Genomic DNA, 68821 nt, shown 5'->3' with positions numbered 1-68821 from the left:
ATTTTGTTTATTACACCTTACTGTTCTCTTCTGTTTTACAAAAATCCCTTCATTACCACCATACTCTATAAATAACTTACAAAAGGATATCAAGCAGCCATATCCCAAAATAAATCACTGAGGCAGAGATGTTGGGGAGCTTCCATAGCTAACCAACGAAAATACGAACCTGATGTGTGAGGAACTAGTTAGAGAAGAACAGGGAGGTTTTAGGAAGGGAAGAGGTTGTGTAGATCAGATATTCATTCTTAGATCTTTAGTGGAAAAGTTTCTAGAGAAGGGAAAGAAGTTGTATGTGGCCTTCATAGATTTGGAGAAAGCATATGACAGGGTGGATAGACAAGGATTGTGGAAAGTATTAAGAATTTATGGAGTAGATGGGAAGTTGTTGAATGCTGTGAAGAGTATGTATGATGGTGCTAAGGCTGCAGTGTGTTTGGATAGTGAACTGAGTGAATTTTTCTCTTTGAAGGTTGGGTTGAAACAGGGATGTGTCATGTCTCCATGGTTGTTCAATCTGTACATGGATGGGGTAATAAAAGAGGTACAAGGTAGGGTAGTGGATGTTGGAGTGGCCCTGATGAGAGAGGGTAGTGTTTGGAAACTCCCTGTACTGTTGTTTGCAGATGATACTGTGTTGTTGAGTGAAGACGAAGGGGAGCTGCAAGGCTTGGTGGATGAGTTTGGGAGAGTGTGTAAGAAACGGAATCTTAAGATGAATGTAGGGAAGAGTAAAGTGATGGTCTTTGAGAGAAGTGAAGTGAGTGAATGTACAGCGAGGTTGGATGGTGAGGCATTGGAAAATGTGAGTACGTTTAAGTACTTGGGTAGTGTGATGAGCAAGGATGGAGGTTTGGAGGGTGAAGTGCTTGAAAGGGTACAGCAGGGAAGAAAGGTTGCTGGTTCTTTGAAAGCAGTGATAAGAAACAGGGAAGTGAGCATGGAAGTGAAAAAGTTACTGCATGACAGTATTGTGATACCAACTCTAACGTATGGAAGTGAAGCTTGGACATTGTTGGAAGGACACAAGTCAGTAGTGAGAGCAGTGGAAATGAGTTATTTAAGAGGAGCCTGTGGAGTCACATGGAGAGACAGGCTGACACATGAGGATATAAAGGAGCATTGTGGTGTGGATGTGGATGTGATAGGAAGCGTTATGAGGAACACACTGAGGTGGTTTAGCCATGTGGAGAGGATGGAGGGTGAGAGACTGACGAGGAGAGTGTATGTGAGTGAGGTGGAGGGGGAGAGAGGGAGGGGGAGGCCAAGGATGAGATGGAGGGATGGAGTGGGGAGGTATATGAGGGAGGGGGTTGTGAGCTGGGAGCAGGGCAGTAAAATGACGGGGGACAGGGTGACGTGGAGGTGATTTGTTTGTGGCCACCCCGTACGGGAATAAGGCATCTGGTGATAGATAGATAATTATTATTATCATTCTTATTATTATTATCATTATTATTATTATTATTATTATTATTATTATTATTATTATTATTTATTATTATTATTATTATTATTTATTATTATTATTATTATTATTATTATTATTATTATTATCATTATTATTATTTCAGATTATGTGAGGTGTTGCTCCACTCATCCTCGGTCTCCCCCTCCCCACCTTAGGGCTGATTTGCTGCCTGTGGTTGAAGAACTGCCAAGAGCCGTTGATGCATTAAAGTACACTAGAAACCGCGGAACATCTGTTGTGGCTGGGTGAGTACTGTAGATAGATGGATAGATAGATGAATTATATAGATAAATAGTTAGGTAGGTAGGTAGGTAGGTACATAGGGTGGCATGTGCAGATACACTGAATGTAAGATTTGATAGGTAGGTAGGTAAGTAGGTAGGTAGGTAGGTACATAGGGTGGCATGTGCAGATACACTGAATGTAAGATTTGATAGGTAGGTAGGTAGGTAGGTACATAGGGTGGCATGTGCAGATACACTGAATGTAAGATTTGATAGGTAGGTAGGTAGGTAGGTACATAGGGTGGCATGTGCAGATACACTGAATGTAAGATTTAGTTAGTTAGGTAGGTAGGTAGGTACATAGGGTGGCATGTGCAGATACACTGAATGTAAGATTTGATAGGTAGGTAGGTACATAGGGTGGCATGTGCAGATACACTGAATGTAAGATTTGATAGGTAGGTAGGTACATAGGGTGACATGTGCAGATACACTGAATGTAAGATTTGATAGGTAGGTAGGTAGGTAGGTACATAGGGTGGCATGTGCAGGTACACTAATGTAACATTTGATAGGTGGATAGATTGCTTGGGTAAATGATCCAGAGAGAGAGAGAGAGAGCTGCCTCACCCCCACACCTGTCACAACAACACAGTATATACGTATGTGTTGCCAGGCTTCTAATAAACACCAATATCTCAGTGGTTCCTGCCCTGCCCTCCCTTCCTTCCTTCCTTCCTTCCTTCCTTCCTTCCTTCCTTCCTCCCCTCTCTCCCTCCCCTCTCTTCTCAGCCAGTGTGAGGCATCTCATTGCATCCCTTTTCTGTCCAACTCTCTAATGCAAGAGTTAACCGTTACTCCCAATCGTTCATTTATGCAACAGGTCAACTCTGGAACTGTCTCCCTCTGTATTTCCTGCTTCCTATGATCTCCAGGCTTTCAAATGCAGTGTGTCCAGGCATCTCGAAATGATCGGATCTTGAATTTGGCTCTCTCTTGTATTTTGTTTTTCTCTTGGAAGGAACAGTAATTGCCGGCTCGTGGCCTTTGGTTCCTTCTTCCTAGCATAAAAATAGATCTAGAAATAAAAAAATATTAAGGTAGATAAGATGTAAGAATGTCTGTCTATCTGTCTATTGCCAGACACCATAATCCCGTAAGGGGTGGCCATTTGACTCTTTGAGTTATTTGTTTTACAGGGAGGGGCACTAACCCTCCACCAACCCACTTGACACGTAGGGAGCACGTATGGTTTGGTTATATGGTTACCACCCAGCGTTGTAAATGGTTTCTTGGCTTACAGGAAACCATTTGGCTTGCTATGTAATAATGTACTAAAGATACAGTCCATGGTAATCTGAAGTACACATGTTAAGACAGAAATACTCCCAAGTGATCTGATGCCATTCTTCTTAATCTTCTTCGTATGTCAGTCCACACGTCACCCATCTTACGCAGATTTTACGCATGGAGACTTTGATCTTACGCAGCTATTATGCCACAGGTTTACCTGATACATGGTGGTGACTATCATCCATTCATTTGATGTAGTGCTGCCTACTTCTTCCTTCACATTTACGAGTATCATTCTTTTTCTATATCTGTCCTCCCATCTTCCTATTTCTTACCATCATCCACTCACTTGATGTAGTGCTGTTTACATCTTCCTTCACCTTTATCATTCTCTTTCCGTGCCTGCCCTCCTCTCTTCCTATTTCTCCCATCTTTCTTGTCACTTCTTATTGCTTTTCTTTCCTTTACAGGTGGCTTTACATTGAGTGACAAGCCAAATGGTTTCCTGTAAGCCAGGAAACAATTTACAACGCTGGGTGGTAACCATATAACCAACCCATGCTTGTTTCATACGTGTTAGCAAGTGGGTTGGCGGAGGGTTAGTGCCCCTCCCCGTAAAACAACCAACTGAAAGACATACAGCCACCCCTTACAGGATTATGTGTCTGGGTGTAGATAGAATACTGTAGATAGTTTAGATCGTACGCAAATCTTACCCCAACAGGTTAAAATCTCACACCAATCTTACGCCAGCAGGTTCTTACGCCAATTTTACATCCCCAGGGTTGAGACAGTTTAGATCTTATGCAAATCTCACCCTGACAGGTTTAAATCTCACACCGATCTTACGCCAATTTTACATCCCTAGCGTTGAGACAGTTTAGATCTTATGCAAATCTCACCCTGACAGGTTTAAATCTCACACCGATCTTACGCCAATTTTACATCCACAGGGTTGAGACAGTTTAGATCTTACGCAAGTCTGACCCTAACAGGTTTAAATCTCACACCAATCTTACGCCAGTTTTACATCCACAGGGTTGAGACAGTTTAGATCTTACGCAAGTCTCACCCTGACAGGTTTAAATCTCACACCGATCTTACGCCAATTTTACATCCACAGGGTTGAGACAGTTTAGATCTTACGCAAGTCTCACCCTGACAGGTTTAAATTTCACACCGATCTTATGCCAATTTTACATCCGCAGGGTTCTACAAGGAGGGTTTGGGAGATGGGGTGAGGGGAAGGGGAGAGTCACACCCCTATTGGCAGCACGTACACTGTCAGAGAACGGCAAAGCAGGAGGTGGTGGCAGTCGTGTCCAGGTTTAGGCAGATATGGTGGGTGTGATAGGAAGTGTTAGAAGAAACACACTGAGGTGGTTTGGCCATGTGTAGAGGATGGAGAGTGAGAGACTGACGAGGAGAGTGTATGTGAGTGAGGTGGAGGGGGAGAGAGGGAGGGGGAGGCCAAGGATGAGATGGAGGGATGGAGTGGAAAGGGATATGAGAGAGAGGGGTGTGAGCTGGGAGCAGGGCAGTGAAATGGCGAGGGACAGGGTGACGTGGAGGTGATTTGTTTGTGGCCACCCGTACGGGATTAAGGCATCTGGCAATAGATAGATAGATAGACATAAACCACACAGACCTTACACCTCTTACTATACTCCTTTCACCTTAACTTGGCCGAGATTTTCATACTTATGTAGCTCAGTGGCAGAAAAAGTCGTTGGTTTCTTGGCTAGCACTTCTTTGTGACTAGCGCCGTATTTGTATTGTATTGTTTATAAAGACTTCAACTATCTATCCATCTATCTGTCTATCTGTGGAAGGGGAGAGGAGAGGGAGACCAAGGATGAGGTGGAGGGCTGGAGTGGGGATATATGAGAGAGGGGGATGTCAGTTGGAGGGAGTGCAGCTAAATGACAGAGGATAAGGTGACGTGGAGGTGATTTATTTGTGGCTGCTCCTTACAGTATTAAGGTGTCTGGCAATAGATAGATAAATATGGCAATAGATAGATAAATGGATAGATAGATAGATAGTGGAATGTGTGGTATTTGCATTGGTCATCATTGTATTGTGAAGAAATAATGATGAGACGATGTTGATGATGATGATGATGATGATGATGATGATGTTGATGATGATGGTGATGATGATGATGACAACAATGATGATTTATTTTATTTTTGCCACTCTCTCAAATTCTCTCTCTGTGGCCAGTGGTGTTGTGGTGGAGGCGGAGACACAACAGCTGCTACAACTACCTTCTGTCAACAGTTGGGTGTGGGAACAGCCGCAGATATTACTGATGCTGCAACACAGCTGAGAGAGAGAGAGAGAGAGAGAGGCAGGAAGGGAGAGAAGAGGGTGTGGGAAAGAGTGAGGAAGAGGATGGGAAGGGAAGGGAAGAGAGAAAATGAATTGGAAGGAATGGCACAGAGAGAAAGAGAGAGAGTGGTGGGTGGGAAGGAGAGAGAAAGAGGATGGGAAAGAAAGGGAAGAGAGGAAATGAATTGGAAGGAATGAGAGAGAGAGAGGCAGGAAGGAGTGAGGAAGGAAGAAGATGGAAAGGGAAGGGAAGAGAGAAAATGAATTGGAAGGAATGAGAGAGAGAGAGAAAGGAGTGGTGAAGAAGGAAGAGGATAGGAAGGGAGAGAAAATGTGAGTTTATGAGACCAAAACTGAATTGGAAGGAATGAGAGAGAGAGAGTATACAAGAACTCTACTGTGTTTATATATTGCTGTTGATTCTGGTTGAACTAAACTTGCAGAGTGAGAGACTAACTAGGAGAGTGTATGTGAATAAGGTGGAGGGGGGAGGAGAGAGGGAGAGGAAGACTGAGGATGAGATTGAGTGATGGAGTAGAGAGGTATATGAGAGAGGGGTGTGAGTCAGGGGGGATGGAGAGTGAGAGACTAACTAGGAGAGTGTGTGTGAATGAGGTGGAGGGGGGGGAGAGAGGGAGAGGAAGACTGAGGACGATATTGAGTGATGGAGTAGAGAGGTATATGAGAGAGGGGGAGGTGTAGGTTGGGGGGATGGAGAGTGAGAGACTAACTAGAAGATGTGTCAGAGAGGTGGAGGGAGGGGAAGACTGAGGATGGGATGGAGTAGAGAGGTATATGAGAGGGGGGTGTAAGTTGGGGGGAGGGCTGGGAAATAGCAGGGGACAGGGTGACATGGAGGCACTTGGTTTGTGGCCACCCCTTATGGAATTAAGACGTCTGGCTATAGATAGGTGATAGGTAGATAGATAGGTAGATAGACATACATGGATAGATAGATAGATAAATAATTACCAATATCTCTCCTCCACAGGTATACAGATCTAGGCCTGCCGTCCAAGTTGGTTATAGAGACAGAAGTGCTGTGTAATTTTCTGTGTCACGTCACCACTGTTACAACCAGGTCCCTTTTAACAACTTCCAACATGCCTTCTGTGGTACCCACATGGTAAGTGGGTCTTATCCTTGTCCTAGATTTTTATTGTTGTTATTTATTATTATTATTATTATTAGTGTATTATTATTACAGTAACCCCTCATTATACGATGGGGTTCCGTTCATGAAAACCCCATCGTAAAGCAATCCATCGTATAGCAATCCCATTATAACATGGAGTCAATGGGGATACATTCCCAGATGTGCCTAAACTCTCACATACACACATCTTAGCATTCACATACATGAAATATCCTTATGTTTAAACATTTAAAGTAACACATTAATAGTGAATAAAGAGAAAAAAGCATGAAAACTACAGTATACAGTATCTTAACTTTACTGAAGCAATCAGCGGTTGTTTATGTGGTTCCTAGACAATTTGCCATGAAGTCGGCAATTCGTCGTCATAATATGGACGTTCCCCCTCAGGACAATTCCCCGTCATTCTATAAACATACTTATTACTGATTAACTGATACTTTAATAGCTAATTCTCAGGGGGATCTATCAAAGTCTATTTTCATTCAATAGCATTGGCTCTGGATATCATTTGTAAGTTGCACTTTTAGACAATATATAACTTGTTTCTACCTTGCTGTAGTTGACTTTGAATTATGTTCTAGCATCACCCACAGCTGTTTTCATTAATTTCCATTGGTACTACAACATCCTGGGTATATTTTAAAACGACTTTGAAGAGGTACAAGTACAGTACTAAAAAACTAGTGTACTTCCTAAATAAACTGATATGAAAATAAACGACGGGGAATCATCCTGACGACGAAAAGTCCCGATGGCGAATTGTCTTGTTATTGTTGTGATGGCGAATTGACTTGATGGCGAAATATCCCGAAACATTTATATAGACATAACATGAAGATTATTTGTATAATTCCAAAGTATGTCGATCGTTCACTTAAGGTAATTAGGCATTTATATAAATGCCAATGTCTCGTATGTAGCCTTATGCTAAGATGAAGGATCGATCATAAATCAGCTGATTCACGTTTCAATATATTATTATTTTTCATTTAATGCCCATGATTTGATGCCATATTTTACATTTACTATATAAACAATAAACCACCATCACTTTTATAACTTACATAATTAAAAAACTAGTGTACTTGCTAAATAAACTGATATGTAAATAAATGATGGGGAATCGTCCTGACGGCGAATTGTCCCGACTCGGCCTCACAGTCACAGGGACTCACAGCCCTCACTCATCAATGTCAGAACTGCCTGGCTGGGCAGGGCTAGCTAATGAGGCTGGACCGGTGGACAAGTGTGTGTGGTCTAATGCCGACAGTGTGAGGACGTTTTTGTTGTGTTTGCACATTCGCTGTTCACTGAGCCGTGGATGATCCATTATTGTTGCAAATCGTTCCCATTGTATAGTGGGCATAGGGTACTAAAATTTTGACATTGTATAAGCGAAATATCGTACAAAGAGGCATCGTATAATGAGGGTTTACTGTATTATTATTATTATTATATATTATTATTATTATTATTATTAATATATACATGGATGGGGTTGTAAAGGAGGTGCAAGGTAGGGCAGTGGATGTGGGGGTGGCTCTAATGAATGAGGGTGAGATTTGGAAGCTTCCGGTGTTGCTGTTTGCTGATGATACAGTGCTGTTGAGTGAAGGTGAATGGGAGTTGCAAGGTTTGGTGAATGAATTTAGGACAGTGCGTAGGAGGAGGAATCTGAAAGTTAATGTAAACAAAAGTAAAGTTACGGTGTTTGAGAGGAATGAAGTCACAGAGTGTGCAGTGAGGTTGGATGGTGAGGATATGGAGAATGTGAGTGCATTCAAGTACTTGGGTAGTGTGATGAGTAAGGATGGAACTTTGGGGGATGAAGTACGTGAAAGGGTACAGCAGGGAAGGAAGGTTGTTGGTTCACTGAAAGCCGTGATGAGAAATAGGGAGGTGAGTATGGAAGTTAAGAAGTCACTGCATGATAGTATTGTGATCCCTACCCTGACGTATGGAAGCGAGGCATGGACCTTGCAAGAGGGGAACAAGTCAAGAGTGAGAGCAGTGGAAATGAGTTACTTGAGAGGAGCATGTGGAGTGACATGGAGGGATAGGTTGACGAATGAAGAAGTGAAGGAACATTGTGGGGTGGATGTGGATGTGGTTGAGAAGATTAGGAGAAATACACTGAGATGGTTTGGACATGTGGAGAGAATGGAGAATGAAAGACTGACTAAGAGAGTGTATGTAGGTGAGGTGGAGGGAGGGAGAGGGAGGGGTAGACCGAGGATGAGGTGGAGGGATGGAGTTGAGAGGTATATGAGGGAGGGTGGAGTGAGTTGAGGGGAGAGTAGTCAAGTGGTGGGTGACAGAGCGACTTGGAGGCGTTTTGTCTGTGGCCACCCTTTGCGGGATTAGGGCGTTGGGCTATAGATAGATAGATTATTATTATTATTATTATTATTATTATTATTATTATTGGTGGCATGTGGGGGTGCCCACCATCCACTCACTCAGTGTAGTGCTGCTCTTGGGTGTCTGCTCTTTCCTCTCCTCCATCCTTATTTCCATCCATCCTCTTTTGTCTTTCCTTCATTCCTTCCTCATCCTTCTGCCTGTGGGTGACTTTACACTCCCTCTTCTACCTTTCTTTCCTTCATTCTTTCCTCTTCCTTCTGTTTGTGGGTGACTACACTGAGTGACAAGCCAAATGGTTTCCTGTACGCCAGGAAACCATTTACTACACTGGGTGGTAACCATATAGCCAAATTATGGTGCCTGGTGATTTGGTGGGTAATTACGGCGCTCCAATCGGATTGAGCCGGTGCAGGTTTATATCCAAGGGGTGGTTGGGGTTTATTGCTCACATAATGCCACTCAGGGATGAGTGAGGCTGGTCACTCTCATCTTAAATGTCAGGACCATTTGCCTAGCACAGGGTTCCTATGCTTCTCATGGGGCAGCATAGGATTGATGATGGATGGATGGATGGAACAGGTAGATGTCATGAGAACAGGAATCTGGGCAATTATAAGTTATATGTAAAGATCATGGGAAGTAGTATCGCCAGGATACTATTGGGACAATATTGGGAATAAAGTGAACAGAGCACTAGTCAGCACTGGGGGCAGTGGGCAGAGAAACCACTAGTCAGCACTGGGGGCAGTGGGCAGAGACACCACTAGTCAGCACTGGGGCAGTGGGCGGAGAAACCACTAGTCAGCACTGGGGCAGTGGGCAGAGAAACCACTAGTCAGCACTGGGGCAGTGGGCAGAGAAACCACTAGTCAGCACTGGGGCAGTGGGCAGAGACACCACTAGTCAGCACTGGGGCAGTGGGCAGAGACACCACTAGTCAGCACTGGGGGCAGGGGGCAGAGAAACCACTAGTCAGCACTGGGGGCAGTGGGCAGAGACACCACTAGTCAGCACTGGGGCAGTGGGCAGAGACACCACTAGTCAGCACTGGGGCAGTGGGCAGAGACACCACTAGTCAGCACTGGGGCAGTGGGCAGAGACACCACTAGTCAGCACTGGGGCAGTGGGCAGAGACACCACTAGTCAGCACTGGGGGCAGTGGGCAGAGAAACCACTAGTCAGCACTGGGGCAGTGGGCAGAGACACCACTAGTCAGCACTGGGGCAGTGGGCAGAGAAATCACTAGTCAGCACTGGGGGCAGTGGGCAGAGAAATCACTAGTCAGCACTGAGGCAGTGGGCAGAGACACCACTAGTCAGCACTGGGGCAGTGGGCAGAGACACCACTAGTCGGCACTGGGGGCAGAGAAACCACTAGTCAGCACTGAGGCAGTGGGCAGAGAAACCAATCACTGTTGCTGCGTGGGAAGTCAGTATCGTGCTTAGTGTGGGCAGCGCACTTTATTGGTCTTAGGTGGAAGCTGTGCCATTGGGGGCCAAGTCACACGTGTATAGGTGGGCACTGCCATCACTGTTTGGGGACACCCCTATGAGTGATTCCGTGGCCCCTGGATGCTGAGGCCCCTGGCGGAACTCAGCCCCCATCAGCAGCCGGGCTGTGAGTTCCCCGCCGCCCCTCTACCCTCGCCGCCACCACACCCAGTCCCAACACTGAGTGACAGTGAAAGTGTCGTGACAGTGATACAGCGACATTAGGGCTGGGCAGTGAGCTACTCTGTGTAAGGGAGGCCTAGGGTAAGACCTGTCAGTGTTAATGTAACGAGACATGGAATAGTAGTGTAATAGTGAACCCGGCCAAGCAGTGAATGTAGTGTCTGCTTACACAAGCATATCTCAATTTCAGTAACATAGCCTTGGTCTAAGATCAGTCGGTGCTACCAGAACTAGGTCCCATTGGCTGCGGTCTCCGGCAGTTGGGGACGCTGACAGGAGCTGGCTGCGGCGTCGGCCTCCGTTGGGGTCCGTCAGGCTGGGCACCTTGGGGACTGGCTGCACAGAGGAGAGCCCGGTGGGAGCCACAGGGACTCTCCAGCAGTCCTCGGGGCTGGGACCTTTCTCCTGAAGGTTATCTCGCTGTGGGGATGTGGCAGCACCTGACAGAGGAGCGACTACAGGCCGTCTCCTGAAGGAGTGAGCGGCTACTGGCCATCTCCTGATTGCCTCCCGAGTGGCTACAGGCCGCCACAAGGGTGCTGCCTTGAGCTATAGGAGTAGCTCCACCCCGATCCCGTTGGGGGTCAGCTCACCTGAAGAGTAGTCTCTTTTTCCTGCTATGGTGGCGGCGGGTGAGTTCCGGGTCATAGGGGCGCGCGGCCTGGGAGGACTTATGTCCCTGTCGCCAGGGGTTGGGTCGCCCTCTATTCACCCCTCCATAGGCTCCTCCTGGGGTTGTTGAGATGCCCTTAGCAATGATGTCTGGCATTTTAATTATTATTATTATTATTATTATTATTATCATTGTTATTATAATAGTGGTAGGTGGTGGCAACACTCATCCACTCACTTAATGTAGTGCTGCCTACTTCTTCCTTAGCCTTTATCATTCTTTTTCTGTGCCTGTCCTCATCTCTTCCTATCTCTCCCATCTTTCCTGTCACTTCTTATTGCATTTCTTTCCTTTACAGGTGGCTTTACATTGTGTGACAAGCCAAATGGTTTCCTGTAAGCCAAGAAACCATTTACTACGCTGGGTGGTAACCATATAACCACACCATACGTGTTCCCTACGTGTCAACAAGTAGGTTGGTGGAGGGTTAGTGCCCCTCCCCATAAAACAAATAACTCAAAGTCAAATGGCCACCCCTTACGGGATTATGGCGTCTGGCAATAGATAGATAGATTATTAGTTTTTTTTCTCTTTATCATACCTCACCCTGTCCTAAGGTGATTATAATAATGATGATGATAGTGATGATGATGATGATGATAATGATGATGATAGTGATAATGATGATGATGATGTAAATGATGATGATGATGATAATGATGATGATAGTGATAATGATGATGATGTAAATGATGATGATGATGATAATGATGATGATAGTGATAATGATGATGATAGTGATAATGATGATGATGATGATGATAATGATGATGATAGTGATAATGATGATGATGATGATGTAAATGATGATGATGATGATAATGATGATGATAGTGATAATGATGATGATAGTGATAATGATGATGATGATGTAAATGATGATGATGATAATAATGATGATGATAGTGATAATGATGATGATGATGATGTAAATGATGATGATGATGATAGTGATAATAGTGATGCTGATGATGATGATGATAGTAATAATGATGATGACGATGATGATGATAGTGATAATGATGATGATGATGATGATAATAATAATAGTGATGATGATAGTGATAATGATGATGACGATGATGTAAATGATGATGCTAATAGTGATAATAGTGATGATGATGATAGTGATAATGATGGTGATGCTGATGATGACATCTCAACAGATGTATGTTGTGGTGTGGTGTGGTGTGGTGTGGTGTGGTGTGGTGTGGTGCTGTGGATTGCAGGAAGGACTAGGCAATTCAGCTGTGTTAATTCTGCCTACATCCTGCCTATTCCCTGACCCTGACCATCCTGGGTTTAATAACATGTACCAGGTAAGGGAAGCAGTGTATTGTTTATGTATATCTGGCCTGGGTTTTATATTACAGTATAGACAAAGCAGCCTAAGGGATATATAGAAAGAACTGTTTAGTACATGGATTGATAGATTATAGTGTTAAAAATAGATAGATAGATAGATATACTGTACTGTTAGAAAAATAGATAGATAGATTGATAGATAGCAATACGTGATGCATTTCTATTCACTCACTGATCAGAGCTATATAGTAGATAGTTAAATAGATAGATAGGTAGATAGACTGTACTGTTAGAAAAATAGATAGATAGATAGGTGGATAGATAGCAATATTTGATGCATTTATACCCACTTGCTGATCAGTGTGAAGACAGAATTGGCCCTGAGTGTGCCTTACTGCTCAGGCAATAGATAGATAGATAGATAAATAGATAGACAGACAGATAGATAGACAGCCAGATAGATAGATAGACAGATAGATAGATAGATGCACAGATAGATACACAGCACCATTTAAAAGATTCATTTTGGCCACAGATCAGTGCAAAGACAAGAGTTGGAAAATCATCATTGTTTTGTTGCATTCACCACTTTCAAGCAATAGACAGATAGATAGATAGATAGATACAGCGCCACATAATAGATTCATTTTGCCCACAGATGAACACAGTAGATAGACATAGATAGATAGACAGATAGATAGATTGATAGATAGACAGCACCACCTAATAGACTCATTTGGGGAGGGGTAGACCAAGGATGAGTGGAGCAACATGAATGTAACATATTCAGGTGGGTGTGAGGAGAGGATGGAGAATGAGAGACTGACTAGGAGAGTGTGTGAGATGGAGAGTAGGGAGGGAGATGGGGAGGGGGAGCCCAAGGATGAGTGGAGCAACATCTGTCTATATATTGCCAGATGCCTCAATCCTGTTTGGGATGGCCACAAACAAATCGCCTCCACGTCGCCCTGTCCCCCGCCATTTCACTGCCCTGCTCCCAACTCACACCCCCCTCCCTCATATACCTCTCCACCCCATCCCTCCATTTCATCCTCGGCCTCCCCCTCCCTCTTCCTCCCTCCACCTCACTCACATACACTCTCTTCGTCAGTCTTTCACCCTCCATCCTCTCCACATGGCCAAACCACCTCAGTGTATTCCTACTAACGCTTCCTATCTCATCCACATCCACACCACAACGCTCCTTTATATCCTCATTCGTCAGCCTGTCTCTCCATGTGACTCCACAGGCTCCTCTTAAATAACTCATTTCCACTGCTCTCACTCTTGACTTGTGTCCTTCCAACAACGTCCAAGCTTCACTTCCGTACGTTAGAGTTGGTATCACAATACTCTCATGTAGTAACTTTTTCACTTCCATGCTCACTTCCCTGTTTCTTATCACTGCTTTCAAGGTACCAGTAACCTTTCTTCCCTGCTGTACCCTTTCAAGCACTTCACCCTCCAAACCTCCATCCTTACTCATCACACTACCCAAGTACTTAAACGTACTCACATTTTCCAATTCCCCACCTCTCTTTCGTTTCGTTTCGTTTTCGTTTCGTTTTTAAAGGCTCCAACATGCTTGCATGTGTCGGCCTTGGTCACCTAATGGCGGCTCTCCACGCTGCACGATCCATTGCAGCCTCCCTGTTCAGTCCCTTAACCCTAAGGTCACACTTAATGACCTCGTCCCATGTCTTTCTCGGTCTACCCCTCATAACCCCACCCCCAATATTAACACTTCTCACCTTCCTTACCCAATTATCATCCCCCATCCTCTCCACATGTCCAAACCACTTCAATCTACCTCTCCTCATCACAACACCAATACACTCCAGTCCCATCCTACCTCTCAACTCTTCCATTGTAAACCCAGCCCCTCCAGGCCTTGGACGCAGGGACGCACTGCACATCCACCTAATCATTGTCATTTCTCTACGTCTGAGCCGGCGAATGTCTTCCTCCTTCACTGTCCAGGTCTCACTGCCATACAGCATTACACTCCTAACACATGCTGCATACAAAGACCCCTTAGCACGTAGGGAGAGCCCTCTCAATGTCAGGAGAGGCAAGAGCTCCCTGAACTTCTTCCAACCACTTCTCAGCCTAGCCACAGAGCTAGCTCCAGCCCCACCTCCAGCACATAACATGTCTCCCAAATAACAAAACTCTTCCACACACTCAAGAGATTCACCAGCACACTCAAGAGATTCACCAGCAAGTTCAATCCTGGTGAATCTCTTGAGTGTGCTGGTGAATCTCTTGAGTGTGCTGGTGAATCTCTTGAGTGTAAAGGAATATTTTTATTTTGTGAAAGGGGTACACCATGCATCTATGAAATGATGATGATGATTTTAATAACCTCTATTTTAAACTGTTATTATTATTTTTTTAATTGTGCATGGCCTAATGAGGGTAGTGATATATGTGGAGGATGACAGTTGGGTGTGGAAGGTGAGAAGTGTGAATGTTGGGATAGGATTGCAAGAGAAAGAAAGACCTGGGACAAGGTCATAGACTGTGACCTCAGGCATAAGGAACTGGATAGGGAGGCAGCCAGAGATTGAACAGCGTGGAGAGAGCTACCATTAGGTGACCAAGGTCAGTGTATGCAAGCATGATGGAGAGTATAAATGACTTGGTACAAAATGGAATAGCAATGATGATGATGATGATGGTCAGATTCACATAATGCTATTATGTATTACATATGAAACTATTTATTTCTCCATGTATATTATTTTTGTTTTTACAGGATAGGCTATTTGGCTATTTATATCTTTGGGCTGATGATAATGGTGGTTTTTTTTTTTTTTTTTTTGGGGGGAAACAGGGTTAAAGTTGTGTACAATGATGATAATATATATATATATTTTTTTCCTAAGGTGTGTGTGGTGGCAGTGCTTCAGGAAAACAACTGTTGCCCGGAAAATTATAGAAGAGCTTGATGTACCGTGGGTGACATTACTCTCCCTTGATTCTTTCTATAAGGTGCGTGTTAAGAGAGAGTGGCAGTTTGGAAGCCAGGGTTTTTCTTTTTTTTTTTTTTCTTTTTTTTTTTTTTTTTTACATGATTCCGTTGATTTTGGAAATGAGGCATTTACATAAGAAATGAGGATTAAAAGTAAGCAACGTTGGGTCTGGTTAGTACTTGGATGGGTGACCGCCTAGGAACACCAGATGCTGTTGGCATAACGTTCTCCCTACGTGTCAAGTGGGGTTGGTGGAGGATTAGTGCCCCTCCCTGTAAAACAATTAACTCTAAGCCCTTGGCCACCCCGTTTGGGATACATGGCGTCTGGCAATGAATGAATGAATGAATAAAAAAGTAAGAAAAAAATTATTTTGGAAAAGTAGAAATTTACAGTATATTATGTCTGTATCTTTGTCTATCAGTCTATCTATCTGTCTGTCTACTTTCTATCTATCTATATTTGTCCATCTGTCCAGGTACTCTCAGAGAAGCAACATGAAGAGGCAGCAAAGAATGAAAACAACTTCGACCACCCTGATGCCTTTGATTTTGAACTGGTAGCAAAGACTTTGGTGCGGCTAAAGGAAGGCAAGAAGGTGGAAGTCCCAATATACGACTTTGTCACACACTCAAGAGAAACCAAGACAGTGAGTTATACCGTGTGTTTTTATGGGGTTTAAGTCTGTGGGATGGTTGTGCTATCAGTGTTGAAATTTCAGTATACAACTTTGTAACATATCCAAAAGAAACAGACACTTTGGTTAGGGTAAGAAGGTTGATTTACCGGTATTCAGATTTGTCACACATTCAAAGGAACAAAGATGGTAAGCTGTATAGTTTTATATATATATGGTATATATATACCGTATATATGAATGGATGTGGTAAGAAGGTTTTTGTAGTTGTGGCACAGGCTCATCTGAAACCTGAAGCTGATGGACTGCAGGCTGAAGTTGCCCTTTTAATGCAGTCTACATCTTCAGGGAATGGGAGAGAGTTAAGAGATATATACAGTACTGTCAGCGAGTCTCATCAGTGGACATGTAAATCATAAGAACATCCAAAACAGTCAAGGTTTTGAGCAACATGTCACACAGCAACCTTAAACTCTGTTGTAGTGATGTCCCACAATTAATCCCAGACAGTAGCAACACCATCATGGATCATCTAAATGACAGTATGCTTATGGCCATTACCATGTTTTCGTTTTTGAAGGCTCCAACATGCTTGCGTGCATCGGCCGTGGTCACCTAGCCTAATGGTAGCTCTCCATGCTGCCCGATCTCTGGCAGCATCCTTGTTTCATCCTGTAACCCTGAGGTCACACTCAGTGACCTCGTCCCAGGTCTTTGTCGGTCTGCCTCTCACATCCCTTCCACCAACATTAACACTTCTCGCTTTCTGCACCCAGTTATCATCCCCCATCCATTTCACATGCCCAAACCATCTCAGTCTACCTCTCCTTATCATAACACCAATACACTACTGTCCCATCCCATCTCTTAACTCTTCCATCATAAACCTAGCCCCCCCCAGACCTTGCACTCAAGGACTCACGGCACATCCACCTAATCATTATCTTTTCTGTACGTTTGAGCCTGTGAATATCGTCTTCCTTTACTGCCCAGGTCTCACTTCTACACCAAAAGCTTCCAGCATCTTACAGTACATTGGCAAGCCCATTTTGTTAAATATTATTATTTAATTCATAAAAACATGGAAAACTAACTATACAAACAAATCTTGAGCATTCATTAGTGAACTGATGATTTCAGAAGATGTGTTATACCATAGAATTATCACAGCTTCCTTGCCGTGGTGCGCCCATTTATTTCTCACCTGACTGCTGTCACTCCACCCCTCACTCGCCACTCAGCTGTTTTGCGGTTTATACAATAAATACACAGGAATTGCAAGCACAGTAGTTTTATGCAACAAAACAAACCTTCATTTCTATCAGCTAGATTTTATCTTGTCTGCCAGCGCAAATGCATTCTAATATGAAGTTATACATCATCTTAGAATGCATTTGCACGGGCAGAGAAGTTCAATGTAGCTGTTAGAAATGAAGGTTTGTTTTGTTGGGTAAAATTACTGTGCTTGCAATTCATATGTATTGTATTATGTGCATAACAGCTGAGTGGCGAGTGAGGGGTGGAGTGAGGGAGTCAGGTGAGAAATAAATGGGTGGGCCGTGGCCATATCCACAACTGTGAGCAAGGGAGCGTTGATAATGCCACTGTATAACATTTCTTTCCAGAGCATCAATTCACCAATAAATGCTGAAGATTTATTAATTTAGTTTATTTTTCCATGTTTTATGAAATACAGTATTTAACAAAATGGACTTACTGTGTGCATCTTGCACTACTGCAAGACACTGCCATCACATGTGTTAACATCTATGGGTTTGTTTAGTGTGAGGTTATGTATCAAATGGAATCTATTAGTGTGGTCCTGGATACAAGGGGTATATACTGCAGTGATACAACCTGTGTACAGTACAGAAGGCTCTCGATATTCGATTAACCTTACTTCGATATTTTGTACTTCGATCGGACTCGCCCGCTCGTCCAAAATTTGTGCTTGGATTTCAAAAGCCGTGCTTCGATCACTCAGGCCGGGTTGCGAGTGCAAGTCGATGCTCATCTGTTCATCTGTCATGCCACCTACCGTCACTTGGTGAAGCTTGCCCTCTTTCAAACATTTGAAATCTTTTTTGTGACTTCAGTACCTGTTCTTTGCTCGCTTTCATTGAAGTTACAATGGAAGCATCAACAGCAGTGGCCATGGTGATTGGGACAAGGACAAGGAAGAAGGTGCTCACTCAAGCGGGGTTGGGGCGAACACGAGTGATGGCAGCGAGGGTGGCAGTGGTGGCAGGCAGCAGTGACTCAACCACTGCCTTGGAACCAAGGTTTCGGAGCAATTTGCTGTCATTAATGAAGACAGCTATGGGTGATGCTAAAATATAATTCAAAGGCGACTACAGCAAGGAAGAAACTAGTTAATTATTGGCTAAAGGTGCAACAGATAAATAATACTCAAAGCCTATGCTATTGAACATAGACTTTGATGGATCCCCCTGAAATATAGTTATTAAAGTATTGATTAATTAATAATAACTACACTGTTTATAGAATGACAGGGAATTGTCCAGGGTGCAAATTGTCCTGACGGGGAATCGTTCACGTTTTGAAGGCGAATTGTCTGACGGGGAATTGACTTGACGGCGAATTGACTCGGAACCAGAACCAACGCTCTACCACATAAGCTTCATTCTTTCTATTTTAAAGTGAATGCAGCCTGTATTTCTTGCTTTTCTTGCTAACAGTAAGTAAATATGTACTAAATGTAAACACTTATATGGTTGTGTTATGATTTTGGGTGGATATAAGTGTATACGTAGAAGTTGGTTTAAGTTTGTCGACAACACGCCGGTCCCATTCATTTATTTTCCATAAGTTTATCAATTTGCACTTTGATAAATCGCATTTCGATCGGTTTTTTCGGTCCCAAAATCAATTGAAGATCGAGAGGCTTCTGTATAAGACTATATATCTGATACCCAGGAAAACTCAGTAACCAGGAAGGTAAATTTCCCAAGCTTCTTGGTTAACTGGGATTGCACTACACAGACTTCAGGAGGTTATTCTTGGGCTGATAATGGGGAGTTTGAATGATAAGTGGATGAATGTGTGGCCTATTTCACTTGGCATTCCGATTGTACTTCTCACTATTGTGCTTTACCACATCTCTGTTTTCAGATCCTACTGTACTCCATCCTTAGGTGGTGGTGGTGGTGATGAAAGTTACACCATATTGTAGCTGCCTCTTAGAAACAGTGCTTGGAGCAAATGGTGATGATATATGCTGCTCCAGTAACTTAATGTTCATAAGCTGTATTGTAACTCAAAAAAATATGTTTGGAGCAGATGATGGTGGTGGTGATGGTGGTGATATAAGGTGTATGGAGCAAATGGTGATGATGATATAAAGCTGTATGTAGCAGATGATGATGATGGTGGTGATATAAATGCAGTGATGGTGGTGGTGTTGGTGGTGATAATGTATTTATTTTTATTTAATTATTTATTTTATTTATTTATTTATTTTCAGAAAACCATGTATGGAGCCAATGTGATAATCTTTGAAGGCATTTTGGCGTTCTACTCTCCGGATGTTTTGAAGGTAGGTGTGGTGATCTGTAGTTCTTTCATCTTAACTTGGCCCAGATTTTTGTCCTTTGGCAGCTTATTCCACATAGCTTAGTGGCAGAAAAAGACAATACTGTGGCTCTACATTCATTCATTCATTCATCATCCAATTCTCCATTGCCCCAAGAGGAGCGTAGGAGCCCGGGGCTAGGCAAGTTGGTCCTGACATTTAAGATGAGAGTGACCAGCCTCACTCATCCCTGAGTGGCATTACATGAGCAATAAACCCCTACCATCCCTTGGATATAAACCTTCACCGGCTCAATCCGATTTGAGCACCTTAGTTACCCACTAAACCACCAGGTGCCATAATTTGGTTATATGGTTACCAACCAGCATATAACAGTACATGGTTTCCTGGTGTACAACAGGAAACCATTTGGCTTGTCACTCAGTTTAGAGTCACCCATAGGCAGAAGGAAGAGGAAAGAATGAAGAAATGAAAGACAAAGAGGAAGGATGGAAAGAAGGAAGGAAGAGGGGAAAGGGCAGGCACCCAAGAGCATCTCTACATCGAGTGAGTGGATGGTGAGTGCCCCCACCAACCAAAAATACTCACCATCCACTCACTTAATGTAGTACTGCTTTGGGTGTCTGCCTGTTCCTCTCTTCCTTCCTTCCTCCCTCTTCTGTTTTTCTTTCCATCATTCTCTTCCTTCTGCCTACAGGTGACTTTACATTCCCTCTTCTGTCTTTCTTTCCTTCATTCATTCCTCTTCCTTCTGCCTGTGGGTGACTACACTGAGTGACAAGCCAAATGGTTTCCTGTACACCAGCAATGCTGGGAACACTACTAATAAAAAGTAGCGGTGCTCCCATTCCCGTTACTAGCTCGAAAAAGTAGTTGCGTTACTGGTTTCGCTACTTGATATGAAATGTAGCGGCGCTTCCGCTATGTTGGATAAGAAAAAGGTACCGTACATGAAGGAAAGGTTAACAAAAATCTGTTATATAGCAATACAGTATATACAGTTTTGATAATATTAATCAGTCTGAGTGGTTATGTTGTGTACCAGTAATGTCAGTATATCTATCTGTTGCCAGACGCCTCAATCCCGTTTGGGGTGGCCACAAACAAATCGCCTCTAAGTCACCTTGTCCCCAGCCATTTCACTGCCCTGCTCGCAACTCACACCCCCCTCTCTCATATACCTCTCCACCCCATCCCTCCATCTCATCCTCGGCCTCGCCCTCCCTCTTCCCCCCTCCACCTCACTCACATACACTATCTTCGTCAGTCTATCACCCTCCATCCTCTCCACATGGCCAAACCACCTCAGTGTGTTCTTCATAACGCTTCCTATCACATCCACATCAACGCCACAACGCTCCTTTATATCCTCATTCGTCAGCCTGTCTCTCCATGTGACTCCACAGGCTCCTCTTAAATAACTCATTTCCACTGCTCTCACTCTTGACTTGTGTCCTTCCAACAACGTCCAAGCTTCACTTCCATACGTTAGAGTTGGTATCACAATACTGTCATGTAGTAACTTTTTCACTTCCATGCTCACTTCCCTGCTTCTTATCACTGCTTTCAAGGAACCAGCAACCTTTCTTCCCTGCTGTACCCTTTCAAGCACTTCACCCTTAAATATACTTATATTTAAAAAAAAAGAAAAAAAAATCATATACATGTCGGTGTCACTTTAATGAAGCTTAGAGCAAAGGTTCAGGAAAAAGCTATTTACTGTATAATGTAACAAATGTTCTTTTACACTGTTACCTAGTATACCTACTGAAAGTAACATACATAAATACTACAGTACAGTATATAGATTTATATTTTCAGTGATACCTATTTAATATATGTACGAAAACGAAAGAAAAAATGAACTGGGGCTTTCTTTTAAAGGCTATTTGTACAACAGCAATGTTTTTTCCATTACTTTAAGCTGTAAGTAACATACTGTTATGAAACAATAACATAATGAGTAAGAGTTAGTCTGAGAGAGTGAGGGAGAGAACGGGAGTTTGTTGTGTTTGTGTGATATTCGTCCCAGTTTCCTGGAACACGGGCAAACAGAGAGCCCGTCAGAGGTGCGCACTACTTTTTTTTTTTTTTTTTTTTTTTTTTAATGCGAGGAAGAAGGAACCAAAGGCCATGAGCCTGCAGTAACAGTTCCCTCCAAGAGAAAAACAAAATACAATATAGAGCCAAATTCAAGATCCGATCATTTTGAGATGCCTGGACACACTGCGTTTGAAAGACTGGAGATCATAGGCAGCAGGAAATACAGACAGAGGGAGACAGTTCCAGAGTTGACTTGTTGCATAAATGAAAGACTGGGAGTAACGGTTAATTCTTGCATTAGAGAGTTGGACAGAAAAAGGATGAGAGTCTGCTGCCAGACGGGTGCTACGCGCCCGTCGTAGAGGTGGAGGAATGCAAGCAGACAGTTCAGAGGAGCAGTGACCATTAAAGTAGCGATAGAAAAGAGATAAAGATGCAACAGTGCGGCGAAGAGACAGAGGTTGAAGGGAGTCAGTAAGAGGAGGAGAGTTAATGAGACGAAAAGCCTTTGACTCCACCCTATTGAGAAGAGCTGTATGAGGGGAGCCTCCCCACACATGAGAGTTGTACTCCACACAGGGGCGGATAAAACCCCTGTATAGAGTCAACAATTGCGCAGGGGTAAAGAAAGAGCGGAGTCGGCTTAGCACACCCGATCTCTTGGAAGCAGATTTTACAAGAGATGTAATATGATCTTTCCAAGATAAGTCCCGAGTAAATGAAACCCCAAGCATGTTCAAGGATGATGTAGGATTAAGCTGAATATTATTAAACATTAGTGGGTATACCTGTGGAAGATTTTGTCAGGTTGAAAGGTGTAAGAACTGAGTCTTAGATGCATTAAAGACAACCATATTATTTTTACCCCAGTCAGAGATACGAGCCAAGTCAGACATTAGGTGTGCCATAGCCTCATCCCTTGTTTGTTGAAGTAACTGTTGAGATGGGCGTTGCGGGAACCGAATGGAAAGGTGAAGGGTGGAGTCATCAGCATATGAGTGGATAGGGTTAGATGTACAGCTTAGAAGATCATTGATGAATAAAAGGAAGAGAGTTGGTGATAGGACAGAGCCCTGAGGAACACCACTGTTGATAGATCTAGGAGAAGAACGATGGCCGTCTATAACAGCGGCTATAGAACGACCAGAAAGGAAGCTAGCGATGAAGGCACAGATAGCAGGATAGAAACCGTAGGAGGGCAGTTTGGAAATTATAGATTTATGCCAGACTCGATCGAAAGCCTTTGAGATGTCAAGTGCAATGGCAAAGCTTTCGCCAAAGTCCCGAAAGGAGGATGACCAGGAGTCTGAGAGGTAGGTGAGAAGATCGCCAGTGGAGCGTCCCTGACGGAACCCATACTGACGATCGGAAAGAAGGTTGTGATAGGAAAGATGCCTTAAAATTTTTCTATTAAGAATTGACTCGAAAACTTTTGAAATACAGGACGTTAAAGCAATTGGACGATAGTTGGAGGGTTGGGAGTGGCCACCCTTCTTTGGGACTGGCTGAATGAGAGCAAACTTCCAGCAAGAAGGAAAGGTACAAGTTGACAGACAAAGACGAAAGAGTTTGCCTAGGCAGGGTGTAAGCACAGAAGCACAATTCTTGAGAACAACAGGAGGGACCCCATCAGGCCCATATGCCTTGTTAGTACTGAGGCCAGTGATGGCAGAAAATACATCAACTGAAGAAATTTTAATGTCAGCCATGAGGAAGTCAGAGGGGGGAAGTGATGGAGGAACAGCACCGGAATCATCTAAGGTAGAATTGGAGGAGAAAGTCTGTGCGAAGAGATCTGCTTTATCAGTAGAAGAAATAGCTACAGAACCATCAGAGTAGAAAAGAGGAGGGAAGGATGATGAGGTAAAGTTGTTAGAAAGATTTTTGGCAAGATGCCAGAAGGAGCGGGAAGAATTCGAGTTGGAGAGTTGAGAGCATTTAGTATGGATGAAATTATTTTTAGTAGAGTGAAGAACAGACTTAGCACGATTCCGGGCAGAAACGTAAAGATGATGTGATTCAGGGGTGGGTTGGCTCCGGTACCTTTTGTAGGCCCTCTCCTTGTTGCGGACAGCATTAGAACAAGCGTGATGAAACCAAGGCTTTCTTGCATTAGTCAAAGGATATGAGAAAGGAATGTATGCTTCCATGCCCGAGAGAATAACCTCCGTAATGCGCAAGGCACACTCAGATGGCTCACGGCCATGGAAGCAATAATCATTCCAGGGAAAATCAAAGAAGTACTGCCTGAGGGCCTCCCAGTCTGCGGCTCCAAAATGCCACAGACGACGTTTCTCTGGAGGGTCCACAGGCCGTACCGGAGTGATAGGACAGGTTAAGGTAATAAGGTTGTGATCGGAGGAGCCCAACGGAGAGAAAAGATTAACAGAGTAAGCAGAAGGATTAGTTGTGAGGAAGAGGTCAAGTATGTTGGAGCTCTCTCCAAGGCGGTCAGGGATACGGGTAGGGTGCTGTACAAGCTGCTCTAGGTCATTAAGGATAGAAAAGATGTAGGCTTGTTCACCAGGTGGATCCGTGAAAGGAGAGGAGAGCCAAAGGTGGTAGTGAACATTGAAATCTCCAAGAATGGAGATTTCAGAGAAAGGAGAAATGGATAGAATGTGTTCCATCGTAGAAGTAAGAACTTGCTTTAGCGAGGTGGAGGATAATCCCTTACCGTAGTAATTAATGTATATAATGGAGCATGGGCAACAATGCCAGCAGCGTCCATAAAGACGTCACCAGATCGGGCTAGGGCTGAGTTGAGCTCAGACCTGAGCGTGGTGGTGGCTGGGCAGTCCAGAAGATAATGAAGAAGGGGCTCCTCACAGCTGGCCAAACAATGTTCACATGGGTCTGGCTCCATACCCACAATTTGCTTGTAGCAAAGAAACCCAAGACGCAATCTGCGAAGCCGGACTACAATAAAATTAGGTAGTCCTGGGGGGGGCAACAGGAGGGAATACGACGTGGCAGTAGCATACCATTTTGCAGAGCAAGAGCCCTCCGTGACCCAGAGCTGATGGTCCTCTAGGGATTGTCTTCCTATGGTGACAGTGAGAGTGCGGATGAGGTGCGAGGGACTAGGGCGTAGTGGGAATGTGATGTCTGGGAGATCGCAAGCTGAGCACGCAGCGTCATCAGCACGCTCGATGCCACTAATTCCCACATGTCCCGGGAGCCAGTGAAGGTTAATCGTTGCGCCCCTATGGACAAGAAGTGATGCAAATGTATGAATCGCTGTTAGGAGAAAGACGTTGTCATGCAGCGAGAAGGATCGTAATCTCTGAATGGAGGAAAGAGAGTCTGTGTGGATTATGACTCGGTTGCGACGATGGTGGTGAGCATGGCGCAATGCACCCAGGATGGCCGCAAGTTCCGCCTGGAAAGCGGATACACCTGAAGAGAGTCGCCAAGCTTCCACTATATGCCCAGAGACAAAGGCCGCTCCAGCTGCGCCATTAGGGGAAACAGAGCCATCAGTGTAGTAGATGGCTGAGTCTGGTGAGGCCAGAGCTGCCACCCTACTGAGACCCTCCTGGCAAAGGAGTGCTGGAATTGATGAGCGAGGTTTAGCCTCCGATGGACCAATAATATTAAAAAGAGGAGGATCCCATGGCGGTGGATCAACGTATCCAGGAAAGGGAGAGTCGGGATCTTGACAGAGGCTCGCAGCAGCTCCTAATCCATGGATGGCAGCGGCTGTGGTGCGGGCCCAGTCACGCTGAGGGGCCGGCTCGGGTGGGCGGCATAGAAGGCGTTTTAGGAGGGCAGAGCCAGGCAGGTGAGGCAGGCACTGGATCAGCTTCAGAGTGACAATTGCCGCTCGTAACACAATGCGATGGGCCAGAGATGGCAGCCCACCCTCCATACGCAGATTGACAAGTCGGGTCCAGCGTGGAGCACCCACCATAATGCGGAGGGCATCATTCTGGATGACCTCCAGAGATCTGGCGACTGGCGGAGCGAGTCCCGTCAAGCAGATGGCGCTGTAGTCTACTAAGGATCGGACTGCGTGTATATAAAAAGTCCGTAGGACGGAATATGATGCCCCCAAACTCCGCTTGGATAGATAGCGGAGAGCAGCCATGCGGGTGGATGCACGCTCCCTCAGGTACCGAACGTGGCAGGAAAAGTTGAGACCCGCGTCAAGCCAGACCCCCAAGTACCGATGTGCAGTGACAATGGAGAGCTGATGGCCACCGAGTAGCAGTGGAAAGTCTGGGGGGCGGAGTCCAAATGGCAGGCACTTGGTCTTCTGGAAGTTAATTTTGAGGCCTAACTCGGCACACTTGGCATGGAGCCGAGAAAGGGCCAAGTCTGCCTGTCGAAAACAATCCCTTCTTGTAAAAACGAGGGCAAGATCGTCTGCATAACAGAGGAGGGTGATGCCAGGCCCATAGTCGAGAGTTAAGAGCCCCTCCATAAGGGTATTAAAAAGGAGGGGGCTTAATACGCTCCCCTGGGGCGTGCCATTTAAATGTTTGCAAAAGTGTGAGAGGTGCCCCTGAAATCTGACCCCTGCAGAGCGATCCGCAAAGAAGTCCCTGATCCAGGATAAAAGCCTGCCTCCCACACCCCTGTCTGCAAGGGCAGCCAAAATAACTGTAGGGCTGGCTAGTTCAAAAGCCTTTTCAAGGTCGAGGAAGACGGCCATCCCCCTTCCCCCTCTCAGTTCCCCAAGGAAAGATGCGAGGCAGTGAGTGGCACTCCTACCATGGTGGTAAGCGAAGATCCTTGGGTGCAGTGGTCCCAGCCGCCAAGCGAGACGAGCCCGCACAACCCTCTCAGCCGTTTTAGCGATACAGCTAAGGAGGGAGATGGGGCGCATGGCGGTAGGATCATGAGGCTTAGGAATCGGGTGAATAACAGCCGCCTTCCACGACCTTGGCAGACGCCCCTCAGACCACGAGAGGTTGATTAGATCAAGTAGGCGCTCGCTGCCGCAATCCCCAGCGTGTGACAGGAGTGAATATGTAATCCCGTCCAGTCCAGGTGCAGAGTCCCCCCAGTGGTGCAGTGCTTTTAGAACCTCCCCGCTGGTGATGGGACAATCAGCTGGGTCTGGCCTATCACAGGCAGCCTGAACTGCCGTGGCACAAGCGGTGCATAGCTGAGCCTGCAGAATCTGGACGGATTGTGGGAGATTGCTTGAAGCAGAGCGATCCGCAAAGTGCTGAGCGAGGCGGCTGCCCTCTGCGGCAGGATCAGGATGCAAGGGCGGACGAGGAGGACGTGGATCGGAGATGAACCTGATTCTCCTCCACATCTCCCTGAGTGTGGAGTGAGCGTCTAGGGTACGACACCATCCAATCCACGCCTCCTCCTTGATGCGGCGTTTTTCTGTGGTGACATGTCGCGTGACAGCCACCAGGTACCGACGGTGTGGAGATGCGCGACGCCGTCGGTACTGCCTGCGTGCCGCATTGAGCCGCCGGTTCAATTCCTTGACCCTGTCGCAGTAAATCCAGCCGTCCCGATAGCACCTCGCGGATCGACGCTGCAGGGGGATAGCAAGAGAGGCAGCCTGTGAAAAGATACACGCCGCCTGATCTGCTCGTCTCTCGAGGTCTGAGGCGGGAGGAGATGCAGCAAAGGCCCCAGCTAAGGCCTGGGCAAATGCCACCCAGTCGGCCCTACGGAAGTCCCACCGCAGAGGAGGGGGCGGCGTCGGTGGGAGTGGAGCAGTTGGCAGAGTGACCTCTAGGGCAAAATGATCACTAGCAAGGTGAGGGTGCAATGACCATGTTGCCGAGCCCGCAAGGGGGGAGGACACAAACGCCAAGTCCAGACGCCCCCCGTCAATGTGTGTGGCCTCAGTGGTGTCGTTTAATAGGGAAACATCACCCACCTCCTCCAGTATTAAAGAGATGTGTCGTCCTGCATCGTTGGGCTGAAGAGGCGAAGAGAGCAGGGCGTGGTGGGCATTGAAGTCGCCCCCAATGTACACAGCTCCCCTGGCAGCTTGGGAGAAAAGTTCCCCCAGCTCCAGGGTGCTCCTCTGGCTCCAGTATACATTGTATACCGTCAGGGGCGACGTCGCCAGATGGAGAACCACGCCCTGAACCTCCACACCAGGTCCACAGAACGGGAGTTAGAGACGGGGATAGTTAGAGGTAGGTGTGTGTGTGTGTGTGTGTGTGTGTGTGTGTGTGTGTGTGTGTGTGTGTGTGTGTGTGTGTGTGTGTGTGTGTTTGCTTTGCCTACATCTAGCTGACATCCTTATTTATCTTTACTTAATTTAAACAATTGATAATTAACTAGCAAATTCCTGTCTAATTATTGCACATAACTAATAAATAATAATGAATAAATTACTGATGTAATGTAGAACAAACATCATTAATTGACAGAACTGACAAAAGTATTATTTTTCGTCATTAATACAACCAAACCATCAGCATATCTTTATGTACAGTACTCACCAACTCCGGACCTGTATTCGTCGCATGAGTAGTGAGGAGCGCAGTAACGCGTGAGTACTGCCAAGAAGTAGCAGCGCTCTCAGTTCTGCTACTAGCTAAAACAAGTAATGGCCTTACCACCATCGCTATTAAAATAGCAGTGGCGTTATTCCCAGCTTTGTACACCAGGAAACCATTTACTTCACTGGGTGGTAACATATAACCAAATTATGGTGCCTGGTGGTTTAGTGGGTAATTAAGGCACTCCAATCGGATTGAGCCAGTGCAGGTTTATATCCAAGGGGTGGTTGGGGTTTATTGCTCACGTAATGCCACTCAGGGATGAGTGAGGCTGGTCACTCTAGTATTAGTGTCAGGACCAACTTGCTTAGCCCCAGGCTTCTACACTACTCATGGGGCAACACAGGATTCTATGATGATGATTATGGTGATAATAATAATAATAATAATAATAACCTAATTTCTTTCAACAGTTACTAGACATGAAGGTATTTGTTGACACTGATTCAGATGAAAGACTGGTTCGCCGATTGCAGCGGGACATTGCAGAGCGAGGGAGAGAACTGGATGGTGTGTTGAAACAATACTTCAAGTTTGTCAAGCCTGCATTTGACTACTACATTGCCCCTTCTATGGTAAAGACCTCTAGATCTGTGGCACCTATGTAACAGTTTGTGGTGGTGGAGATGGGCACCTTTGTATGATGACGCCAATGTAACTGGGTGGCGCCACTGGCTGGTTATAGTAACAGCTTTATCCGTCTTCCCCAAAAGAAGGGTGTTGGACTGCTGCAGACTACAATACACAGGGTTCATGTTCAGATGAGCCTGGGGTACAGCAACAACAACAACAACATTCTTGTGATGTAGCAGCTCAGAAGAGTACATGCAGTTTGTGAATCTAGCACTTGACTAATATGTATGTACAGTGTGGTGATACCTCTCTGATAAGGACCTCTAGATCTGTATGGTCTGTGTAGATCTCAGTTGCATGGTTAAGCATTATTTAAGTTACTAGATGTTGTTAATATATCTTTTCCCTTTTTATGTCAGAAAATATTATAGTAATGAGGAGGAGGAAGAGAAGGATGTTTGTATAACTTCCCTCACTCCAAATTTCATTGGTAATAGAAGTTGGGATAGTGGTGATAATAATGAACTGCCTGTGTTAGAGAGAGGTGGGAGAGAGGAGGGGGGGGGGAAAGAAGCATGATGATGATGATGATGAATGAGTTTGGGAGAGTGTGTAAGATATTGAATCTAAAGGTGAATGTAAGGATGAGTAAAGTTATTGTCTTCAAGAGAAATTATGTCACTGACTGCACAGTAAGGTTGGTTGATGAGGAAGTGTAAAATGTGAGTCCATTAATACTTGGGTAGTGTGATGAGTAAGGATGGAGGTTTGGAGAATGCAGTGCATGAGATGATGCAACAAGGAAGAAAGGCTGCTGGTTCTTTGAATGCAGTGATAAGAAATAGGGAAGTGAGCATTTAAGTAAAAAAGTTGCTTTAAGTAAATAAGTTGCTGCATGATAGTATTGTGATACCAACTCTAACGTATGGAAGTGAAGCTTGGACCTTGTTGGAGGGACACAAGTCAAGAGTGAGAGCAGTGGAAATGAGTTACTTGAGAGGAGCCTGTGGAGTCACATGGAGAGACAGACTGACAAATGAGGAAGTGAAGGAACGTTGTAGCATGGATGTGGATCTGATAGAAAGCGTTAAGAGAAATATGCTGAGGTGATTTGGCCATGTGGAGTGGATGGAGAGTGAGAGACTAACAAGGAGAGTGTATGTGGGTGAGGTGAAGGGGGGGAGAGGAAGGGGGAGGCCAAGGATGAGATGGAGGGGTGGAGTGTAGAGGTATGTGAGAGAGGGGTGTGAACTGGGGGGAGGGCAGTGAAATCAAAGGGAACAGGGTGGCATGGAGGTGCTTTGTTTGTAGCCACCCCTTACAGGATTAATGTATCTCGCAATGGATAGATAGATGGATTATTGTTATTAGTAGTAGTAGTAGTATTACAGTATTATGTGGTAGGTGGGGGCACTCACTTGATGTTGTGCTACTTTGTGTGTCTGCCCTTTCCTCTCTTCCTTCCTTCCTCTTCTGTCTTTCCTTCATTCTTTCCCCTTCCTTCTGCCTGTGGGTGACACTGCAGTGAGTGACAAGCCAAATGGTTTCCTGTACACCAGGAAACCATTTACTATGCTGGGTGGTAACCATATAACCAAATTATGGCACTTGGTGGTATAGTGAGTAATTACAGCGCTCCAATCAGAATGAGCCGGTGAAGGTTTATATCCAGTGGGTGGCTGGGGTATATTGATCATGTAATGCCACTCAGGGATGAGTGAGGCTGGTCACTCATCTTAAATGTCAGGACCAACTTGCTTGGCCTGCACTCCTACACTCCTCATGGGGCAGCATGGGATTGGATGATGGGTGGATGGATGGATTACAGTATTATGGTGGTACATTAATTACCTATACTGAAAGAGTAAGTGATGATGAAGTGTTAATGATGATAAATACTTTCTTCATGTTCTTAGTTGATGATCTATCTATAGGCATCTATCTATTGCCAGATGCCTTAATCCCATACGGGATGGCCACAAACGAATTGCCTCCATGTCGCCATTTCACTGCCCTGCTCTCAGTTTACGCCCCCCTCCCTCGTATACCTCTCTACTCCATCAGTTGATGATTATTATTATTATTATACCATTATGGTGATACCTTAATTACCTATACAGAATGAGAGAGAGAGAATGATAATGATAAATAAATGATGATGATGGTTACTTTCTTCTTATTCTCAGGTCCATGCTGACATCATTGTGCCAAGAGGAGGTGAGAATGAAGTTGCCATAAATCTCATTGCTCAAAATGTCATGACACAACTACAACAGGTAATAATAATAATCCTAAACCCCTTTTTCCTCTGAATTGACTTAAAATTGCCATCTGCCCATCTTGAATTCACTAGACTGAAAAATTGCCATCTGCCCATCTTGAATTGACTAGACTTAAAAATTGCCATCTGCCCATCTTGAATTGACTAGACTTAAAAATTGCCATCTGCCCATCTTGAATTGACTAGACTTAAAAATTGCCATCTGCCCATCTTGAATTTGACTAGACTTAAAAATTGCCATCTGCCAATCTTGAATTCACTAGACTTAAAATAGCCATCTGCCCATCTTGAATTTGACTAGACTTAAAATTGCCATCTGTCCATCTTGAATGCTGAGTTCAAACATTAGAATGACAATAGGATGTGATGCTGGTTGTATATTCTTCAGAGGGGCTTCAAGCTGCGAGAGAAGCTAGCAAACGCCAATTTTGGCATTGCAAGACCTAATTCCCTCCATCTCCTGCCATCAACGCCACAAATTCGTGGTCTGCACACGTTCATTCGCAATAAGGACACTCCCAGGGACGAATTCATCTTCTACTCCAAGAGGTTGATTCGTCTGGTGATAGAACACGCGCTGACTCTACTTCCATTTACGGTATGTCTTAGAGATAGATGGCTTTTGAAAACTCACCCTTTTCATTTTATGTTGGCCTAAAATTGCCATCTCTCCATCTTTACCTCCATTTACAGAAGGTCTTTTGTTTTTCTCTTCAAGAAGCTGTGATCTGAGAACTGTAATGAAGACCAATAGGTTTAGTGGTATCATTTATAAAGGTTCCAACATGCTTGCATATATCAGCCTTGGTTACCTAATGGCAGTTTTCCATGCTTCTTGATCTCTGGCAGCCTCTCTGTTCAGTCCTTTATCCCAGAGGTCACGCTCTGTGACCTTGTCCCAGGTCTTTTTTGGTCTGCCCATCTCAGCCCTACCCCTGATATTCACACTCCTCACCTTCCACGCCCAGTTGTCATCATCCATCCTCCCAACATGCTGAGACCATCTCAGTCTACCCCACATCATCACCTCTCCTCAGTACATCACCAATACACACTAGTCCCATCCTTCCTTTCAACTTGCCAATCGTAATCCAAGCTCCCACAGGCCTCACATTCAAGGATGCACTACGCACCCATCTGATCATTGTCATATCTGTACATTTGAGCCTCCAGATATCCTCTTCCTTTACTGCCCAGTTCATACTACCACAGAGCATTACACTTCTACCACATGCTGCATACATAGATCCCTTAGCAAGGAAGGAGAACCCTCTCAGAGTCAGGAGAGGCAACAGCTCCCTGAATTTCCTCCAGCCACTCCTTACTCTAGCCACAGAGCTAGCTCCAGCCACATCTCCAGCATATAACATGTCCCCTAAATTGGAGTGCCTTAATTACCCACTAAACCACCAGGCGCCATAATTTGGTTATATGGTCACCACCCAGCGTAGTAAATGGTTTCCTGGTGTACAGGAAACCATTTGGCTTGTCAGTAGTGTAGTGTCACCCATAGGCAGAAGGATGGGGAAAGAATGAAGGAAAGAAAGATTGAAGAGGGAGAGTAAATCACCCATAGGCAGAAGAAAGTAGAAAGAATGAAGAAAAGAACGAAAGAGGAAGGAAGTACGAGAGGAAAGGGCTGATAACCAAAGCAGCACTACATTGAGTGAGTGGATGGTGAGCACCCCCACCTACCAGGAATTACTATAGTTATTATTATTATTATTATTAGTGTAAGTATTAGTATTATTACGGGCAGACCTCAGGATGTGATACCCCTATACATGTACGTGAAACCCCGGCATAGCGATGGGGGTAGAAAAACCACCATACCCCACCTAACACTGGCCAGACCCCAGTGTGGCAATGGGTTTTGTTTTTTTAAACTGATTTTGGTGGTATTTTAGACTAAAATTTTGTGTTAAGGTTGATTTGTAAACCGTTTTTTAGACTTAGATTAATGTGTTTTAGTCATAGGAATTAGTTGGAGATGATCAGGGAGGCTTTAGGAAGGGAAGAGGTTGTCTGGATCAGATATTCATTCTTAGATCTTTAGTGGAAAAGTTTCTAGAGAAGGGAAAGAAGTTGTATGTGGCCTTCATGGATTTGGAGAAAGCATATGACAGGGTGGATAGACAAGGAATGTGGAAAGTATTAAGAATATATGGAGTAGATGGGAAGTTGTTGAATGCTGTGAAGAGTATGTATGATGGTGCTAAGGCTGCAGTGTGTTTGGATAGTGAGCTAAGTGAATTTTTCTCTTTGAAGGTTGGGTTGAAACAGGGATGTGTCATGTCTCCATGGTTGTTCAATCTGTACATGGATGGGGTAATAAAAGAGGTACAAGGTAGGGTAGTGGATGTTGGAGTGGCCCTGGTGAGAGAGGATAGTGTTTGGAAACTCCCTGTACTGTTGTTTGCAGATGATACTGTGTTGTTAGGTGAAGATGAAGGGGAGCTGCAAGGCTTGGTGGATGAGTTTGGGAGAGTGTGTAAGAAACGGAATCTAAAGGTGAATGTAGGGAAGAGTAAAGTGATGGTCTTTGAGAGAGGTGAAGTCAGTGAATGTACAGCGAGGTTGGATGGTGAGGAAATGGAAAATGTGAGTACATTTAAGTACTAGGGAGTGTGATGAGTAAGGATGGAAGTTTGGAGGGTGAAGTGCTTGAAAGGGTACAACAAGGAAGAAAGGTTGCTGGTTCCTTGAGAGCAGTGATAAGAAGCAGGGAAGTGAGCAAGGGAGTGAAAAAGTTACTACATGACAGTATTGTGATACCAACTCTAACGTATGGAAGTGAAGCTTGGACGTTGCTGGAAGGACACAAGTCAAGAGTGAGAGCAGTGGAAATGAGTTATTTAAGATTAGCCTGTGGAGTCACATGGAGAGACAGGCTGACAAATGAAGATATAAAGGAGCATTGTGGTGTGGATGTGGATGTGATAGGAAGCGTTAGGAGGAACACACTGAGGTGGTTTGGCCATATGGAGAGGATGGAGGGTGAGAGACTGACGAGGAGAGTGTGTGTGAGTGAGGTGGAGGGGGGGAGAGGGAGGGGGAGGCTGAGGATGAGATGGAGAGATGGAGCGAAGAGGTATATGAGAGAGGGGGGTGTGAGCTGCGAGCAGGGCAGTGAAATGATGGGGGACAGGGCGACATGGAGGCAGTTTATTTGTGGCCACCCCGTACGGGATTGAGGCATCTGGCAATAGATAGATAGATAGTTAGTCATAGGTGGGGTGAGCATTGTCATATTGGGGTACAGTTTACCAAGTTTGATTTTTTCCAGCCTTATATTTGATGATTTTCACATTTTATTTTTGGGTTTAGGTGAGTTATAAACTGCTTTTAGGCTTAGTTTAGCTTGTTTTAAAGTTATTTGGAGGTTTAGGTTAGCTAGAAACTTGTTTTTGGACTCATTTGGATAGGTTTAGGACTTGGTTGAGGGGTAAACCCAAGACTTAAAAACACATTCCTATACTTTGCATGTTAAATACACCCTGAGATATGGTACCCTGCCTAGCAATGGGTTTTTACTGAACCAGTTGCATTGTTAAACCGGGGTATTCCTGTATAATTAAATCCCTTGTGAAAGAAAGTAATTCACCATAGAGATTTGTGGTATTTTGATGATGATGATGATTCTACTCCTTCTCCCCAGCAGGACGTGACTGTGGAAACACCCCAGGGAATCCCGTATGAAGGAAAACGAATTGCCACAGAAAAGATTTGTGGTGTTTCAATTTTACGGGCAGGGGAGACAATGGAAAACGCTTTGTGTGAGGTGTTGAAGGACGTTAGGATTGGCAAGATTCTCATCCAGACGAACCTTGACACAGGAGAGCCAGAGGTAAAATGATGTGGCATTAGTTGGAACAGAATCCACCTGGATAATGGTATCCATAGGCCAGTCCTCAGGACAGCCTTGGCTTCCCCATGCATTTCTTGGCCCTCCTCACTGGCACCCCATCTGAAACTTATCTATTTAAATGTGTGCACATTGTGTAGCAATGGGCCACTTCCACCTTGACCCACCAGTTTGAGATGGTCTGGCTATGCCACTTTATTTTTTATTTATTTTTTTTTATTTTTTATTTTTTATTTTTTAGGACAGCTTTACAAGGTATAGGGGAGGATTCAAATGTGATGGGTTAGATACATCATTCACTAACCCCTTCAATCCAGTGACAGTGTCAGTGTAATCAAGTGGCTTCTCTGCCTCATTATGGAGACATCCCTCAGCTGCCTTCCTATCCCTCAGCATGGTGAACTGCAGGAGAAGGGCAACTTCTGCATGTATTCCACTGACCTCATGTCAAGATGAGCATAGGGTCACAGCAACATTCATTGATTTACAGTATTATTGATATGCTTGTCTTGCTTTGGTTAGTTTTTCTGTGATCTCATTCTTTCAAGTCTCCTCTGGCTGTGTGGATACTACCTCATCCCTTCCTAGGATGGGAAAAGAGGTCTGGATAATGATGGTGAACATTCTTCCTACATGTGGTCAGTTTTTTAAGCTTAGGACAGAGCTTTAATAATGAGTAAATGAAGGCCACATCATACCTGTCAGATCTACAAGTGTGCCCTGCAGTGTAGTACATGTGGGAATGTCTGACAGTACCAACAGTGAAGCAAGATAATATGACTGAAGGAGTTAACTACAGTTGACCCCCCAACTTGGCTTATTGTCACAGTGATAATGATCATGATAATTAGTCTCCTGTTCTTATGCTTTATGTGTAAGGTTACTGAATAATGGTGGTGGTGGTGGTGGCTGTAATGATTTTTTAATCATGATGATGATCCAGACTTCGTCATGTTCTCAGAGGGAGTGAGGTAAGGTTCAGGGAGCAAGAAAAAACTGATAGGAGGAGCAGTTGATTAAAGTCAGCCCAGTTGAATGGGTCACACCTTTATTTACTCACCACTGAAGTTGCCAGAAGCATTATTGTAATAAAGGTACTTATTTTTGCATTTTGTACAGTATTTTTTCAGGAGGGGGAGGGGGCTGTACTACCACAGACTTTCAAGAGACATTGAGATAGTGAGAGAGAGCGAGAGAATAGGTACAGTAATGGGCAAAACTAGGATAATGATGATGATGATGATAATCTGTCTTTAGCCAGACACTATAATCCTGGAAGGGGTGGTTACAGATGAACTGCCTCTATGTCACCCTGTCTTCCATCATCAGGCTGCCCTATCCCCATAACAACAGCAGTAATAGTAATAATAAAAATTTTACTGTTTTTTTTTCTTCAGCTGTACTACCTCAGACTGCCAAAGGACATCAAGGACTATCACATCTTTTTAATGGACGCCACAGTAGCAACGGGAGCTGCTGGCATTATGGCCATGAGAGTGTTATTGGACCATGAAGTTGTAGAAGAACATATATCACTGTGTTCTCTGCTTATGACTGAACAGGGTAAGTTTTGTTGCTTTTGTGTGTGTGTGTGTGTGTGTGCGCTTGCCTTCATGTGGTCATGTGTGGGTTTGGTGTGGTGTGGTGTGGCATGCATGTCTGTGTGCATATGTGTGGGTGTGGTGATGATGAAAACTATCTATGTAACTAAAAACATTTGTATCTTCCCTTTCAGGTGTGCACAACATAGCATATGCATTTCCCAAGGTGAGAATTGTTACAACAGCCGTGGACCCCTGTGTCAATGAAAAGTTTTATATTGTGCCTGGCATTGGGAACTTTGGCGATCGTTATTTTGGCACGGAACCATCTGATCAGTGAGCCGTCAACACTCTTTGGCATCAGACTGTCAGTCCAGTGTAGTATTAGCACTTTCAGCCTTTTGTGACAGCAGTAGATGTGTGCTTCAGTGAAGAGTTATAAACTGAACCTGGCTCTGGAAACATTGGAATTGCCACAGTGGGACCCAACCATTGGACTAGCGAGGTATTGACACTCTTGGCTTTATGGGACTCAACTTTCAGTTGAACACAGTTGTGTAGAGTAGAAAATTAGCATTGTCCTATTCATGAGAGGGTTAAGGGTGACAGAATTACACTAGTAACCACATAACATTACCTGGTACCAGTTGGAAGACTATGATAGAAATGTCTCAGCCATGAGAGGGTTAACCCTGTCAGTCTAAGTCTTTGAAAGGAAGTTCACCTCCCCTGAGTCATTGTTTGATAACCAATGGAAATTGTATCTCGTATGAGGCCTGTAGCGTGGCACTTGCAGACCTTCATTTGTGCCTCATACGTTGTCTGCAGCTTGACGAGAGTTAAAGGTGGCAGTACAACACTCTTTGAGCTGCATAAAAACACCTGGTACCAACTGGAAGACAATAATAGAGTTGTCCCACTCATGAGAGGGTTAATGGTGACAGTGCTGCACTTTTAACCACATAAAATTACCTGGCATTAACTGGAAGACAAGACTAGAGTTGTTCTGACATGAGAGGGAATAAGTTATTTGGAGACAGCAAGACGCAGGTAGTTACCATTCTCATGTAGATAAAGTTGTCAGGAATAATGTACTTCACTAGAGTTATCCTGATCATGAGAAGGTTATGTTGAATGTGTGAACACTCAGGCAGGTAGGACTCACAGCATTGCTTTCATCCTTCCTAAAGTATTGGAAACTAGTGAGTGTTACCTTGGCATTGAACCATGTGATCGGTGAAATATTGAAATGTGCGACATAAAGACTTCTGGAATAGAATATCTGAGTTGTTTGGAAGTAGCAAGAATAAACTAGAAAACGTCATTTGATTCAGGGGGAAAGGTTTTTATGTAAGGTTAGGATGATGATGACTGTGGTGTCGTTGCCTGTTATGGTGGTGGTGCCAAAGATAACATTGATGATGGTGGTGCTGCTGATGATGATGGCAGTGAGAACAATAGTTATCTTGATGAGTGATTATGCTGCTGATAGTGCCAAAGATGATGATGATGGTGCCAGTGTTGAAAGGGATGATGAACCTTTTGTATGCTCATATATGTCTCTTCTGTATTTTATAATGAAGAAGAACCATTGTACAGTATAGATTTATCTCTTGTATAATTCAGCATTAAAAAACCCTTTCAATCCAGTGGCCTACTCTCTATTTCATTCTTGCAACCTCTTGTTAATTTTATTCTGAGATATTTTTGAAAGTGGAGGGGTTAGGTGCAGCCTTCACTCACCAGGCAGTGTCTTGTGTGTGGCGGGATGGCTCACCAGCTGGATTGGGCATGGCTGTGGCAGTTGAAACAGAAAATGAATAAGTGATGCAAAATAAAAACTGATAACACTGGCTGACTCAACCATCCCTGTATCACCCAAGAAATTGCTTGGCAGTGGAAAAGGAGTTTATGGACCATCCTGTAGTTTGGAAGAAACTGTTATAGTCAGTTTTTATGTGGTAGAATTGGATCATTCCTACAACTTGAATGCTAAGTCATGGTTGTATGAAATAGGATGAGCCTTAGTTATGAGGCAGACTTGAGTCTCCTTGGTTACAAGTAAAATTATACACCAGACTAACTGCGCCTGGCCATCAACTAAGCTAAAAGAGGTTACAGATCTTTGTCAGCTAAAAACATATGGACAATAGAACTGGTGGGGTTAGATATAGCCTTCAATAACTCCTTCACAGTTAAATATTCTGGGATAAAATTTTCAAACTGGAGGGGTTGGATCCAGCCTTAATTCACCCCTTCCCTTGGTGGTCCAGGGGTTAGAACACCCCAGTCAGAGTGACAGCTTTGCATAGATTCAGTCCCCAAGAGATGACTGGAGATTATTCAATTATGTAGGGTTGTGTAATATCAATGGCAGTAGGTTGGTCATTTATCCATTTGTTTATTTATTTATTAAGGGGGGGCGCGGTAGCACAGTGGTAGCGCGCTGGACTTGTGATCGGGGGATTGCAAGTTCGAGCCTCGCCCGGGCTGCCATGCCGGGAGGGGTAGCTCCCTCCTGTAACCCTAGCGGGGCTATATAGTCCAATACAGGGCTTAGCTCGGGAGAACTCCATTTCTCCCTTTTTTTTTTTTTTTTTTTTTTTTTTTTTTTTTTTTAAGGCTCCAACATGCTTGCATGCATTGGCACTGGTCAGTTAATGATGCCTTTCCACAATGCTCAGTCTCTAGCAGGTTCTCTTCAGTCTCTCATCCCTGAGTTCATGCTCTATGACCTTGTTGCAAGTTTTTTTCAGTGTTGCTCGCATGTTCCTACCCTCAATATGCACACCTCTCATCCTCAACTCTCAGTTATCCTCCACCTTCTCCATATGTTTAAGCCATCTCACTCTACCCCTTCTCATCACATTACCAGTACATTCAAGTCTCATCCTTCTTCTCAACTCTTCATTCTCAACCTTAAACCCCTACCCCCCAGCATGTCATTGAAGGATGCACTACACGTCCATCTAATCGTTATCCTGTAATATTGATCCCTTAAATGTAATAGAATATTAGCATAGCCTCAGGCCCCAACATGTTGCTGTGTTTCTTCCTGCATCTTATATTCTGTAATGAAATTATCTGGAGTACTGGAGAGGGGTGCCTTCATGTGGTGGCACATATATAACCAGCTGGCTTCATTGCCTGCTAATGTAAATGTACCTCAATTTCCTGCCTATCCCCCAAAAGGAGGATGGTGGACTGCTGGGGCTGGCACCTTCACCCTGTAGTCCACTGGATTCATGTCCAGATGAGACTGGGGCCACAACAACAAGAATAAACTAATAGAACAAGTCACTGGATTGAAGGTGTTAAGTATAGTCATTTATAAATCATATTTAGTTTTGTTATGTAATCCTTATTTTTGACTGCCTTGTGATTTTAGTTTAAATTATAATACTAGTTTTTATGAATGCCTGGTGGGCTAATGGGTTGAGGTGCTTCATCCAGATGTGGCCCATAAGAGTTCACATCCGAGGGCTGGTTGGGTTTATTGTTCACATAATGCCACTCACTTGAAGGCAACTGGTCACTCTTTACCATGAGTGTGTGGACCAAATCTCTCGCCTCAGCCCTTACACTCGAGGTGGGAGAGTACCAGACATGATGGTCAATGAATGTGTTTGTTTTTGTTGTATAAGGTTTTATTCTGATCGTTAATGTGATATTATGATTGTTTTATTTTGCTGTTTGTATGATATTTTGATTGTTTGTATGATACTTAGATTTTTGTTTAATGCAAGGAAGGAGGAACTAAAGGCTAAAAGCCCACAAAATTTGTTCCCTCCAAGAAAAAATAAAAGATAATTCTGTATAACATTATGATTATGATATTCCAGTTACATTTTCATAATTGTGCTGAAGAAGGATGCCTTGTGTGGTGGCACTGACATAACTGGGCTACACTGCTGCCTGGTACTGTATATGAATGCCCCTCAGCTGCCTCCCTATCCCCTGAAAGAGGGATGGTGAACTGCAGGAGATTGGCAGTTTTGACCTGCAGCCTACTGGGTTCACATTCATATGAACCTAGAGTTACAACTACTACTACTGTTTTCATTTTTTCATTGGTGTCATTATATGTTAATGGTTTTTTAATATCTTTTTTTTTTTTTAATTATATCTTCATTGTTTTTATATATTGATTTTGTAATGATTGTTTTTCTGACTTCATATGATTCTAGGATTGACTCTATCGGATACGTTTATGTGAAGCTACAGAACGTAGTGAATGTTTTTGGTGTATCAGATACAGCCAGGATTCCGGGGACTTGAATGGTGAGTGAATGGAAGCGTGGCCCATTGGATTGGGTAAATTTGGGCTGTCTGGATGTTGGTACTCCTCACCCTGCCCTAGGGTAGGAAAGGAGGTCTGGACGATGATGATGATGATGATGATGATGGCATGATTCTGCAAAATTATACGTGTACAGTATATGTATTATTTGTTTGTTTATATATTACTGGATTGTGTATAAAACCTGTGTGCTGGAGAAGGATCCCTTCATGTAGTGGCACCAATTTAACCAGACAGCGGCACTGTTTGTACTGTGTATATATGAGGTCCTGCAGCCACAAGCGGTAAAGCACCATACCTGCTGAAACCTGCTTGTTTCCACCAGCCACTCCCTCAAACACTACCCTATGTGTGCACAAAGTCGCTTTGCTTAATTCTGATTAGTGCAATAAGGGTGAAAGTCTGAAGTGAGAAGTGTGCTCCAAGCGACCTTGTTGACACTTTGTTTGGGGTGTAGGTTCTGTTGCATTCCACAAAGGGTAAACTCCATTTGTATGTCATCCCACAGTAGTGGCCAGCCATCCAATCAGAATGTGCTATGTCATCCACACACAGCCAATTAGGGGCGCTGATTTTCTCAAGGGTGGCACCTTACCTGCTCAGTCTCAGTGTCACCTCTGCCAAGTGCAGAGCACCCCAGGAACTTACACCTTGTTTCAGGTGGCACTTTGCACTTCACCGTTTTCTTCCATGTTGCCCTTAAAAAACAACGTACCTTTATCATAGTATTGGATAAATATGATACTTTATTGGTTTGAATAAGAAAAACAAAACAAAAGCGGCTGCAAAAAGCTCACAAAGTCTAGCAAGACACTAACAAAAAATATTTTTCTACTGATGACATAATTTTAACAATGAAAATATTATTGTGCCAAGTTTCTTAGATATTACCCTTAAAGTACTCACATTTATGCACCTTATGTCCAAATTTTAGAAACTAAAACTGAAAAATAACATTTCTAAGAACTTTTTTGTCGCCAGACTTTGAAAGCAATTTGTAGAAAATCGTATGTGTCACTTTGCCCCTTGTGGCGTGCAGGGCCTCATATATAGTGTGTATATATATATATATATATATATATATATATATATATATATATATATATACTGTATAAATGTATATATACAGTATATATGTATGTATCTTTCTATCTATCTATCTAGATAGATAGATAGATAGATGATATGGTTGTGATCAAAGGAGCCCAATGGAGAAGAAAGATTTACAGAGTAAGCAGAAGGATTAGTTGTAAGGAAGAGGTCAAGTATGTTGGATCTCTCCAAGGTGGTCAGGGATACAGGTAAGGTGCTATACAAGCTGCTTTAGGTCACTGAGGATAGAAAAGATGTAGGCTTGCTCACCAGGTGGATCAGTGAAAGGAGAGGAGAGCCAAAGGTGGTGGTGAACATTGAAATCTAGAATGGAGATTTCAGAGAAGTGAGAAATGGATAGGATGTGTTCTGTTGTAGAAGTGAGATAATCAAAGAATTTTTGATAGTCAGTAGAATCAGAGGATAAGTAAACAGCTTAGATATAACTAGTCAGAGAACATCAGGAAAGCTGAAGCAAGAGAGCAGAGAATTCAGAAGAATCAAGTTCAGGAACACAAGAGCAAGATAAGTCGTTGCGTACATATACACAACAGCCACCTTTGGCTTTGAAATGAGTACAGAGAAAAGTAGGAGGAAAAAGAGAAAAGTTTGCTATCAGTTGCCTCAGCTCAGTTGCTTTAGATAGCTGAGTCTAAGTTAGGAAGAGAAGGTGAGGTTTAGAGGAGACGTGGTGCTCAACAGAGAGAAAGTTGGAGGAAAGGCTGCAAATATTGCAGAAATGAAGAAGTGAGTCAGACAGTGGTTCCAACCATCTTGCTGGGTCACCACTGGGATATGGGGAGATGATGGGTGCATTTATGATCCCCACCCCCCTCCCAGGGACTCTGAGGCTTGGTTAAATTATGCCATTTTGGTTGAATCTTGAATAGGAAGTGTAATGTGTAATGTGCATGTGGTTTGGTGTTGACAACTAGAGAAACTTGCATTGTAGGTATGCCGACTTACTCTCTGTGTTCCAGAAACACTGAAAAAGTTCTGCAAAGGGGGATGGTCAGGCACTTGTCCTGATATGGGAGCTCCAGCTCTCCCTGTCACCAGCTTTCCATCCACCTTGGGAGTACCGCCCTGCTCGACTGGTGCTACAGTCTGCTCCTGTCCCATGGCTTCCTCCATATCCCCCATCAGGGGCATGGTGTGCTGTAGGAGAAAGAATTTCAACCTACAGTCCTCTGAGTTCGTGTCTAGATGAACATGGGTCACAACAGGAACAACCAATATAAAACCCTCCATTTACTGTCTCAAAGGATATAGTGTCTGCACAAACTATGTAACTAGTAGTGGCAGTGGTAGTATTGGTAATAAGTAGCAGTAATAGTATGAGCAGCAGCAGCAGCAGCAACAACACTACCATTGTAGTAGTTGTACAGTAATCATCACCATTGTCACTGTCCCAGCCTCAGCTGAAATGTGAAATCATTGGACTGCAAACTGAAGTTACCCTTCACCTGCAGTTCACCCGCCTCCTTTCAGGGTGTTGGAAGGGGGTCGAAGGACATTTATTTGACGAGACAGTTCAGGCGGCTGATCATATCAGTGCCACTACAAGAGGACATCCTTCTCCATTACCAATACAGCAGTAAGGTGCCTATATTAAGCCCACTGTATCCCATGTGACGAAGATAGAGAGTGCAAGACTGATGGAAAAAGTGTATTTTTGAGTGAGGTAGAGAGGAAGACCAAGAATGAGATGGATAGATAGGGTAGAGATATATGAGAGAGGAGGATGTGAGTTTGAGTGAGGGCAGTCTGATGGTGGTGGACAGGGTGACTGGAAGGCTACTTGATTATGGCCACCTGATGACTGGGCAATGAAGCCATCCAGTCACTGATGTCACCAGGTGACGGATACGCGACCAGAGATAGCAAGAATAAAATTTAAGAGAATAAAGGTGGACAGTGCGGTAAAGATCTCTGCTTGGAGGGTCGTCCATCTTCCACAGCATCGGGTGATTTCTCAAGTGTTGTGGGGACAGCTTGGTTAGTGTTGTCACTGTGTACCCTGCATTGTTTGTTTATTTCTTATTCTCAATGAGACACCCACACCCACACCAGCAGGTCAAGCCATTCCTACAACACATAAGATAGTGGCAGGTGAGTTTCTAGTGAAACGGTATTTATGCGCCATCCTGTATGATGGCCTTCAGATAGCATGAACAGAAGAGGAAGTCTACAATGAAAAGAAATTATTCAAAGAGGAGAGAAGTGTGATTAACTGAAGACAGAAGGGAGGGGGAGTTTGAAATATAGAAAAATGGAAAACGCTAATGAAAGAAAACCGTATCAGGTGAGACAGTTTTGAGGAATATGAATATAAATTATGGCATCAGGTGTGTGTGTGTTTTTTAAGATTAGAGTGTGTGTATGTGTGTCAGTGTTTTTTTGCAGCGAAAAAAATAATCCATTTCTCGCGTTCTTTCTCCCTCAATCAGTCTCAGTCAAAACAAAGCAAAATCTCAACCCCTTTACACCAATGACCTATATTCTTCCTCCACACCGTGTTTGTTCAGGACATCATGAGACGCTTGTTGCAGTGGAGAGGTTGGCTGCAGCCATCATATACCCCTCAGTGTAGAATCTCCCGAGCTGGATGACATTTTTTGAACATAGGGAAATAACAAGAAGAAGACGAAAAGTTAAAGGAAGAAATAGAACAAGGAAAAGGAGAAGATGAAGAAGGAGGAGGAGGAGAAGGAGAAGAAAAAGAAAAGGAGGAGGAGAACAATAAAAGCAAACGAAACAACATTCACTCCCATTTTGCCCCATATAAGAAAGAGTGTACGGTCCCAGGGTTAGGTTGTCAGTCCCGTCAATTAAGGCAAGGGCAACCAGCCCTCCTCTACCCGAGTGGCATTACAGGAACAATAAACCCCAACCACCCTCAGATGGCTCCACCTTAACCCACTAAACTACCAGGCGTCATTTGGATGTATGGTTACCACCCAGCACAGGATGTGATTTGGTTTTATACTTACCATATAACCAAATACAGTTGGCAATAATCCACGTTTTTATTTTATCTATTTATATGCAGCAAATGTTATCGTGTTCTTAAAAAAAAAAAAAAAAATGAAATAAAATAGCAAGAAATGTTTTACTTATCTCAGTATATTTTGCACTTAAATTATTGCTTGAAAAATTAATGATGTAGTAGCAAAATTATCTGCCTAAAATAGGTTTATAAAATGGGGTAATAGAGTATTACGAGAGCGGGTGAGTTTGTACGTGGTGAAGGTTAGTGACGATGTTTTTAGTTGATTACGGTGTTGCTGTGATTCTTATGATGGTAATTTCGTGTTTATGTATTTATTAGCTTCTTGTGCCATTATATAGACGTATAGGTAGTTGATATCAACTACCTATACATTATACGACGGTGTATTCCCAGGTGACCAAAATGTCCTTTTAAACCCAGGTAGGCTGAAGCTGTTAAATCCCCAAAATATTCGCGTCATTCATACATATTTTAAGGTGGAATATGGTCCCTGGCATGAGGAAAAACTAAGATTAATATGGTGGAGGATGTCTCATAACATTTCTGTCATCCTTTTTAATAGGAGCTATAAATACCGGTATGTTGCTAATATGGGTAAGCGCCGAAACTTAATATGGCGGGGGATTTAATTTATGACATTCGATATTTTGAAAGGTAAAATATTAAAAGTCTGGGAATCGTTTTATTGATGATGATGTTTTAAATCTTGTGATAATTCAGCCGTCCTGTTCTAATGGAAGGCTTGAATAAGGTACTGGACATAGGCAAGTATTAGAGATAAATATGGCCAGGGATTATCAGATGGTATAGTGTAATTTGGAGTATTTTGAAAGTTTAAAAAGTGGTTAGAATGCCCCTGTTGGAGTGGTAGCTTTGCCTAGTTTGCATCCAAAGTGGTGATGAGGGTTTTTGATCCCGTAGTGTCGTCAAGATAAGTAGGCTGGTCATCGAACTTACCCTGTTGTGTACAGTACTCGCCTAGCCTAGCCTCAGAACTCCACACCTCACATAATATTTAATCAGTTTAATTCCTCAGTCCCAAGAAGTTTTCAATGTAGCACATCAGCATCAAGTGGAAGGTGGTGGCAACCATCATCCACTCACTTGATGTAGTGCTGCCAACTTCTTCCATAGCCTTTATCATTCTTTTTCTGTGCCTGCTCTCCTCTCTTCCTATTTCTGCCATCTTTCCTGTCACTTCTTATTGCTTTTTTCTTTCCTTTACAGGTGGCTTTACATTGAGTGACAAGCTATGGTTTCCTGTAAGCCGAGAAACCATTTACAACGCTGGGTGGTAACCATATAACCAAACCATACGTGCTTCCTACGTATCAACAAGTGGGTTAGTGGAGGGTTAGTGCCCCTCCCTGTAAAACAAATAACTCATAGTCAAATGGCCACCCTTTACGGGATTATGGCGTCTGGCAATAGATAGATAGATAGATAGACTTCAGCATCATATATTAAAATTTTTGAAACTTCAAAACTGCATTTTATTATATATATATATATATATATACATATATATATATATATATATATATATATATATATATATATTTTATGCAGGTAAGAAGGAACCAAAGGCCAAAGCCTGCACATATCTCAAGAAAAACAAAAAAAACAAGGTAACTGAGGCAAGAGTTCAGCTGGACCTATAAAGTCTGACACACAGGCAAGATACTGTAATGTTGTACATCACATTCTTTGAGAGTCTGTATAACTTAAAATTGATTGATTATATGATTTTTTTTTTTTCCCTGGTGTTAGGTAGATTTTTCCAAAGCTGCTACTTAGGGATTAACAGAGATTGGAACCTGCACAGCACAGTACAGGGATGGGAATTTCATATGTACGGTACATGTGGTGGACTGTGTCACAAATCAGATTATTTACAGGAAGGAGAGGAATGGAGGCTTTCCATGTCTTATTGTAAAAAAAAAAAAAAAGTTAGCCATTTCTTCAAGAGGAGAGTTATTGTAAAGAACAGTAGGTTTGCCCCTGTACTGTACTTACCATCACTGTATAATGGCAACAGGTTTACATTGCAGGCCACAGATGCTGCCCCCACACAAGTTTCCCAGGAGTTGAGACAGCAAATTAGCACTCTTGTGGGGGGAGGAGCCTGAGTCAACCACTGCCTCACTATGTCCTTTGGCACCTGTTTCTTCCTCGGATGATCCAGGGAACTTTGCCGCCTCTAGCTAAGATCTCCGCCTGGCCAAGGGAAGGGTTCATATGGGCTCCTCGTTGCCAGAGCCCTTAACCCAACACCAAGAACTGAGAACCAACCATTTGCAGTTCGGGGCTTTTATGGTAATTCTGTTTATTTATTTATTTATGTATTTTTTTTACAAACCTGCCATACTTTCTCTTCAAATGTGCATTGATTGTGTAATGACAGATAGAATCAATACACCCCTGTTTAATCTTTTGGAAAGTAAAGGTTCTTTGGAAGTTAGACTTTGAGGCTTGAGGGCACTGTGGTGTTACTGGGATGTGTGAGAAAACTAAAGATTTTGTGGATGTGCAAGAAAGCATAAAGAGAATTACTTTGAGGTGGTTTGGCCATATATAGGGGATGGAGAATGAGATGCTGACCAGGAGAGTGTATGTGAATAAGGTTCCAGGGGGAGACTGAGAATTAGATGGAGGGAGAGGGTGGAGATGCAAGAGAGAAGGTGGTGTGAGTTGGAGAGAGGATAGCTAGACGACAGAGGATAGGGTGATATGGATGCAGTTCATTTGTGTCCTCCTGTTATGGGATGCAGGCATCTTGTGACAGAGTGTTACAAATTATTCAATAAATCTGAGAAAGATGGACTTGGTCTGGTCAGAATTGCCACTGAGTTGAACTATGGGTGGTTGGAGCCATTTATAGCAGGCTTTGGGAAAGTATGTCATGCCCCATATGTGCAAAGAAACATCATTCATTCATTGCCAGATGCCATGTATCCCAAATGGGGTGGCCAAGGGCTTAGAGTTAATTGTTTTACAGGGAGGGGCACTAATCCTCCACCAACCCCACTCGACACGTAGGGAGAACGTTATGCCAACAGCATCTGGTGTTCCCAGGCGGTCACCCATCCAAATACTAACCAGACCCAACATAAAGAAACACAGGTTTTTAAAAATGTTTCTCCAACTGCTTTTGTCTTTTGTCATAATGGCTTATAGAGACTGTAATATAGTACTATATTTATCTATTTTTTAAAGGCTGATATGTACCTTACTGTAGCAGGTACATTGTCCTGAATATAAGTATTAATTGTAATGATAGCTGCAGTCTCAGGCTTATCCAGTATCTCAAACATGAACCAGGTGGATTGCAGGGTTAACACCTTCTGTAGTAGACATCTGCCATTATACTGTATTTATGTATTGCAGATACTGTATGTCCTGTTTTTTTCCTTGGGCCACATGACACATCATGATAAATGTGCTTTGTGTTTACACTACAGCCAAATTTGGGGTAAAGCTGGTGGCATTTTTTTTTTTTTTTTTTTTTTAATACGAGGAAGAAGAAACCAAAGGCTAGGAGCCCGCAAAACAATTCCTTCCAAGAAAAACATAAAAACAATACAAAAGAGAACCAGATTCAAGATCCGTTCATCTCGAGATGCCTGGACACACTGCGTTTGAAAGACTGGAGATCATAGGAAGTAGGAAATACAGACAGAGGGAGACAGTTCCAGAGTTGACCTGTTGCATACATGAAGGACTGGGAGTTACGGTTAACTCTTGCATTAAAGAGTTGGACAGAAAAGGGATGAGAGTTTGTTGCTAGACGGGTGCTATGTACCCGTCATAGAGGTGGAGGGATGCAAGCAGACAGAACAGTGTGGCAAAGAGACAGGTTGAAGGGAGCCAGTAAGAGGAGGAGAGTTAATGAGATGAAAAGCCTAATTATAGTGATTAGCCATAGTGCTTATCTCTGTATCTTAAGCCACTGTGGCTGTGGTAGGTTATTCACTCTCTGCGTTAGGATACAAGACTACTGCATCAGCCAGGTTACTAATTAACTCTTCCGGATGTTATGCAAGCTGTGTAAATACTGTATAATGTCTTCCTCTATATGGGTGCTATTAGCAATTCCCTTGAGACAAGGTCGGTGTATCTGTGGAGGTGACCAGCTACCACAGTACATCATGACCAGCCTGGACAGGGATTGATTGAAGACCCAGAGTAGACAGAGCTGAAGCATAGACCAGTGAGCAATCCTGGCTCCCCCCAGAGCGTCATGCTTCCAGTACCTCCCCCCCTCCCCTCCTGCATTTCCCAGCATTCTGTCTACCTTCAAGGGAATATATGACACTGAGGTTATGTCATGGTGCACCCAGGCCTGCCATGATGCACCCAATAAGTCACTGTACCAAAGGGATTAAGATGCCTTTTTCCTGCAGTCCAGATGCCTGTCTCCTGTGGTCCATCCTTCTACTTCTGTGGGATAGGGAAGTAGTGGAGGGAGGTTTGTGTAGCCAGACAGTTAAGCTGCCTGGTTTTATCAGTGCCACCACATGAAGGCATCCCATTCCAGCAACTATGAATTTATCAAATAATGCAGTACAGTATTTTAGGTTATCATAAAATCAGTTTCACTGGTATGACATGTAAGAGGACATGCTGGGATATGGCTATGCAGATATCCAGGTCAATATCTGCTCTATATATCCAAAATGAACATCAAAATATTTGCCATCATCGTTGTCGCCCTACCTCGTTTTTCCTACCCTCAGGTGGGGCAAGGCAAGGTGCAGAAAGCAAGGAAAATTAAGTGATAATGTGAGAACAGATGAACAGCAGACAGTGTCCAGTTAAAAAAGATTATAGTAGGAGAACAGACGAACACCAGGCCCAGTCAAAAAGTTAATGAACAAATGAACACCATGCCCAGCTGAAAAAATTGGGAGAATTAGTGAACAGCATCCCCAGCAAAATAGGCCACACACTCATTCATTCACGATTCAAGCTTGTGGAATCCCTGATACACCTCACAGGCACACCTTCCACATGTAGCTTCATAGACGTGTATCAGAGTCAGTGCCATGGTTGTAACATTTTTCATTTTATACTTCAGGCCAAGTGGCGATGTACGTGTCAATTCTTCTTGGAACAACTAATGATGATGTTGTGTGTTGTTGTGTATGGAGTAAGTTGTTTGAGCCACCCAAAGTTTGCTTAGTACTGAACTGAGTTTGTGTATTTGTAAGTCTATCTGTCTATCTATCTATAGCCAGATGCCATAATCCCAAATGGGAAGACCAAAGACAAATCGCCTCCATATTCCCGTCCCCAGCCACTTCAGTGCCCTTCCCCTAGCTCACACCCCCTTCTTTCATATAACTCTCCATTCCATCTGTCCATCTCATCCTCAGTCTCCCCCTCCCCCCTCCACCTCCACCTCACTCACATACTCTCTCCTCGTTAATCTCTCACTCTCCGTCCTCTCCATGTATTTGAACCACCTTAATGTAATTCTAATGCTGTCTGTCACATATAATCTCATAGTTTATACTCAGCATTTTGTGTGTGTGTGTGTGTGTGTGTGTGTGTGTGTGTGTGTGTGTGTGTGTGTGTGTGTGTGTGTGTGTGTGTGTGTGTGTGTGTGTGTGTGTGTGTGTCTGTCTGTCTGTCTGTCTGTCCCCAGTAGGCCTAATCCACACTGTCTTTATTTCACATTGCTCACTGTGCACCAAGTCACTGTCACACTCAGCCTCAGGTACCATTAGTGTTGGCAAAAGCTAGAGGGAGTTCTGGCCACTGATACCATTGTCCCTTATTCATCTACATTGACTCAGGGCCAGGAATTTGAATCAGAATCTACCTGCAGCATCTACCCTGTCATTATCAACTGCACTTTCTTTTTCTCTCTCTCTCTCTCTTGTGTCTTGAGTGATTTACTTTCCTTTTTAAAACCAGGGCTGGGGAGTGGTCCATGCTGTTAATTTTAGGAGCAATACAAGATTAGCTGATGGATATAAAGGGCATATTACTTTAGAATACAAAGAGATGAACAACAATGGCTCATATATCTAGTATATAAAAGGATTGAACAGTAATAGCTGTAGTGTCATACATATTTGTTCCACGTTAACTTGCGTATGACTGACGTTACTTTTACCGTATGAATTGTTTTTCAGGAGGGTGAGAAAGTCAACATTGAGGTAACAGCTGCAGATGCTACCCTTGCCCTTCATCACCAGCAACACTGCCGTCACTGGCTGCATGACGCCACCAGCATTATCTTCTTCACCAGGTTTGTCAGGGCTATCTGTCTTGTCTGCCTACCTACCTACATTTAGCTGTCTATAATCAGATAACTTATCGGGATGGCTGTTAACAGCTTGCCTCCTTTTCACCCAGTCTTCTGCCATCAGACTGCCCTTCCCCCACCTAACACTAATTTCATGCAGCCACGATTAGTATTCAAGTTGTGAGAATGACCCACATCTGTCAGGTGAAAATAAACCTAGTATGGTCAGATTGGCCATGTAATCTGGCCACACTTGGTCATTGTTTATGCTGGAAGGAGTTAGGGATTTTCAGGAGAAGAAACTGCTGTTCAGGTGTATCAGTGAAGAAGGCTGTCACTTCCACTGTACTCATTTTTACTCTTACATGGTCTTGAATTGACATCTTCTTGATTGTTTAGTTGTTGCAGTAGATTAATGCCAGAAAATGATGCCAGTCACAAAAATAGCTAAAGAAACAGTGTAGAGCAGTAATGTGGTCTTACTCTGCTCTTGACCTGTGAAATACAGCACAGAAGAATGAAGATCTGGGCCAAGTTAAGGTGAAGAAGGTCTTGTTAAATATGTGCCAATCTCCTCCATTGGTAGTGTGAGTAACTAAGTCTCACAGGTGTAAGTGATAATTTTCTGAGAACAAGAAAGACATGTAAACACTTGCTCATATATTGTTCAGCCCACAAAAAGTCCTTCACTAATAGGTGCAGCTAAGGTACTGTTTGGTGGGATGATGCAGCCACATCAAAGTAGTTGGTAGGTTTTTATGTTAATTTTTTACCTGCATTTTAATTCCTAAAATAGAGGAACCAGGAATGAATATTAATAGTAAATAGGCAGATGTTTGCTTTTCTTATTGTATTATTGATTTAGTTTGTACAAAGGAAAAGGGGAAAAAGAAGTGTGTGGTAATCATAGGGGCATTTGTCTTCTTAGTAATATAGGAAAAGTGTATGGTAGGACACTTATTGACAGAGTTAAAGAAAGAACAGAGGAATTAGTTGGAGAAGAACAGGGAGGCTTTAGGAAGGGAAGAGGTTGTGTAGATCAGATATTCATTCTTAGATCTTTAGTGGAAAAGTTTCTAGAGAAGGGAAAGAAGTTGTATGTGGCCTTCATGGATTTGGATAAAGCATATGCTGTGAAGAGTATGTATGATGGTTCTTACCTAATTGTATCTTTACAGGAATGAGTCAAGCTCGTACTGTCCCGTGTCTTAAACCATATTTATCATACATATCCTTAAATTTGTGAATCGTTTTGGCACACACTATTTCATTCGGTAGTGCATTCCATTAATCAATTGCTCTGTTTGGGAACTGAATTTCCTTACGTCTTTATCACCTCTCTTCTTATGCAGTTTTTTGCAGTGTCCTCTTGCTGATGCTTCTCCATATGTTAAGTAATCATATTTGTCTATTTTCTCTTTTCCTGATATGCACTTATATAGCATTATCATGTCACCTCTTTTCCTTCTCTCCTGTAGTGTTGGTAGATTCAGTTTATTTAGTCTTTCTTCGTAGCTTAGATCCCTTAAGCTTGGTATCCATCTTGTAGCGGCCCTTTGAACTTTTTCAATCTTGTCTATATGCTTTTTGAGATGAGGACTCCAGACTACTGATGCATACTCCAGGGTTGGTCTAATGAATGATGTTATTATCCTTCTTAGCATGTCTTCATTTATGTATGTGAATGTTATTCTCATATTTGCAAGCAGTGAATACATGTTCCGCACCTTCTCGCTGATGTGGTCAGCCGGAGATAGTCTGTTATTGATAATCACACCTAGGTCTTTCTCTCTTTCTGATGTGTATAGGGTTTTATTTCCTAACTTATAATCCCAGTCAGGTCTTTTTCCACTTTTACTAAACTTGATTACATGACACTTGTCCACACAGTGAATTCCATTTGCCATTTATTACTCCATTCATGAAGTTTATTTAATTCTTCTTGTAGCTCCCTACAAGAGTCTGTGCTAGTAATTCTCCTTTGTATTTTTGCATCATCTGCAAACATATTCAGATAGCTCTCATTTCCAGTGTTACTGTTTATATCATTTATATACACTAAAAACATGATTGGTGCCAGCACCGAACCCTGTGGTACTCCACTAGTCACTTCTTTCCATGATGAGTAGTTTCCTCTTAGTACTGTCGTCTATTCTCTTTTTATGAGAAAGTCTTGCATCCAACAAAACAGTTTGCCTCGAATTCCTCCTTGATGGTACAGTTTCCATAAAAGCATTTGGTGTGGTACTGTGTCAAAAGCTTTCTTGAAATCTAAGTAGATACTGTCCACCCATCCTTCCCTTTCCTGTATTGTGTTTGTTACTCTGTCATAGTAGCTCAACAGATTAGTAACACATGATTTTCCTTTTCTGAAACCAAACTGTCTTTCTGTTATCATACTGTGTTCTTCTAGATGAGTAAGGATGGAACTTTGGGGCATGAAGTACGTGAAAGGGTACAGCAAGGAAGGAAAGTTGTTGGTACACTGAAAGCAGTGATGAGAAATAGGGAAGTGAGTATGGAAGTTAAGAAGTCACTGCATGATAGTATTGTGATCCCTACCCTGACGTATGGAAGCGAGGCGTGGACCTTGCAAGAGGGGAACAAGTCAAGAGTGAGAGCAGTGGAAATGAGTTACTTGAGAGGAGCATGTGGAGTGACGTGGAGGGACAGGTTGACAAATGAAGAAGTGAAGGAACGTTGTGGGGTAGATGTGGATGTGGTTGAGAAGATTAGGAGAAATACACTGAGGTGGTTTGGACATATGGAGAGAATGGAGAATGAAAGACTGACTAAGAGGGTGTATGTAGGTGAGGTGGAGGCAGGGAGAGGGAGGGGTAGACCGAGGATGAGGTGGAGGGATGGAGTTGAGAGGTATATGAGGGAGGGGGGGTGAGCTGGGGGGAGGGTAGTCAAATGGTGGGTGACAGAGTGACTTGGAGGCGTTTTGTCTGCAGCCACCCTTTGCGGGATTAGGGCGTCGGGCTATAGATAGATAGATTTTCTAATACCTTGCTTACAACACTGGTCAGTGATACTGGTCGGTAGTTGAGAGGATTTTGTCTATTTCCTTTCTTGAATAAGGGGACAATATTTGCTTTTTTCCAAATATCAGGTAGTTTCCCTTGACTCAAGGATTTCTTGAAAATTAAAAATAATGGTTTGCTTAACTCCTTTGCACATTCTCGTAATACCCAACATGAAATTTCATCAGGACCACTTGTTTTTCCTCTGTCTAATCTACTTAACTCCTCCTGTATTACTTTTTCTGCTATTTGTATATCTGGTAGTATGTGTGGACATGCGTGTTCCACATAGTCCCTCTCATAAATTTTTTTCTTCTGTAAAAACTAATTGGAAATTCTTATTTAGTGCTTCACAAATATCTTTCTCTTGTGTATAAGTGATTCCCTCGTCCGTGATGGATTGTATTATATCTTTTACTTTGGTTTTGCTTCTGATATAGCTGTAAAACAGCTATGGTTGATCACTACTTTTATTTATTATATCCTCCTCAAACTGTTTTTGGGCTTCCCTCCTTATTCTTGTATAGTCGTTTCTTGCCTGTTTGTAATTATTATACGCCCTTTCACTATTGTGTCTTCTGTATCTATTCCACAACAAATCTCTTCTTTCTTTTGATTTTTTACATTCTGTATTGAACCATTTCTGTATTTTCTTATCTGCTTCTTTGTGCTGTGGGATGTACTTCTGGACTCCTATTTCATAAAATTCACAAAATTTTTTATATACAGCATTTAAATCTTGTCCTCTAAGCTCATTTTCCCAATCAACTTCTAAGAAATACTTCTTTAGGTCTTGATAATTTCCCTTTTTATAGTTTAGGCTCTTTTTGTAACTGTCAGTGCTGCTAAGGCTGCAGTGCGTGTGGATGGTGAACTAAGTGAATTTTTCTCTTTGAAGGTTGGGTTAAAATAGGGATGTGTCATGTCTCCATGGTTGTTCAATCTGTACATGGATGGGGTAATAAAAGAGGTACAAGGTAGGTCAGTGGATGTTGGAGTGGCCCTGGTGAGAGAGGATAGTGTTTGGAAACTCCCTGTACTGTTGTTTGCAGATGATACTGTGTTGTTAAGTGAAGACGAAAGGGAGCTGCAAGGCTTGGTGCATGAATTTGGGAGAGTGTGTAAGAAATGGAATCTAAAGGTGAATGTAGGGAAGAGTAAAGTGATGGTCTTTGAGAGAGGTGAAGTCAGTAAATGTACAGCGAGGTTGGATGGTGAGGAAATGGAAAATGTGAGTTCGTTTAACCCCTTAACCGCGGGTGTCATTCCAGAATGACGGCGACAAAACTGGACCAAACCGCGGGTGGCATTCTGGAATGATCGTGAATATTTTGAACACCGCGCGTTTTCCCGGCGCGCAAATATTCTCACGCAAGAGTAGCTGTTGAGTTCTTTCACGCCAGCCATCCCACACCTCCCTCCTCCAACCCCGAGGGGACCCCCCCCACCCCTGCCCTGACCCGCGTCAGTCAGTATCTGTCCAGCTCTGTGCGTGATAATGGCGCTCCGTCCCGACTCATCGTCGCTCGCTTCCTCCTCTACAATGTTTAGTGCTAGTGTTCCCTCTACCTCTACACCGGTAAAGGAACTGCCGACGGCGAGGCAGAAGGGGTTGAGCACTCCTGAAATTAGAACTGAGCTGGACAAAACAGTAAGTACTACTCTTGATTGTGGCAGTGAAAGTGACACACTCACAGCAAGCAGTGATGATTTGGCAGTGATTGGTGGTGAACCATTTTCCATTGATAGTGACAAGTGATGAAAGTGATCGTGTTGATTCCCCCCCCCCACCCCCAACTTACTCTGGGAAAGGAAAGGCTCCTATGGGCAAATCTGGTATTGCACGTGGGAAGGGAGTGAAGCGCAGGCTCACGTCTCCCACACCAGGCCCTAGTACGCATTTCCCATCAATTTCCCGTTCCCCTAGCCCAATTGCCCTCACATCATCATCATCATCATCTGTCGTGCCCTCTCCTCAGTCTACATCATCTGAGGAGTACGAATTACCAAAGCCTGCAAAGCGAGGGAAGGCAGGCCGTGCAGGCCGTGCAGGCAGGCCTAGAACAAAGGGGATGCGTGGCAGTTGGAGGGCAAAGCTGGGCGATAAGCGAGGCGATAAGCGAGGTGATAAGCGGGGTAGAAAGGGTCAAGTTTCACCACGCACCAGGTCAGAAACCCCCCCGCCTGCCCCCCGCTCAGTTCCCTCACCCGCGCCACCCCCCCACTCACCGCCCCCGCACTCACCCCCCTCCCCGTTGCCTCCTGCCTCACCCACCTCCCGCTTGCCTCCTGCCTCACCTCCTGCCTCACCCATTGCCTCTACATCAGCTCCTTCTCACGGGGAAACGAGTGAAATGCAACCTGCCCCTGCCACTGAACCACGCACAGGGCAAGTTGATGCATTTGTTTGGACTGACGGTGGAGATTTCCAGCCACACAATCCACCGTTTGATATGACAAATGCTGGAATACAGCCTGCCTTCCCATGCAACGCAGGTGATGAGTTTGTTGATTACTTCCTGGCCTTCCTTGATGATGAAATTGTGCAGCATGTCAGCGATGAGACCAATAGGTATGCAACTCAGTGTGCAGCACAAGGGCTGGGACCTATTGGCTCGCCAAAGCAAGTGTCGTGGTTGCCTGTCGGGATCAGAGAGCTGTATGTTTTTTGCACTCATGTTTTTGATGGCCCATATAAAGAGACATGAGTTGGAGGAGTACTGGCTCGTGGATGACATAACTACTATCCCCATATTCGGGAAGTATATGTCACGGGATCGGTTCCGACAGCTGCTTGGATACCTGCACTTCGCTGATAATGACAACCCGTCCCAAACTGACCCTTTGTGGAAAGTGAGGGATTTCCTCAACAAGATTAGGGATCGATTTATGAGATTTTTCAGGCCTATGCAGAAAGTCGTCATAGACGAGTCCCTGGTATTGTTCAGAGGACGTCTCAAATTCAGGCAGTACATCCCCAGCAAACGCCACCGCTTTGGGATAAAGTTCTTTGTGCTGTGTGACTGTGAGACGGGGTATATAATGGATTTTGTCATTTACTCGGCTAGCACAATGGATGTGAACAGGAAAGACCCCCTTGGCTTCTCTGGCTCCGTTGTAAAAGTGCTGATGGAGAGGTATTTTGGTGGTAATCATGTGCTGTACACAGACAATTATTACACAGCACCGAAACTCTCCAAATACCTTGCTGAACACGGCATTGGCACTGTTGGCACTGTACGGAGCTATAGGAAAGAGTGGCCTAGTTTCCCCGAAGCATCATCATCATCCAGGGGAGATGTTCACCTGAAGAAGTCAGAAAAGCTTCTTGCGATCAGGTGGCATGACAAGAAGGTTGTCAATATGATCAGCACCATCCACAAGGGGGAAATGAAGAGAACTGGGAAGGTCAGCTACAGGACGGGAGAGCCAATCATGAAGCCTGATGCCGTCATTGATTATAATGTAAATATGAGACTCGTTGATAAGTCTGATATGATGATTGGCGAAATAGACTGTCTCAGGAGAAACACCCGATGGTACAGGAAGGCTTGCCTGCACATGCTCGATATGTGCATGCTCAATGCCTTCATTCTTTACAAGACACAAGTCGGGGGCATAAGGCAACCATCACTGAGACAGTTTTCCAAGACTGTCGTTCAGCAGCTACTTGAACGATTTGGTCAGGTGACGGCATTGATCCCGAGGCGACACTCTAACACACAACCTGACCGTCTTGAGTGCCGCAATTACATGAGCCGGCACCAGCTTGTGAAATTGCCTCCTAAAGCAGGCGGCAGGTTGTCACAGGGCCGCTGCAGAGTATGTTCAACCACCACACGAAGGCCTACGACGAGAAAAATGAGCACACACCAGTGCCTTGAATGCCAAGTCGCTCTATGTGTAACTCCGTGCTTTGCCGAGTACCACTCTCTGAGTAAATACTGAAAGTGACAGTGATATATAGTGATGCGACAGTGACGTGCTTTGCCAATAATTGTATAATGGATAATGTAGTAATAAGGGATATTTTGCCTAGAAAATAAAGGAAATATTGGCCAGTATAATAAGTGATATTGTAATAAGAGAATCTGCGGCACTTGTGGAATTCTGCGGCACTTATGTAACTCTGTGATGCGCCAGTGACGCAATATAGTAATAAGTGCATTGTAAATATAATGTACATTGCCCATATTATATGTAAAATAATATTAGAAGTTAGAAATAATGAAAAGATCGCAGGAAACGTCAGTGAGCGGGTGCCGCCGCAGTGAAGTGAGGCGCAGCCGCAGTGAAGAGCGGGCGCAGCCGCAGGGAAGTGCCTTTTACCTACCTCAGTGAACACAGAGTGGGTGTTTATCGTATGTACAGTGTTCATATATGTTTATATTACTATTATGAGAGAGTGGTTGGCATTTGGTACTGGTGTGTGGGGCGTAAAATAGTTATTTCACACCCCTCACTTCTAACGGCTCTCCCCGTCCTGTGAAAGTCAACGAAGTCATGAAACCTACATCAATGGAAAGCTGAAGGTTTGTACTTTCTAATGGTACCTTATTTTTTTCTCTAGCTTTATTCTGTGCAGAGTTATTAAGGTTTAAAGGTTTGTTTACATTTGGCTGAAACCCCCGCGGGAGAGGACAGTCAGACCAAAACAATACCCGCGGTTAAGGGGTTAAGTACTTGGGTAGTGTGATGAGTAAGGATGGAGGTTTGGAGGGTGAAGTGCTTGAAAGGGTACAACAAAGAAGAAAGGTTGCTGGTTCCTTGAATGCAGTGATAAGAAACAGGGAAGTGAGCATGGAAGTGAAAAAGTTACTACATGACAGTATTGTGATACCAACTCTAACGTATGGAAGTGAAGCTTGGACGTTGTTGGAAGGACACAAGTCAAGAGTGAGAGCAGTGGAAATGAGTTATTTAAGAGGAGCCTGTGGAGTCACATGGAGAGACAGGCTGACAAATGAGGATATAAAGGAGCGTTATGGTGTGGATGTGGATGTGATAGGAAGCGTTATGAGGAACACACTGAGGTGGTTTGGCCATGTGGAGAGGATGGAGGGTGAGAGACTGATGAGGAGAGTGTATGTGAGTAAGGTAGAGGGGGGTAGAGGGAGGGGGAGGCCTAGAATGAGATGGAGGGATGGGGTGGAGAGGTATATGAGAGAGGGGGGTGTGAGTTGGGTGCAGGGTAGTGAAATGGCGGGGGACAGGGCGACGTGGGGGTGATTTGTTTGTGGTCACCCCTTATGGGATTAAGGCATCTGGCAATTGATAGATAGATAGATAGATTTAGGTTGTCACTGCATTTTGTGTTTTGTTGTGGCCTGAGGTCATCTAAATGTGAATGCAGTGGAATGCAGGGTGAAATTATCCTCTTACAGTTCACCATCTTACTTTCAGGGGATAGGGAAGGAGTTGAGGAACTTTTGATAAACCAGGCAGCTTGGTTATATCAGTGTTGTTGTTTGCAGACATTGTAGTAATAAGTCATATAAGCAAAGAACATTTATATAACCTAAAAACAACTCTTCCACAGGTGTGTCCAGACTTTCTGCTGCTACGTACTGTTGTCCTTGGCTTAATCACATGCAACAGTGTACTGCCAACTCCAGAGTGGGTAGAGGCGCATGTCCCATCCTGTCCTCATGCACATACACCGTGGCAGCAACCAGACCACCCCAGGCTTAGACCATGAATCCATGCATCAGGTAGGGGACACATGGAGCTGGGGGCTGTACTGTATGTAGGTTGTTGGGAAGCAGTTTTGTTCCACTGAGAGAAATATTTCCCTATGTAATACCTAGACAGCCATACAGCAAACCTTTGATATCTCCAAGTTAGCAGCCTAGACTGATTTAACCTTCAAGATATACTGACCCACTTGCATTGCCTGTGTGTTGTCTTGTTGTTGCCTACCTCCAGCATGCTGCTGCATCAATGCTCTGCTTTGTTAATGCATTTCAGCCAGTGATAATTAACCACAATAGACCTCAGCTCCACCTCACCATCTCCCTGAAAGGGTTAATGACTCAGGTCATGGAGCTGAAATGTCTTTCAAGAAAAACTCAATAAGAAAAACTCCTTCTAATGTTTGATGAACTCACTGCTTGTGCCCCTTACATAGATGTTAAGAGTAAGGGAACTCAATAAGGAAAACTCCGTAATTTGTTTGATGAACTCACTGCTTGTGCCCCTTACATAGATGTTAAGGGTAAGGGAACTCAATAAGAAAAACTCCTTCTAATGTTTGATGAAATCATTGCTTGTGCCTCTTACTTAGATGTATCAGGTAAGGGAGGAAAGTTATCCACTGTTGATATTGTTCACAAACTTCACTAAGAGGTAAATTTCACTTGCTACTGGTATTTATTTAATTATATCTGAGCGAATTTGAAGGAAGGAGGAGGCAAGGTAGGCCAAGAGGAAGTTGGAGGGATATCGTGGATGAGCGTGTGAGGAAGAGAGGTATGAAAGTCGGTGAGGCCATGGGACTGACAGAGATCGAGCTGCATGGATGAATGTTGTGAGAAGTGCATGATCAGGGATTTGGCACCCTTTTTAACGTCAGCGTCGGATTGACTCTGTCAGATATGTTTATGTGAAGCTACAGAATGTGGTGAATGTTTTTGGCACATCAGATAGAGCCAGGATTCCAGGGTCTTGAATGATGAGTGAATGAAAGTGTGGCTCATTGGAGAGGGCAAACTTGGGCTGTCTGGACATTGCTACTCCTCACCCTGCCCTAGGGTGCAAAAGGAGGTCCAGATGATGATTGTGATGATGATGCATTGCTTTACACTTTCTTTAACACTTCAGTTTACTTATTTAATGTGATGGTTGAATAAGAGTTGGGATGAACTGATGTAGTTATTTATTTATTTGTCATACACTGTATATGAGAGAGGGGGGTGTGAGTTGGGAGCAGGGCAGTGAAATGGCGGGGGACAGGGCGACTTGGAGGCGATTTGTTTGCGGCCACCCCAAACGGGATTGAGGCGTCTGGCAATAGATAGATAGATAGACACCGTATCTTTCCCAGCACTTCCAGAGCTGTGTACTTAGCGAGATCAGTGGCTGCACTGCTCAGCTGGTGCATGTGCTAGTTGGCGGAACATCACCCTCATCGTCGACAGCATCAACCAGTACGTCATCCTCGTCATCAACCAAACCATCTTCGGCATCATCCAGGTCACTGGGGTCATCTGAAGGCTGCAGCAATGAGAGGAGAGGAGAAAAATGAAAATGGGTTCACTCCAGCGCTTACGACAATTGTATACAAGTACCTGTCTGTTGGAACGCCCCAGGCCATACCCAACTGGCTGGCAGCACCACAGGTGATGTTTATTATATTGTGTCAGTGTAATGCACAGAGCCTGCACCAGCACCACACAACACATGTAGTAGTGTCCTAAAGCACATCTGAAATATGAACCCAGTGAACTGTGGCCTCCTCCTGCAACTCACCATCCACTTTTCTGGGGATAGGGCTGAAACTGAGGAATGTTTGTCAAACCTGGCAGTGGAGCTGACCAGTACACCACATGAAGGCATTTCATTTTATATACTTTACCAAGCTTGAATTGTTTGTAAAATGGCTTTTGTGCTACATCTGTCTTCACTCAGTGTTAACAAACACTTCATAATCAAGTCATTTAGACTGAATATCAGATTAAAAGAAACTAAAACATTTTTTTTAATAGTAAATTTATGGAGGCTTGTTCATGCTGTTATTCGGGTAGGGAGTAGGACCATTATAAGTACTTGCCAGTGTATCACCTCAGACACTGAAACAATTGGGACAAGATTAAGATATCAGGTATCCTGGAGTTTGGTAACATGTTAGGAATAATTTTCTGTGAACTGGTGGGTTAACCAAGGACATAAATTACTAGCCATGTGGGGAGGATGAAGAACTGGCCAGGAAAGTGTGTGCATGAGATGGAGGGGTAGACCAGGGATAAGATGGGAGGATGAAGTGGAAAGATAAATGAGAGAGGGGGATTTAAGTTGGAGGGAGGGCAGCCAAAGGACAGGGCAATGTGGAAGCAGTTTGTTTCTGGCCACCCCATACAGGATTGAGGCTTCTGGCAATAGTAAGATAAATTATTCCTGTGTATTACCAGCAACCTTAATCCTTGAAGGGTTACTTGTGTTTATGATTGTTGTATGCAATCAGTAGCCAGAGTAAGGAGTTTGAGGATGTGGGTCCAATTCCAACAGATTTTCTTGGGATCTTTATGCATCCATTACATTAGCTCTGCATTATTATTATAGGTCATATACAGTATTACTTTTGTTTGTTTTAGATATAACTCACCATTATTTTTGTTTAAAACTGCCTTATATATAGCATTGTAGGTGTAAGTTGGTGGTAGCTAAACACCCAGTACCTGTTTTTGCCCATAGGTTATGTAGTCTTTCATATGAACTGATTTCCATAAACATAACTACCCGTACCATCAGGAGCCCTTTTGTATCAGGGTTTTGTTTGAGTAACCATATTGTCATTTTGAGTTGTGCATGTGTGCATGATAAAGTTGTGTGGTACCTTTAATACTTTATAAGTATAGGTGTTACAGAGGGACTCAAGGAAAGATGATTAACCAGGTTGTACTTATAAGGTGGAACCAGTACTTCACATTGTTGCTATGCATGTCAGCGGCTGTGTTACCTCGATTTTCTGGGTTTTCTCGGTAATGAAGTGTTGGATCACTATTATACTTTGCCACAGTTTATTTCACACCTAGCGCTAATTTCTGACTGCATAGTGCATTACCAGAAGTGTATGAGTAAGCTACATACTCTTGACAGTTGAGAGAAATTCCCGATATCCAGAGGCAGTATTCGGACACAGCCATCACTACGTCACTCCTTAGACCCCACCCACCTCTCCCCCCCTACCTGTATGATCCCTCCTTCCTTCTATCACTCTGTACCCCCTCCCTCCCTCAACCTCCCCCCTTCTCTCTCTCTCTCTCTCTCTCATGGAATTCAATTAAATTAATTTAAACCTTGCACTAACCCACGAGATATCTATGGCTCTCCAACTGGTGCATGCATTAGCCATAAAACAATGAGGTGTGCGTAAATTGTCTTTCTTTGCCTTCATCTGGGCTATATACTCTTTGTAGCTCATGGATTAATTTCCATTTTGCCTTGTAGCCTCTACCCTAAAGTATGATTGGGGATGGGCGCCAGAGCAGTAACATGATGAATTTGAGATATTTTATTATTACACTGTATTATTATTATTATTAGTAGTAGTAGTAGTAGTAGTAGTAGTAGTGTTAGTCGTAATAGTAGTAGTAGTAATAGTAATAGTATTACCGTTAGTATTGTTATTATTTTTATTATGAGTAATATTAATAATATTATTATTACTATTATTATTACTGTTATTAATATTATTATTAGTATTAGTATTATCTTTAATAGTATTATTGTGTATAATATATATTTATAAATCCATTTTAGGACAGAAATGAAAACGGAAATTAATCCATGGGATAACTTTTTAAGAAAGAGAACTACAGGTTATATGGAAGAGTATTTCATAGTTCAAAATACACTGTGAGCGGAAGCGGATATATGATGAGGTGACAAGTGATGACAACATGAGTGCACAGCATAACCTTTCTTTTACTTCACGTCACTTTCCAAGAACAAGTCTTCCTCATCATCGCTGTCGAGGTTTATGATGACGGGATCTATGCTGTGGTGTATGTTGTCTGTGGCCCAGTACTCCTCCTCATAGCCTTGTGATTGGCGAACCGCACCTGCCCACACCTCTGCCGTTACACCCATTTTTGCCTCCTCCAGCCTGGCCTGCAAGTCTGCCCGAGTGAAGTGTTGTAAGGACGAGCGCCGTGTCTTTTCATGTGCCCCCATACTTGTTCAATGGCATTCAGTTCTGGATGGGCTGGTGGCAAGCGGACGACCTCATGACCCCACATTCGAATGGTGTTGTCAACGATGTATTGTGGCTGTGGACGGTTCCGTTTGCATATCAGCAGGAGCTCAGGCCGTGTCGCGTGTGGCGGGAAGGGCAGCCTGTGTTTCTCCAACCATGTAATGAGGTCAGCTTTCCTGGTGGCAGTGGTTGGGCAACGACTCTCCTCCGTCTGCTGGCTGTGATATGGCGCATTGTCTAATACAAGCACAGATGGTTCAGCCAGCGAGGGCAGGAGCTGTGATGTCAGCCAACGAAGGAAGAGCTCCCCGTTAACCTCGCCGTGGTAGTCACCGCTGGTTGTCTTGGTGTGGTAGCACAGGAACAAATCCTCCACAAAACCATCAGCGGTGCCGGCTGCAACTACCACAAAGCGGTCCCCTTCTCCGGGGGGCACGTGACGGTTGTACGTGGTGGTTGTGGCAGGTTGCGTTGTGTCCACCCACTTCATGCTGTGGTGCATCCTGGAGGTGAACCATGTCTCGTCAAGGTGCACCACCTGCATCCCTCTCTCCCGGTGTTGCTTGAGTGCCCTGAGAGCATTAATCCGCCGGCATACAACGTCCAGGGACTCCTTCCTCACATACATAGTCCGCTTTGATGTCCTATAGCGGAATCCCATATCGTGGAGGAGTCGCCACACTGACGTATCCGAGGTTGCCATCGGAATGATGCCGTCGATCATCAGCTCCTCCGTCAGGGAAGCAATAGTCATAACTTCTTTGGCGGCGAACTTTGAATGGACTTTGCGACGAATGGCCGCTACGGTGAAACTGTCGAATCCGGCCGGTGTTGTGGGAGGTGTTGCAGGTGGTGGTGGTGGTAGTGCCTGGGCCGTCCCTGCCTCGCAGTTGGTGGTGCGATGCCGCCTTTCCACCGTCCTCACCGCGCGGATGCTCATGCCGACTGCATAGGCAACCCTGTCATACGGCCTGCTTGGTGATAGGTCAATATTACAACATTAGTGATATGTCTTTTACCTTTGGTGAAGTATTATCAGGGCTGGAGACAAAATTCACCTTGATCCATTACCGCTTTAACAACGAAACCTTGGCAAAGAGAATGTATAAATAAAACACACACAGACACACACACACACACACACACAATGAAGGTGGCTTCTGTCCTTAACCCTTAAATTTCTTACACCACCCACCATATGTGAAAATGCATGATGTGCTGTATTATAACCAAGTGAATACCTTATATGGTGTATTATTGGATCATATGACAATTTCTTTACCCATGTTTGGGTATGTATAGATAGTTTATGCGTATCTGTTGATATGGAGCCCATCACTCATCAAGTTAGTGATGGGAATGAATGGGTTGCAGTAATATAGCTATAAACGACACGCACCTGTGCAAACTGAACCTCAGCTGATTGTCTCTCTGTTCCTTGTTAAACAAGGATAAAAGCCGCATGACAATGCCATTCCTGCAGCCACGGGGACAATGACGTAACTTATATGCCATACTGTTAATCCTTGGAGCCAACGTCCTGTATTTCTGGGGTATTACTGTAGAGTGCAGCCACAAACCCGTTTAACAAACCATGTAACTTTGCAACACCTCAAACTGCTCAGCTCCAGTAAACCATGTGTTTGCCATCATTCTCGGTCGTTATTACCCTCCACATTACCGTACCCAAGGCTTTACTTCCACATTATTTCACTTTACAAAAATGACGCGTGCATGTTGGTATACCATATTTCTATATACTTCAGGAATACAGCATGCACGGTAAGTTATGAATCCAAGAGAGAGAGAGAGAGAGAGAAGGGGGGAGGTTGAGGGAGGGAGGGGGTACAGAGTGATAGAAGGAAGGAGGGATCATACAGGTAGGGGGGGAGAGGTGGGTGGGGTCTAAGGAGTGACGTAGTGATGGCTGTGTCCGAATACTGCCTCTGGATATCGGGAATTTCTCTCAACTGTCAAGAGTATGTAGCTTACTCATACACTTCTGGTAATGCACTATGCAGTCAGAAATTAGCGCTAGGTGTGAAATAAACTGTGGCAAAGTATAATAGTGATCCAACACTTCATTACCGAGAAAACCCAGAAAATCGAGGTAACACAGCCGCTGACATGCATAGTAGGTGATGTGTGTTGATGACTGTGGCATATGTCACTGGGTATGCTGTTGGATTATTATACTCTCTCTTTCTGGTGGGCAGGAAGGGGGATCCTACCTCATCCCTTTTCTTAGGTAGGAATTGGGGGAGTAATATTGGGATGCTGTGTATGAACAGGCAGTTCTAGTGGTGTGTCTGACCTCTCCAATTTGTTTTATTTACCCAAGCAGACTAAAGTTGTTTGTATATAGCAGGATTATAGAGTACTGAAAATCAGTGTAATTGCAGAGAAGGGGTTAAAGTGACTTGTTATCCCACAGGACATTTGGCAAGTATCAGATCTGAGCCAGTGAGCAGGATTGTTAGTGTGGCAGGCCAGACTGATTAGCCAAGCTGCCCACTTCCTCCACCCTGTCACCCCGCATCCCCTGGCCTGCCCATCATCCACTGTGGAGGGGCAGCAGCAACACACAAGGCCTGCCCATCATCCACTGTGGAGGGGCAGCAGCAACACACAAGGCCTGCCCATCATCCACTGTGGAGGGGCAGCAGCAACACACAAGGCCTGCCCATCATCCACTGTGGAGGGGCAGCAGCAACACACAAGGCCTGCCCATCATCCACTGTGGAGGGGCAGCAGCAACACACAAGGCCTGCCCATCATCCACTGTGGAGGGGCAGCAGCAACACACAAGGCCTCTAGTGTTGCCCAAACAAGCACTGTCTCTTGGTAAATATCTCCAGTCACTCACCGATACCTGGATGATGCAAGGTTAGTCATATTTGCTTGTGTTTGTTGTTACTGTATGCAATTACCTATGTCTGTAAGTGTCCATCTGTGTATCACGAAGTAACAAAACTTCACTGATGTCTAGATGATGCATAGTCTGTCAGGTGGGCTTACTGACAAATCTGGCATGGCATTTTTGGCATTTTTTTTTTTTATTACTATTATTATATAATTATCTTTTCTTAATTGGTTTGTCTTCATCATCATCATCCAGACCTCCTTTCCCACCCTAGGGCAGGGTGAGGAGTAGCAACGTTCTGACAGCCTAAGTTTGCCCACTTCAATGGGCCACACTTTCATTCACCCATCATTCAAGCCCATGGAATGCTGGCTCTATCAGATAGGCCAAAAAAACTTTAACCACATTAATTCACTTATAACTATCTGATCAGTTTATATTTATTTCATTTTTGTATTTTTTACCTCCAGCCAAAATATCAAGAGATGTAACTGGAGGAGTTAAATATGGCTTTCAGACACCTCATCACTAGAGGTTCATATAATGTAGGAGTAATTAATCTGGCAATAGTGAGTGTATATTTAAAGAAACTACTGAAGTTGACTCAGTCGGATACATTTATGTGAATATACAGAATGTGGTGAATGTTTTTGGCATATGCAATAGAGCCAGGATTCCAGGGGCTTGAACGATGAGTGAATGGAAGCGTGCTTCATTGGATTGGGCAAGTTTGGGCTGTCTGGACATTGCTACTCCTCACCCTGCCCCTGGGTGGGAAAGGAGGTCCAGATGATGATGATGATGATGATTACTGAAGTTTAACCTTTTGTGCTTTGGACCCATAAAACCTTTCAGTATGATGATGTATATTATATTATTAAAATTCACTCTTCTAACAATTTTATCAAATTTTGACAAACCACCCACAGCCAAGATGCTAGTACTTTTTAAAAATATACCTGTAGTAAATTTAAATTGTCTGTGGATAATGTTTTGTGTTTTGGAGCTAAACCTTTCAGTATGATAATAATGGTGTATTTTTTATTTATTTGTAACATTTCTTCTGACAGTTTTATCAAACTGGGACGAACTTCTTATAGCCAAGACGCTGTTAGTACTTTCTTTGAAATAAAACACATTTCATGTCAATTGTCTGTGAATAATGAAAATGAATAATTTCAAGAGACCATATTGAAAGGGTCAGGTATATTTTATTGGTAGGCTACTTGCATAATGGAAATTTTTTGCCAGCCAATCTTAGGATTGAAACTTCATTACTGGTAACTTCTGAGTAAGTTTTCATTACTCTTCCTCTTTCTCCTCTCACCCTCTTCCCTCAGTGTTATTATTTTCCATTCCTCCCCTTTTCTCTCAGTGCCAGGCTGCCAGTTCCTTTCTCCCCCCCCCCTCTCTCCTTTGCAGCCTTCTACTCCTGCTTTCCCAGTGCCCTTCACATACTTCTCCCTCTCCCCCTTTCTCATTTGTAGCCTCCTACTCCTCCTCCCCCTCATTTCTGTGCCAGCTCCTTATTCCTCCTCTTTCCATTTCAGTGTCAGCCCCTTTCTCCTCCTCCTTCTCAGTTCCAGCCTTTTTCTCCTCCTTTCTATGTGTGCGCACCAGCTTCATACTGCCCCACGTATCCTGTCACATTGCCATCCCCTTTTTCCTCCATTCTCCTCTCTCGAGTTCCTCCCTCCTTTTCTCATAATGCCAACCTTTTCCTCCACCTCCTCTTCCTTCTCGTCATCTTCTCTCTCAGTTCTAGCCTCTCCTCCGCCCTTCACCCCCACACTACCAACACTTTCCTTACTGAAGAAAGAGCAACTGGTCAGTTTTTTTTTTTTTTTTTTTTTTTTAATTTTTTATTTGTCCGACTCTGGGCATAGGCTTCACAGCCTGCTATCAAGGCCCA

The 68821-nt window shown here is 43.7% G+C and overlaps 1 protein-coding gene across 1 annotated transcript; it reads left to right on the top strand.

Moving 5' to 3' along the window:
• The first annotated feature begins 13267 nt into the window (after positions 1 to 13267).
• LOC145412561 (uridine-cytidine kinase-like 1) lies at positions 13268 to 36789 on the top strand. The gene is given in 11 exon segments (XM_080282464.1): positions 13268 to 13286; positions 15385 to 15408; positions 15411 to 15490; positions 15950 to 16120; positions 19593 to 19664; positions 28603 to 28764; positions 30949 to 31038; positions 31432 to 31641; positions 34705 to 34890; positions 36306 to 36471; positions 36644 to 36789. Coding segments are annotated over 11 exon segments (1326 nt in total).
• Positions 36790 to 68821: the final 32032 nt, after the last annotated feature.

The sequence above is a fragment of the Coenobita brevimanus genome, chromosome 93, assembly GCF_032717465.1.
Source record: "Coenobita brevimanus isolate Jiangsu-jjx chromosome 93, ASM3271746v2, whole genome shotgun sequence".
Lineage (NCBI taxonomy): Eukaryota > Metazoa > Arthropoda > Malacostraca > Decapoda > Coenobitidae > Coenobita > Coenobita brevimanus.
This window is presented reverse-complemented; position numbering and strand designations above follow the sequence as displayed.